General features: G+C 38.3%; 1 protein-coding gene across 2 annotated transcripts; it reads left to right on the top strand.

Annotated features, from left to right (window-relative positions):
* Positions 1 to 24,101: 24,101 nt before the first annotated feature.
* Positions 24,102 to 43,007, top strand: ADH7 (alcohol dehydrogenase 7 (class IV), mu or sigma polypeptide). Of its 2 annotated transcripts, none has more exons than XM_003257503.2 (9): positions 24,102 to 24,396; positions 29,964 to 30,065; positions 30,965 to 31,103; positions 31,422 to 31,509; positions 31,608 to 31,824; positions 34,505 to 34,765; positions 36,173 to 36,308; positions 39,653 to 39,791; positions 42,095 to 43,007. In XM_003257503.2, exons 1-9 carry the CDS (start codon positions 24,343 to 24,345, stop codon positions 42,117 to 42,119), a joined length of 1,161 nt encoding a protein of 386 aa, XP_003257551.1. In that variant the 5' UTR covers positions 24,102 to 24,342; the 3' UTR covers positions 42,120 to 43,007. The 2 variants fall into 2 exon arrangements, with proteins under 2 accessions (XP_003257551.1, XP_003257552.1); XM_003257504.1 differs by lacking the exon at positions 24,102 to 24,396 and adding an exon at positions 24,479 to 24,585.
* Positions 43,008 to 72,089: the final 29,082 nt, after the last annotated feature.

Below are 72,089 nucleotides of genomic sequence, written 5' to 3'. Positions count from 1 at the left end.
TACAATGTTGGGCCACTGTTAGGATAATCGGTAGCTAAATGAATGAGTGGAATGAAGGAATGATAGTTAAGAATCTTTGCAGACTAGGGCAGAGATAAGAAGGTGTTGGGGTAGTCTGAGACAGGAATCAGGTTTCACCTCACAGCGTTCCTTAGGAATGATTGCTCATTCAGACAACTCCAATTTCCTGGTTTTCTTCTTTTGGTTAAAATGTGTACACCTCTTCTCTCAGAGGCTGTTCGCTGGAAGCAGCTCATCTTCCTCAGCGGCTGTCCTTTACCCCAAGGCTGTCCTCACCTCCTGTGCTCCTCAGCCATGCCAAGAGTCTCCAGGCCTCTGCTCCTTTATTTTTCCAGCTCTGGGAGGAAATTACCTTTTGTGAAAAGTAATACATAGAAACAAATAAGAAACAGTAAAATCATCTAATATATTGATTATTTCTTCTTGTGATTACTTACTGGATTAGAAAAAGAAATAGAATATTACTTTATTTCCAAGAAAAAGTTTCTACATTTAAATACCCTAAGAATTCGAGTCCGTACAGGATTTGGAGTCCAGATTTGTGACTGTTATAGAAGAGAAGGTTACATACATGGTTTTCAAAATTGCTTTAGCCATAAAATTCTTACCTTTCTTCCCTTGTGCTGTCCCTGAGGGGAATCAATAAAGAACATTTGAAATCTGTTTCTAGATGATTGGAAAAGGTAGAACTCCAGACAATGCCAGTTAGTGGGGTGCTAAGTTAATTGGCTATCAGGCTGAGGAGATATGAAATCACTGGCTGTTAGATTTAAGTCAGTATTACGGTACACATTGGTGGGGGATAATATATTAATGGTTAGAAATATTGGTCTTGATGAAGTCTGGATTCAGATTCCACTGCTGCTTAGCTGTGTGATACTGGATTAGTTACTTAACCTAGCAACCCTTCAATTTACTTACCTGTGATATGGGAATACTAATATCAACCACTTCATAAAGTTATTTTATAAAAATGAAACAATATAATGCACGTAAAGCTCTTAGCCCTGCATCTGGCACATGGTAAACATTCAATAAATATTAGCTAACATTTGTATAATCGTATCTCTTAACAGCTTGAATTGATTTTCATTTATGCATAGTGCAGAAAGCTTATTGTCCAATACAACTCCAAACTACTTCTGATGACTTTAGTTGAAGTCCACCAGGGAGACACCTGAAATCGAAGAAAGATTTGGGTTTATTTGCTTGTTGCAACAAGAGACAACATGCCTTTGGGAAATGTAAAGTATCTCATAAGAGGATGCCAGAAAGAAGTTATTATAAGAGTTGTGCTTGTGTTAGATGAGTCTGCAAAGGGTTTAAGGAAATGGAGCTTTGCCTGGGATTGGATGCTGTCAGGAAGCAGGGGCAATTCTATGATTGGGCATTTTAATAGCATTTATCAAGAAGGCAAGAGTAATAAAGTGGAAATGAACCTGTAATTGGTAAAGAAGCAGCAGTTACTCATTTAACCAGACACTGTAGTTATCTTTTCGGTGCAGCAAATTATCCCAAAACTTAGCAGCTTAAAACAACAACCAGTTAGTTGTCTCTCACTCTAAGGATCAGATATCCAGGGAAGGATTAGCTGCGTAGTTCTGGATCAAGGCATTTCTTGAGGTCTCATTGAAGCAGTCAGCTGGAGCTGCAGTCCTAGAAGACTGGGGCCAAAGTTGAGCTTCCAACTGTTTCAAGTGGCTGTCGACAGGAGGCTCCAGTTCCAGGGCTGCTCTGACATGGCTTACCCCATTGTGAGGAAGAAGAGAGCACAGAAGGAATAAGGTCCAATGAGTTTTATGATGGAGTCTTAGAACTACACATTGTCACCTCCACCTGATTCTATTCATTAGAATCAAGTCACTAAGTCCAGCCACCCAACAGGAGGGGAAGCTCTACCTCCTGAGGGGAGGAGGACTAAAAACTGCAGACATTTTTTTCACACTTCCACATTAGGAAAGTATGATGTTTGGTCAATTTTGTGATTTGAACAATGATCATGTATGTGGACACATGTGTATGCATGCTCTGACATGATTACAGAGTGGCCATGTTTTTCTTAATCCATTATGGTCACACAGCAGATTTGTGTAATGTTGGTATTTGGGGAAGTTATTTATGTTTAACAAAGAATATCTGAACTTGCTGTGAGTGTCAGATCAACTCCTGGATATCAGGGACTGATTTATTTCTCCTTACTGCCCATAATAATTTCAACATTAAGGACTGTGGCCCTAGACACAATGATATGGCTTGCAGACCATTTTCCATGTATTTCTTTTCTACTCGAGTAACAGAATCTGAGCTTTATTTGGCGTACATCTCAAGACAAGTATCCCCTTCCCTGCTGCTAGTCTAGGTTTCACGGGTGACCTAGTTCTGGTGAAAAGTTGTAAAGGGACATCACCAGGACGCCTTTTAGGAAAGATTGCTTTCCATGAAAAGAAGGAGACATGTGAATGGGAATGTCCTATTTAGTACTTTTCTGGATTTTTGTGTTTGTGTGAGGACAAGACGTTTGCAACTGCAGCAGCCATCTTGCTAGCATGAGAGGAAGGACAAAAGCCACCCCAAAGTCCTGACATCACTAGGGCCCTAGACCAAGGCCAGCAATCACCAACCTCTAAACTTCTTGCTATTTTGGATTTTTTTAAACACATACACACACACACACACACACACATCCCGTTTTATTTTAGAGTATTTCTGTTCCTTGGATGAAAAATTTCTAACTGTCATAAAGAATGCCCTCAAGATAAATTTGATTGTTTGCTTTAGGAATTTTGTATAAAGCAATAAAAGAGAATAAAAATTGTTTCTATGAAGAAACAGGGAAGCTGCCACTTTGTAGGAGGCACAGTATAACAGAATTACCTATGTACTTTGGGTGTTCTCATCATATTCCTACATAATCCCTGTATGGTATTAAAACATTCCCTTTTCACAAAAGTTTAACTGAGATCTAGATGGGGTTAATAACTTATTATGGTCAGCTGCTAAGTATCAGAGCCAGAATTCCAACTAAAGTCTATTAGACTCCATACCCCAAATTTGCTTGCTAGCACTGGCCTGATTTAAAGCAGCATGTGATTAAAGTAATATTCTAGTTGTCTCTCTGATAAATGACATTGGCTAGTATTCCTTCATACCGTCTCTCATCTCTAGTGGAGAAATTGATAAGGAAATATGAGAAGACCAAAACTAGAGGAGAAGTTGAGCTTATAGAAATGCTAAGGGAATTCAAAGGGACTTGAAAAACAGTTAAGCTTTAAAATATGAAAAACGCTACTTTTTAATCAAAAGTGACATTACAATTTTAGAGACTAAAACATGATGTTCAAGAAAATGTCTTTCATTGGAAGAATACAAAAATGTGGACTAGTAGTTCTTCAGAGAGTATGTTTTTGCTGAGAACAAATTAGCCTAGATTTTATCTTTACTCTTCTTTTTGGAAAGTAGAGTTATTTGGGGACAAAAGATTATTGATATAAAAGTTGATCAAACATTTATTATATTGTAAACTTCTTGGAAAAGAAACTACATCATAACCATTTTAATATTGCCAACCTAAATAACAAACAGAAGAAAAGTCTCTCTAAAAGAAAATGATGGTTATTCAGGAATAGGGTATTGCAATAGGGAATATGTGTGCCACAGTAAACTATGTGCACATTCAGGGAGATGAAGAAAGACAAAGGTTTTGAAAGGAAGAATGAGGGGGGATGTGGCCAAGAAAGCCAACTGTAAGCAGCTAGTGTGCATGGCTTTCATGGAGAAAAAGAGAAGGGGCAAGTAAATACAACACCTTCAACTGAAACATCCAGGTACCTCCATTGGGACTAATTAAGGAAACAACTTGACCCATGAAGAATGGAGAAAAGCAGGGCAGGACAACGGCCCACCTGGGAGTAACACAGAGCCAAGGAAACCTCCCACACCCAGGGAAGCAGTGAGTGAATGTGCAACATCGAGAATGCATGATTCTCTCACAGATCTTTGCAACCCTTGGGTCAGGAGATCCCCTCATGAACCCACTCCACTGGGGCCTTCTGATACACAGAGCTGCGTGGAGTCTCAGCAGAGCAACTGCTCAGGCGCACACAGAGATGCAGGATCCTTAGATATTCAAGTTCTCTGGGCTTTCCAGCAAAAGTAGCTGCAACTCCAGCAAAGCGGAGAAAAGAGGCTGAATCCAGGGGGCTGAGCAGTGACAGTCTGCAGGCCCCATTTCCATGGCACCTCACAGGATAAGACCCACTGCCTTGGAATTCCAGTCAGCCACCAGTAGCAGCACTGCACTTCCCTGTGATGGAGCTCCCAGGTGTAGGGGTGGGCTGCCATCTTTGCTCTTTGGGCAACTTAGCCATTCCAGCCTTCAGGCTTTGGAGAGTCTGCTTCCCTGGTGTGGGAGGTTTCCTTGGCTCTGTGTTACTCCCAGGTGGGCCGTTGTCCTGCCCTGCTTTTCTCCATTCTTCATGGGTCAAGTTGTTTCCTTAATTAGTCCCAATGGAGGTACCTGGATGTTTCAGTTGAAGGTGTTGTATTTACTTGCCCCTTCTCTTTTTCTCCATGAAAGCCATGCACACTAGCCGGGGACAAAGGTAGTACCCAAGCACAGCATAGCTGCTCTGTGAAAATGTGAACAAACTGCTTCTTTAAGTGAGTCCCCAATCCCATTCCTCCTCACTGGCTGGGAACTCCCAACTGAGGTCTCCAGCCACCTCCTACAAGTACATTTGGGCCAGCAACAGGTCTGTACCTCCATGGTACGGAGCTTTCAGAGGAGGGGCAGGCTGCCATCTTTGCTCTTTTGCAGCTTTCCCTGGTGATACCTCCAGGTACTGGAAAATCCGAGGAGACTAGAAACAGGAGCAGGCCCCCAGCATACTGCAGCAGCCCTACAGAAAAGTGGCCAGACTGTCCCTTGGGTGCCTATTCCCATATCTCCTCACTGGGCAGGTCCTCCAGGCCTGGGCCCCAGCTGACCCCTGCCAGAGCTATCAAGCCAGTAGCAATTCAACAACTCCCTGAACAGAGTCTCCAGGGCCAACTAAATGCCTTTCTACCACTGCCTCTGCAATGGAACTGCACTTACTACCCTTGGACCAGTGAAGGAGCAAAGACCCTAAGTGCTTTAACCATACCTCCAACAAGCTGCAATTGACCCAAGGAGAGGAGGCCAGTCTGTCTCCCATGGGTCCCACACACCCAGCACTGCTTGTCACCAGGAAGGGACCCCTGGCTTGGACCCACAGCACAGACCCTCCATGCTGAGATGATTGTACTGAGTAATTGCTGACCTGCATCTCTCTAGGTTGGAGTCCCCAGGAGACAAGCAAAAGACCCTTGGCCACAACCACTACTAAGGTTCTTTACTCTGCTGCCTGCAAGTTGGGGAAGGAACATAAACACTGAGACTGTCCGAGAGCTACAGTGGCCAGCCCAGGAGTGCCAAGCCACGATCAACCGCCAGCACTCAATGGGGAGAGGCACCCACACTTTCAGAGCACTGAGAGAAACATACCTGCAATTGTGAAGAAACATAGGGGAGCCGCACAGCTGAGAAAGAGTCTACCAACTAATAAGCCTAAGTGACACCTATTGGATCACACCCCAAAGCTTCAACACCAAAAATACCTTGCTAACACACCCCATTCTGAAACCAGAGACAAGAAATTAGCTTCAAATAAAGACCCTGCACAAAGGCTTGGTCTGGTGAAAACATCAAAAAAGAAGTCTACTGACTATATGCAATCTACACTGCTGTAAAGGAACATCCACATGCAAAGATGAGAAAAAAAAAAAAAGTCAAGAACTCCAGTAACTCAAATGGCCAGAGTGTTGTATAGCCTCCAAATGACTGCACCAGTTCTCTGAAAAAAGTTCTTAACCAGGCTGAACTGGCTGTAATGATTGAAGTAAAATTAAGAATATGGATAGGAAAGAAGATCATCAAGATTCAAGAAGACAGCAAAACCTAATCCAAGGAAAATAAGAATCACCATAAAGTGATACAGGAGCTGAAGGATAAAACAGCTGGTATAAAAAAGAGCCTGATGGGTCTAAAAGAGCTGAATAACACAATACAAGAATTTCACAATGCAATCACAAGTATTAATGCAGAATAAATCAAGCTTAGGAAAGAATCTCAGAATCTTACATGAAAATAAAGAAAAAAGAATAAAAAGGAATGAATAAAACCTCTCAGAAGTCTGGGATTATGTAAAGAGGCCAAATCCACTAATCACTGGTATCACTGAAAGGGAGGGGGAGAAAGCAAACAACTGGGAAAACATATCTCAGGACATTGTCCCTGAAAGCTTCCCCAACCTTGCTAGAGAGGCCAAGAGTCAAATTCAAGAAATGCAGAGAAGTGCAATATTTGACACAGGAAGATCATCCCCAAGACACATAATCATCAGCTTTCCCAAGGCTGAAATAAAAGAAAGAACGTTAAAGAAAGGTAGAGAAAAAGGGCAGCTCACCTACAAAGGGAATACCATCAGGCTAACAGCAGACTTCTCAACTGAAACACTACAAGCCAGAAGAGATTACAGGCTTAGATTCAACATTCTTAAGGAAAAAAATTCTTTAACCAAGAATTTTTATATCCAGCCAAACTAAGCTTCCTAAATGAAGGAGGAACAAGATCCTTTGCAAATAAGCAAATGTCGAGGGAGTTTGTTACTACCAGATCTGCCATATGAGAGATCTTGAAAGGCACACTAAATATGGAAAGAAAAGTCTGCTATCAGCTAATACAAAAACACACTTAAACACACAAACCAGTATCACTATTAAGCAACCACACAAACAAGTCAACACAGTAACCAGCTAACAACACAATGACATGATCCAATCTACACATATCAATACTAACCTTGAATGTAAACAGGCTAAATGTCCTACTTAAAAGGCATAGAGTGGCAAGTTGGATAAAAAAGCAAGACCTAGTGATATGCCGTCTTCAAGAGACTCATCTCACACAAAATGACACCCATAGGCTCAAAATAAAGGGATGGAGAAAAATCTACCAAGCAAATGGAAAACAGAAAAAAGCAGGGGTTGCAATCCTAATTTCAGACAAAAGAGACTTCAAACCAAAAAAGATTAAAAAAGACAAGGGCATTGCATAATGATAAAGGGTTCAATTCAACAAGAAGACTTAACTACCCTAAATAGATATGCATCAAACACAGGAGCACTCAGATCCATGAAGCAAGTTCTTAGAGACCTACAACAAGACACAGACTCCCATACAATAGTAGTGGGAGATTTCAACACTCCACTAACAATATTAGACATAACTTTGAGGCAGAAAATTAACAGAGATATTCAGGACCTGAACTAAACATTGGACCAAATGGATCTGATATACTTCTACAGAACTCTCCACACCAAAACAACAGAGTGTACATTCTTCTGTTTGCTACATGGCACATACCCTAAAATCGACCATGTAATTGGGCATAGAACAATCCTTAGCAAATGCAAAAAAATCCAAATCATACCAAACACACACTCAGACCACAGTGCAATAAAAACAGAAGTCAAGGCTAAGAAAATAATTCAAAACCATGCAATTACATGGAAATTAAACAACATGTTTCTGAATTACTTTTGGGTAAATAATGAAATTGAGGCAGAAATCAATAAGCTTTTGAAACTAATGAGAACAAAGATACCATATTTCAGAATCTCTGGGACATAACTAAGGCAGTGTTCAAAGGGAAATTCATTGCACTAAATGCCCATATAAACAAGTCAGAAAGATCGCAAGTTAACAACCTAACATCACAACTGAAAAAAATTAGAGAAGCAAGAAAAAATCAACCCCAAAACTAGCAGAAGACAAGAAATAACCAAAATCCAACCTGAACTGAAGGAAATTGAGACATGAAAAGCCGTTCAAAAGATCAATGAATCTAAGAGTTTGTTTTTTGAAAAAATTAATAAGATAGGCCACTAGCTAGACTAATAAAGAAGAAAGGAGAAAAGATCCAAATAAACAATTTAAAATGATGAAGGGAATGTTACTACTGACCCCATGGGAATATAAATAACCATCAGAAACTACTACAAACACCTCTACACACACAAACTAGAAAACCTAGAAGAGATGGATAAATTCCTGGACACATACACTCTCCCAAGACTGAACCAGGAAGAAACTGATTTCCTAAACAGACCAACAACGAGTTCTAAGATTGAATTAGTAATAAATATCTGACTAATCAAATAAAGCCCAGGACCCAATGTATTCACAAATTCTACCAGATATACAAAGAAGAGCTATTATCATTCTTACAAAAACTATTCCAAAAAATTGAGGAGACAGGACTCCTCCCCAACTCATTCTATGAGGCCAGCATTATCCTGATACCAAAATACTGTCATAGACACGACAAGAAAAGAAAACTTCAGACCAATATCCTTGATTAATATCAATGCAAAAATCCTCAATAAAATACTTGCAAATCGAATCCAGCAGCACATCAAAAAGCTAATCCATGATGATCAAGTAGGCTTAATCCCTGGGATACCCAAGGTTCATTCAACATAAGCAAATCAATAAATATGATTCATCACATAAACAGAACTAAAGAAAAAAACACATTATTATCTCAGTAGATGCAGAAAACACTTTTGATAAAATTCAACACCCCTTCATGTTAAAACTCTCAATAAACTAGGTATTGAAGGAACATACTTCAAAATAATAAAAACCATTCATGATAAACCCACACCCAACATTATACCGAATAAGCAATAGCTGAAACCATTCCCCTTGAACACCAGCACAAGACAAGGATGCCCTCTCTCACCACTCCTATTCAACGTAGTATTGGAAGTCCTAGCCACGGTAATCAGGCAAGAAAAGAAATAAAGGCATCCAAATAGGAAGAGAGGAAGTCAAACTATCTGTTTAAAGATGACATAATTCTATATCTACAAAGTCCCATAGTCTCAGCCCAAAAGCTCCTTCAGCTGATAAACAACTTCAGCAAAGTCACAGGATAAAAAATTAATGGGCAAAAATCACTAGCATTCCTATATACCAACAATAGCCAAGCCAAGAGTGAAATCAGAAAGGCAATCTCATTTACAATTGCCACAAAAAGAATAAAATACATACGAATACAGCTAACAAGGGAGGTGAAAGATGTCCACAATGAGAATTACAAAACGCTGCTCAAAGAAATTGGAGATAACACAAACAAATGGAAAAAACATGCCATGTTCATGGATAGGAAAAATTAACATCATTAAAATGGCCATACAACCCAAAGCAATTTACAGATTCAATGCTATTCTTATCAATCTATCAACGACATTCTTCAACTAGAAAAAAATGTTTTAAAATTTACTTGGAACCAAAAAACAACCTGAAGAGCCAACACGATCCTAAGGGAAACAAAACAAAACAAAACAAAAACAAAGCTGGAGGAATCATGTTACCCAACTTCAAACTATACTACAGGGCTACAGTAACCAAAATAGCATGGTATTGGTACAAAAACAGGCACATAGACCGATGGAACAGAATAGAGAACCCAGAAATAAGGCTCTACATCTATGACCACCTGATCCTCAACAAAAACAAGCAATGGAGAAAAGGCTCCCTATTCAATAACTGTACTGGGATAACTGGCTAGCCATATGCAGAAAATTAAAACTGGACCCCTTCCTTATACCGTATACAAAAATTAACTCAAGGTGAATTAAAGACTTAAATGTAAAACTCAAAACTATAAAAACTCTGGAAGACAACCTAGGCAATACCATCCTGGACATAGGAATGGGCAAAGATTTTATGACAAAGACACCAAAAGTAATTGTAACAAAAGCAAAAACTGACAAATGGAATCTAATTAAACTCAGGAGCTTCAGCACAGCAAAAGAAACTATCAACAGAGTACACAAACAACCTATAGAATGGGAGAAAATAGTTACAAACTATGCATCTGACAAAGATCTAATATCCAGTGTCCATAAGAAACTTAAACAAATTTACAAGGTAAAAACAAACCCATTAAAAAGTGGGCAAAAGGCATGAACAGGCACTTTGCAAAAGAAGACATACATGCGGCCAACAGTCATATGAAAAAAAGCTCAACATCACTGATCATTAGAAAAATGCAAATTGAAACAACAATGAGATACAATCTCATAGCAGTCAGAATGGCTGCTATTAAAAAGTCAAAAAAATAACAGATTCTGGTGAGGTTGTGGAGAAAAGGTAATGCTTATACACTGTTGGTGGGAGTGTAAATTAGTTCAACCATTGTGGAAGACAGTGTGGTGATTCCTCAAAAACCTAAAATCAGAACTACCATTTTATCCTGCAATCCCATTACTGGGTATATACCCAAAGCAATATATATTGTTCTATTATAGAGACACATGCACACACACGTTGATTGCAGCACGTTTCACAATATCAAAGACATGGAATCAACCTAAATGCCCATCAGTGGTAGACTGGATAAAGAAAATGTGGTATATATACACCGTGGAATACTATGCAGCCATAAAAAAGGAATGAGATCAGTCTTTTGCAGGAACATGGATGGGGTTGGAGGCTATTATCCTCAGCAAACGAACAAAGGAACAGAAAATCAACTACTGCATGTTCTCATTTGTAAGTGGGAGGTAAATGATGAGTATGAACACAAAGAAGGGAATGACAGACACTGGGCTCTTCTTGAGGGTGAAGGTTGGGAGGAGGGAGAAGAGCAGCAAAGATAACTCTTGAGTACTGGCTTAATTCCCAGGTGATGAAATAATCTGTACAACAAACCTCCATGAAATGAATTTACCTATGTAACAAACCTTCACATGTACCCCTGAATCTAAAATAAAAGTTAAAAATAATGAGTAGAATTGTATAATTGTTTTGAGATAATTATCTCTGGCTACAAAGATTAACAAAGGAACAAAGGTGGTGCCAGTCTGAGTTTGGACAGGCAGTTAGTTGCTGGGCAGATATCCTCACAGAAGTATTTTTTGTGTACGGTTGTGATGACTTTTGTGCATCTTTGTGGTTTCTGTAAAGTCTTTTGTGGGAGTTTTTATTATCTGGCATATAAGTGTGAGAAGCCCCTCTTCATAGCCCTCCCCAGCTCTATTTGTCAGGGGTTTTTGTATTTGTTTGTTTGTTTGTTTCAAACATACATGACTCCATTTTGATTCCGACCACTTTCATATTTCTCTTTTTGATTACGATTGTTCTCTGAAGGTATCACAGATCAATCATCCTGTAGTTAGGTTTTGATTGTCCTTCAGTACCCAAATGAACCCGCATTGAGTTGCTGGTCTGTCCCACATTGGAGAGAGTGGCAACTAAAAGTCCATGTCAAACTCTGTTTAGCAACATTTCAGCAATAAGGGAAGTTTGAATGGACAGCTCTCCAGCCACTCCTCAGGTGGCTCTTCTCTTTTAAAGATAGTATTATTTGGGGATGAAAGACTATTGAAAAAAAAGATTGTTGAGAATCTATTATATTCTAAGCCTATTGGAACAGAAACTGTCTCAGAATCATTTTAGTATCTGACCCCACCACAAGTATCCCGGCACCTAGGCCCACAGTAGAAACTAATAAAAAATCTCATTGAATGAATAAAAGATTTATTGCCTGATTAAGTAAATGAATGGTCACTCACACTTGTGACATTTGTAACTTTTAGGAGATCCTGTGAACTGAGTTTCCCAGGCTCCAATTTGATTCAGTTCTTTTCTTTCTCATAGCCCAGCCAAGCCTTCTTGATCCCATTGTGATCCTTCACACTGGAGGACTAGTCAAGCAGTTAATCACAGCCGGTGGTTTCTTCAGTTGCAAAGGGAAATGCCACTCTCACCGTGACTCAGATCTTTTCCACTGCTTGCTTGAATTGTTGTTTGTTGAATAAGTCTGGTCGAGTTTGACAATAAAGGTCTCCCAGGAAGTGTTAAAATAAATGAGGTCTTGGTAAGGTGTCTCCTAGACATTTAAAACAAACAAAACAAAACAAAAAAAACACACTTCATAAAAAGAATTGCTTGGTTAATGGGCTATCCTTTGATTAAAATTGTAAGCATTTGATTTAAAACTGGCTGGTAGAACTTTCATTTACTAAGTAGTTTACATTTAGGTATCAGTATTGTCTTTGAAGTATAAGAAGGTGGTCATCTTTTTTCTATATGCTTAAAAGGATTTGTGAGTTAGTGTTGACCGGAGTGCCCAGACTCTGAATCTACATGGAGAGTCACCCTTGCAGTACTTGAGCAGCCCTATGTCTAAAAATTTTGTTCCTTTCAATATGATTATGTTTCCCTGCCTCTTCATGTCTGGCCCCCCACTTGGGATGTTACAGAACTACCCTCAGTTGCCCAATGAGCCACTGATGTAACAGAATGTGTACCTGCCCTTACAGTGTCTTCCAGGACCCACTTTCTGATGTCCCGTGTTTTTCTGGATACATTTGGTACTCCTATACACACACTTCCTTCACTTATCCTTGTTGACCCTGCCTGGAGAGGAGAGATCCTATAATATTCCTTTCAGTTAGGGACCCCTTTTGTGTTCATTTCATAGAGCTGCCATAACAAGGTACACAAACTTGGTAGCTTAAAACAACAGAAATTTGTTCTCTCATAGTTTCTGAACACCAGAAGTCCAAAATCAAAGTATCATCAGGATTGGATACTCCTGGAGTCTCTGAAGCAGAATCTGTTCCATGTCTTTCCCCTAGCTTCTGGTAGTTCCCAGCAATCTTTGGCATCCTTTGGCTTGTGGATGTATCACTCCAATCTCCGCCTCTGTGGTCACATGCTGTTCTCCTCTGTGTGTCTCTTTGCATCTTTACCTAGCCTTCATATAAGGACACTAATCTTTGAATATAGAGCTCACTCTAATTCAATATGACCTCATCTTAACTACTTACATTACATCTGCAAGGACCCTATTCTCAAATAAGGCCACATTCTGAGGTTCTGGCATACATGAATTTTGGAGGAACACTATTCATTCCAATACACCTCCTTTCTTCCCAGCTGGGTCTTACAAGAGCACAAGGTATCATTCAAGCTTTCTTGAGATTTTGCCCACACCCTACACCTATATATATATGTGCAAGCTCATTTATCTAAAGAGAAAAGAACTAGAAAGCTAGACTTTCATCATTTGAATGCACATTTAAGAGTGGCAGCTCAGAGAAAATAATGTGCCTATAAATTATTCAGAGCTTGTCTAGTGGTATCCTAATAAGGGTAGTTACCTTGCAGTGGGCAGGCTTATCACTGATCTTCAGTAATGATAATAAAAGCTAACACTTGTTGATCATAAACAGTTTTTTAGGGAATATTTCAAGCATTTCATAAATGGTATCTCATTAAATCTTTACAACAGTTTTGTGAAAGAAGTACTAAATTGGTATTATCCTCATTTTACAGGTAAAGAAATTAAGACTTGCAGAAATTAGGTATTTTATCAAAGGTAACAATATTCTTAAATGGATGTCAGAGTCCAGAGATGAAACTTTTAAACACTTCAATGTGGTCTTCTTATAAAAAATACATTGTCTTCTCCATTTGGCAGATGAGAAAAAATGTGGGTACAAGAAATTAAGTCATTTGTCTGAAGTGTTATAGCCGGTACATCTGAAATGAAAATCCTGACCTGTTTTCCCTTAAAGCTAAATTCTTTTTATAGCACCTGACTGCAAGTTTGTTTCTACAGGGGCCCAGGTGATGACAGCAATGGAGGAAAGTGGGTGGCTGGCTCTTTGAGGATTCAGCAGATCAAAAAAAAAAAAAAAAAGGAGGTTGAATCATGAATAATAACCTCAATGGTCTGTCCAAGAGATTGCTAAACCCACACTAGCCTGACTATGCCTGAGTTTGAATTTGGGAGCCCTTTCTTTCCTTTTGACGCTGAGATGCTGTGAGCAAGACACTGCCCTCAGCTGCATGGATTTAGGGACAGAGAAACTCCCATTTAGGGGGCTTCATTCTGATAATACTGACTATACTGATACCTAAATGAAAGTTCCACCAGGCAGAACTTTTAAACACTTAAAATTGCATTTAAATCTAATACTTACAATTTACTTTTAAAAAATTAAAATTGTAAGTATTTAAATCTAATACTTACAATCAAGGCAAAACCCATTCCTTGATTAAATCATGATGGCCCAACTTAGAACTTGGTGTTAGGACTCAGACCTCTTGTTGGCTTCTAGCTCATTTCCTTTCCTCTTTTTTTTCCTTTTTCCTTCTTATTATTTATCCCCTTTGTTCAACTATTTTATAAATATTTCCACAATCCACCAATAGGTTTCATGTCACCCATGTAGCATATCATTTCCCCTTTGAGATTACCTTGAGGTTTATTTTAAATTGTGCCTCAGTCTCTTTCTCTAAAATGAACAATACCATCTGCTTTGTAAAAGTTTTATAATCAAATGAGATAATTATTTAGTGATCTAATAAATATTAGCTATGATTAATTGAAGGAACATTCAGTTAAAAAGAGAAAGATATAGAGCATCATTTAACCAAGGTAATTTCTAACAAATTACAGGCTGTAATTTCAGATAAAAGAAGGTTACCTACTGTCCTTACACAATGGCAAAAATTTGGCCAGGTCTCTGACTTTCAAGCATCTTTTGATATAAAATATCCTGTTCTAGTTTTTCCATAAAGCCCTGAAATATTTCAGAAATTCTTCTATTTCAGTGTCCAAGTTACATTTCCAACACTAGGTCTCAAATATGGAAGTGACATCAACAACATCAATGCCAAAACCCTTTACCAGACTATGCATTGATTTTTAATTAATTTAATTAGTTCCCCATAGTTTAGGTGGAGTTAGACCTTTTTATTTTAAAATTAGAATTTCTTCATTTTGAAGAAATCCAGCACAAACCACAGCTTCTTGTCAGTTTAGACCTCTCTCACACAATTATAGCTCTGACCTCAATTTAGCCATCAGCATCCTCATAGTTATATAATTCCTGGTCTCATCCTCAGTCAGCACTGCCATAAGACTCAATCTTGTCACAAAACTTCATTCCTAGGACCAGAAAAAACAATACAAGGCCACAGTGTTGTCTGACCATAGTTCTTCAACAATGTCCAGGGCTCTTTCCTCCAGAGGTGTGTTTAGCTGAGGAACCTCAGATTTCATATCAGACAGGCACCTGCTCCTTAACGTTCAATTGGGCTCTTCCTTTTGCTTTTATCACTTAGAATAAATGCACATTTTATACTCATACATGTCCATTTTTTCCAAGCAAATTACAGAAGAAGTGAGAGAGCCCACCTAAGTTATCTGAGAGGAAACTGGCAAAGACAAGCCAACCCTTTGAGGATGCTATGCTTTACCTCGATGACACAAAAAGCGATAAAGGATGCAGTGCCAGTCTTGGAAGGACAGAAAGTACAGGGGCATATCTCACAAAGCATATTCTTTGGAATGAACTAGGGTGATCTAATACATGGTTTTGAGCTGTGTTTCTTAAACTATCTGTGGTGAAGACCCATTCTATTCCTTCTCTAGTCCATCGTGGACTGATCCTTTTATAAAATATAATAAAAATGGATTACTAGAAAAATAAAATGAGAAGCAAAATACTAATCCATATTTTTTATTATATTTAACACATATAAATTTAATTTGTCAAGTTTCTACAGAAGTTTCTAAACACTCTTAGTTTCGAGGTCCATCTCCTCCTGGACCACTAATAATCAGAGGGTTGATGCTAGGCTAGGATCATGCTTTGGGTGGCACTGCTAGTATGGAAGAATAGTGGTCCCAGATAGGCTTCACATGGGTCACTTGGGAAGATGTCCCCAAACTTGTGTTTATTGAAAGGGGAATCATGTGGATGTTGTTCTGGCATTGTGTTTTTTTAAGAGCTTCTCAATTCTTTCTAATGTGCAGTGAAGTTGAAAAACATTGCTCCAGAATAATAGGCCTTGTTGTTATTTAAGCTTCATTTCTGTCAATTACTGACAAACAGCCAGATCTACATAAAGAGTAATAACCCTGAAGGTACAGACAACTTAGACATTCTAGCCCTGTCCAGCTAAATTACATAAATAAAATTCTAGCTTTTATTTTTTAGAGCTAGTCCTGGCATTCATTAAAAAAAAAAAAAAAAAAAAACTCTTAAGGAATTTCTTTAAGACAAAATGACATTCTTTGCTCTGATATCAGCATTAGTTGACCATTTGATGTAAATTTGTTTCCTGTGTGAATTTACCAGAAGAGGGTACATTTTACAGTATGGTACACATGGACCTGTGTGTAAAACCAGACTTCATTTTACTACCTGTGGGAACTTGGGCCAGTTATCTAAAATCTCTGAGTCCAGTTTCATTTTTAAAAAACTTTTAGTTTTGGGGGTACATGTGCAGGTTATATAGGTAAACATTTGTCATGGGGTGTTGTTGTGCAGATTATTTCATCACTCACTTATTAAGCCTAGTACCCATTAGTTATTTTTCCTGATAGCCTCCCTCCTCCCACCCTCCACCCTCTTATAAGCCCCAATGTGTGTTCTTCCCGTCTGCATGTCCATGTGTTCTCATCATTTAGCGCCTACTTATAAATGAGAACATGTGGCATTTGGTTTTCTGTTCCTGCATGAGTTTGCTAAGGATAATGGCCTCCAGCTCTATCCATGTCGCAGCAAAGAATATAATCCCATTCATTATAATGGCTGCCTAGTTTTCTGTGGTGAATATGTACCACATTTTCTTTATCCAGTCTATCATTGATGGGCATTTAGGTTGATTCCATGTCTTTGCTATTGTGAATGGTGCTACAATAAACATACATGTGCATGTGTCTTTATAATAGAAAAATTTATATTCCTTTGGGTATATACTCAGTAATGGGATTGCTGGGTCTAATGGCAGTTCTGTCTTTAGGTCTTCAAGGAATCACCACGCTGTTTTCTACAATGGCTGAACTAATTTACACTCCCACCAACAGTGTATAAGCATTCCTTTTTCTCCAGAACCTCGTCAGTATCTGTTATTTTTTGACTTTTTAAAATGGCTATTCTGACTAGTGTGAGATGGTATCTCACTGTGGTTTTGATTTTCATTTCTCTGATGATCAGTGATGTTGAGCTGTTTTTCATATGATTGTTGGCTGCAGGTATGTCTTCTTTTGACAAATGTCTGTTCATATTCTTTGCCCACCTTTTAATGGTGTTTTTTGCTTGTAACTTTAAGTTTCTTATAATGCTGTATATTAGATTTTTTGTCAGATGCATAGTTTGCAAAACTTTTCTCCCATTCTATAGGTTGTCTGTGTACTCTGTTGGCAGTTTCTTTTGCTGTGCAGAAGCTCTTGAGTTTAATTAGATACCATTTGTCAATTTTTGCCTTTGTTGCAATTGCTTTTTGCATCTTCCTCATGAAATCTTTGCCTGTGCCTAGATCCTGAATGATATGGCCTAGATTGTCTTCCAGAGTTTTTATAGTCTTGGGTTTTACATTTAAGTCTTTAATCCATCTTGAGTTAATTTTTGTACATGGCTTAAGGAAGGGGCCCAGTTTTAATTTTCTGCATATGGCTAGCCTGTTATTCCAGCACCATTTATTGAATAGGGAATTCTTTCCCTATTGCTTGTCTTTGTCAGGTTTATTGAAGATCAGATAATTGTAGGTGTGTGGTCTTATTTCTGGGTTCTCTGTTCTGATCCAGTGGTCCATGTGTCTGTTTTTGTACCAGTACCATGCTTTTTTGGTTACTGTGGCCCTGTAGTATAGTTTGAAATTGAGTAGCAGGATGCCTCTAGCTTTGTTCTTTTTGCTTAGAGTTGCCTTGGTTATTTGGGCTCTTTTTTGGTTCAATATGAATTTTGAAATAGTTTTCTCTAGTTCTGTGAAGAATGTCATTGGTAGTTTAATGGGAATAGCATTGAATGTATAAATTGCTTTGGACACTATGGCAATTTTAACGATATTGATTTTTCCTATCCATGAACACAGAATATTTTTCCATTTGTTTATGTCATCTATTCTTTCTTCGAGCAGTAGTTTTTAGTTCTTCTTATAGAGATCTTTCACCTCCCTTGTTAGCTGTATTACTAGGTATTTTTTTCTTTTTGTGGCAATTGTGAATGGGAGCTCATTTGTTATTTCGCTCTCATCTCATCTTGACTATTGTTGGTGTACAGTTGCTAGTGATTTTTGTGCATTAATTTTGTGTCTTGAGCCTTTGCTGAAGTTGCTTAGCGGCTTAAAAAGCTTTTGAGCTAAAGTCATGGGGTTTCCTAGATATAGGTTCTTTTCATCTGCAAGCAGGGAGAGTCCCGTTTCTTAAATGCCTTCCTCAAACCACATTTTATTACCTGTGGGACCAAGAGGAAGTTATCTAAAATCTCTGAGCCCTTGTTTCTTAAATGCATTCCTCAAAGGATCATTGTGAGTTTTCAATAAAATAACCCACAAAAATTGATTATATATTAGTGTCTGGCAAGTGGTAGGATTACTCAAATATTAACCCTCACTCATTCCCAAGGCTGACATCTATCCGATATGCCCTGAAATGGCAAGTCAGCTGGCATCTATTAAATTAAGCTGTGGATCCACTGATTAATCAGTGCCATGTATTTTAGGTTGATAAATATTTTGAATATTTTGAATATTACATCTACCAATCGTGTTTCTTATGCGGAATCTGTTCAAAGTTATAGTGCCAGGCATTATATATCAACAAATTGGTACCTTGTTTATCAATTATTCATGTACATGATTAATGTGAATCAGATTCCAGAATCTAAGCAAACTCAGAATCTAATCAAAATCAGGCTCTCAAACTTACATAGCTGAGAATTTTTTAGACCCAAAATAACCTCATCATACTATAGGAATCCCAGGGAGATGAGATTCAATATCATTCTGGATCTGCCCTTAACCACCTTAAAAACAATCTAAAACTCATGGAGCACCTGGGTGGACAGCAAAAGCAGAAATACCTGGTTCACTGTGAGAGCAGCATTCCCTTTGTTCTCAGAAGGCCCAGACAGCAGTGAAGCTTTCACCAGTTCAGTAAGATGAAAGAAAACAGTTAAGAAGTTAATGAGAGTTGTGGTTTTTACCACATTTATAATATTGTATTAGTTTGTTGCAAAAGTAATTGCAGTTTTTATATTAAAAGTAATGGATGGCCGGGCGCAGTGGCTTACGCTTGTAATCCCGGCACTTTGGGAGGCCGAGGTGGGCGGATCACCAGGTCAGGAGATCCAGACCACGGTGGAATCCTGTCTCTACTAAAAATACAAAAAAATTAGCGGGGCGTGGTGGCGGGCGCCTGTAGTCCCAGCTACTCAGAGAGGCTGAGGCAGGAGAATGGCGTGAACCCGGGAGGCGGAGCTTGCAGTGAGCCGAGATTGCGCCACTGCACTCCAGCCTGGGTGACAGAGCTAGACTCCGTCTCAAAAAAAAAAAAAAAAAAAGTAATGGATTACTTTTGCACCAACCTAGCTTCATGTGATATAATTATATTTGGAGACTTAGACCTCCAAGGACTTTCCAGTTCACCTCCTGGGATATGTCGATCTACGTTTGGATCCATTCTGGCTTCCGATCTCTAGCAGCCAGAAATAGCAGCTCACTGGGGTGAATGAAGGAAGTCACAATGACCTCTGTTGGCTGCAGCCTAGATGTGTGCTCTTCACTATCCCTTGCATTTCCAATTATCAGTTCTTATGTTTCATGTCTTAGGTAATACTGAAGTTAGTCTAACCTCTCCCACAGTGCAAGAGTTTGGTCTGTATTGTTACTTGCAGATGGTTGTGCCCTTTTCATGATAAGCAGCTCAAAACCTTCATAAGTTAACCTATTTAAGATTGGAATTCTCTTCTCCGTATAGATAACAAGTTAGTCTCAAGAGTTTCTCTCATGTTTCTACTTCCAGGCTTTAGAAAATACAAGGGGGTAAAACCGTGAGGAATCTTTTTTCTCCAAATAAAGGCTTGGCAATATGAAACAGGTTAAAGCAAAACTTCGAGTTGAGGTGCGGTGGGGAGTCACTGAGGTTTCGTCCAGGCTTGCCCCTGACCACACTGCTGCAGCATAAGGTGAGGTACTAAGTATGTACAAAGCTCTGCAATGAAGAATTAGTCCAAGGCCACTTCTGGTACTACCGTACCATTCCAGGAGCCTACTCTATATTTTAGTGACAAGAGTCCTGAGGGGACCTCCAGAAACAGATGCAAAGAGACAGCCTTTAACTTGACTTAGTGAGATACTGAACACCTCCCAGAGCCATGTCTGTCTTCTTAGCAAGGTTGTGCCTCCCGTCTTCCAGTTTTTAGGCACGCTCCCTTTCTAGTCGCTGTGTTTTGATACTGGTCCTTCCCTGCCAGAAACAGCCTTTAGGCTCAGTCTCTGTAAAGAACTGCTAGGCCTTAGTGCCTTGGGGTCATTTTCAATATATCCTTAGTTGCATACATCACAAAACTGATTCTCCTGTGCTTTTTTTTTTTTTTTTTTGAGATAATGAATAGGAAAAAAAAAAAAGAGAAAACTTGGGTTTATTTTTTTCACAATCCTTGACCCCCTTGAAATGAAATTCCCATCAGCCAGCACACTGATTTCATGAGCTGAGTGAAGTGGAGAGTTTATGTGAAGCCTTCATCTTGTGAAAAATCTGCTTTGGATTATTTTCTTGAGTAGGGTGTGCATGCAGAAGCAAATTTTCTGAAACTACTAGGCACAATCTCCCATGGCAGTTCTGAAAGCTGGCACAGTGTGCCTGAAAAAGGATTAGCAAAAGCGTGACAAATCTGGGCAGAGCTGCAGAGGCCCAATCTCTGCCCTACTCCTGGCACAGCCTCATTCCCAGTTGGCTTGGCAGAGCTGATGGTATGAAAGGATGAGTTTCAGCTTGTATCTAGCCATAGGATTTACCACCTGAGTTTGCAGTGTTGGAGAAAGAGAATTTTAGAGACAATGGCAAGAATAAAACCCCACCCTCAAGGTTTGAAGTTTACTAAAGTGGAGTGTAAATGAGCAGCATTCACCCTAATACTGGGTGTCTAGTTATATCCCACTCAGTAAGTACAATTGCATAACTATTTATGCTATTAAGAATGATTTAGCTGGCTGGGCGCGGTGGCTCACGCTTGTAATCCCAGCACTTTGGGAGGCCGAGGCAGGCGGATCACGAGGTCAGGAGATCGAGACCACGGTGAAACCCCGTCTCTACTAAAAATACAAAAAAATTAGCCGGGCGTGGTGGCGGGCACCTGTAGTCCCAGCTACTCGGAGAGGCTGAGACAGGAGACTGGCGTGAACCCGGGAGGCGGAGCTTGCAGTGAGCCGAGATTGCGCCACTGCACTCCAGCCTGGGCGACAGAGCGAGACTCTGTCTCAAAAAAACAAAAAAACAGAGAATGATTTAGCAATAAACAGAGATCCTTTCTTCCCTTCTCAACCTTAGGGAAATACCTGTTTAATTTTCAGTTACTGAGTGTTTGCCAGTTTAATAAGCACTTCCACACTTGTGCTTTACAGCAAGTCCTGAAGTGGGTATTATTTCCTCCCTTTGTGAAGGTTGGAGCATTTAGTTTTCTCACCGTAAGTGCCTACCAGTCCCTACTGGAGCAGATACCTAGCTCTTCTGACTGTAGTGACTCTTTCACTTCTCTGCTGTCATTATGAGACTGCAGTGAGAACACTTCTGGACAGGGTCCATAACAGAAAGCTGTTACTGAAGGAGCAAGGCTGTGGGAGAGTAGTGCTGATAACATGACCCTGTAAGCCTCCCACACTTACAGACTCCCACACTCACAGGTGATGCAGAGTGTGGACAGGGTGACTGACTAGTCTCCATTTGCCTGGGACTCTCCTGGTTTGGGAACCGAAAATCTTGCATCCTGGGAAATTCCTCAATTCTATGCACACCAATGGCTCATCAACCCCTGTGTGGATCGCATTTTGCCTCTTTGGTTTCATCTAAATTTCTGGTAGCACTTCCAGATTCAAAAGGCTTAGTCCTCAAACTCTTAGGAAATTCTGGCGGCTTCCAGGACCTCACAGTCAATTGCTGCAAGACAGCTTTACTGAGCCAGGACTCCAGGACATTTGGTCTCAAGTGGTTACATATTTAAATATTCGAGCAACCAATCCATAATAATAATAATCCAAGCAGCCAACTGGAGTCAAGTTAATAATAATGACATCTGCTACTGATTATGAATCAGGCAGTATACTTCAGTGTTTTCTGACCCTCACCACCAGTCCTCAGGACACCCATGAAATGTGGTTATCATTAGTCTTATTTTATGAATATGGAAGCTGAAGTCATACATACTCAAGCAAGGCTCCAGGCCCTGAACCAAGTGACTCTAATTCCAAAGCCCATATTCCTGTAGTACACTTTTCAAAGTTCCTCTAAGTTCCCCTGTATCTTGACCTGAGGAAATTACAGCTGCATGGGTGCTTTGAGGTAATCATTAAAGGCTTTTGTAAACTTTGGAAGTAGGACCAGGCTCACAGTAACTAGGAGATTGAGTACGCTAAGAGTTCTGGCCCCAGAATTTCATAGAAATACGGTGTTTAGAAGAAAGAGTCATCTGCTAAATTCTCTAAACCTAAAATTAAGACTTAGCTGCTATATATCCAAACTGACCAATTTTTTTTTATTACCTTCCAAGATTCAGCTTTTGGCACTTTATCATCCAATCAAGTTTCATGGAGACTGGATTAGGACCATAAGACTTATTCAGATATTAAGCCTCACATGATACATTATTTTTTGTAAAACATTTTTTGGATTAATATGCAACAAAGTTTTGCCAAGCCCTTAAGAGGGAGTTTATCAATTCAGCGCTTTTGTGTTTATGCTGTCACCACCCATGTTTGAACTCATTTTCTTTTGTTCATAAGTAAACAAGTTTTTGTTTGAAAGTTGAGACTAAGAATACCTGTCCTTGTCCACACCTGTTTAACTTTGTCTTATAGTGCCAGCAAACATACTGGAGTTCTTCAGCATTACTGTTAAAGCAATGGTGCTTACTCACAAGCCAAATCAACTGGCAATGCTTTTTCCTGGTGGATTTAATTTGGCTAATGAGTTATAGTAACAGATTCTAATTACAAATTCTGAATTTGACATAATATATGTTAAATTGGATGTACATTTACTATATTATATTGAGAGAGAGATTTGTGGAAAAAAGTATACTTATTTTTGAAAAGAAACTTTTGTTTATATCTGAAAAATAAACTCAACAAATTTCATCTCTGGGTTGTTAAGAGTCCAGGTTCTGGATTTCATAGCTTGAACAGCTTTGTCTGAAGACTTAGAAAACCTGCTTCACTGGATCACTTAACAAGAGTAAAATATCCTTTGTGTAAAGTTTTCTTGGAGGTGATGGTGTGCCAGTATGCTGACCACCTATTGTCAAAAATAACATCTATACTGGACATTCTCCTATCAAATAGTAGATCCAGAAGCTTCTGGTGCCATTGCAACTTATATTAAGAAATAATGGTCTGTAGTGGTTAAACAGGTACTCAAGAAGACCTAGGTACTTGCCCAAATAAATGAAAACCTTCTGGCATTTGAGAGCCAGTATGCAGGCTGGATTTCAATTTCTCTTGAGCCCCTGCACTGTATTACATTGGTGCCATAAACAAACTGTACAACCATAGGAGACAACTCTGTGGTTAATGTGATTTGGAGTCAGATGATGATTTCTCTATGTGCAGACACAGAAAGTTTTACTTAACTTTCTATACCTAAAATACTTAGAAACCATAGTCATCCATATTGATATTTTATATCCTCTCAAATTCTCTTGCCCAAACTTGACCTACAGTTGCAATTATCTTACATTTCCTTGGCTCTGTTTTCATTTATATTTAATTCCAGAAACCACATGAAGTCTTTGCAGAATGAAGTAGAGTATAAAGAAGTAGAGATGTACACATGCATCTCTAAAACCAGCCCTGCCTAGGCAAAGCAGCCTGCGCTTAAACACACAATACATTTTTCATGATTGTGTTGAAGTGAGGTAACCTAACCTGTTTTTATATCCTTCAAAATAAGGTGGATAGGAATGCTTTCAGCCCTTTTCAATAGCTTTGATTATCCTGTTTTTGTTAGATCCCTCCTCTTGGTTTGATCATAGTAGTTACTGTATTTCTTCTTATAAGTTGGTCTGCAAAGGGTAGGGCTTGCAGAACATTGGAAAGTTGTGACGGCTGTGAGTCATATTGCTGAAGGCGGAACTTTCGAGCCAGACTATCTACGTGAAGGCATAAGATGCTGTTATTTATAACAGAGTGAACTGAGCATCAGTCAGAAAAAGTCTATGTTTGCAGAAATACAGATCCAAGACAAAGACAGGATGGGCACTGCTGGAAAAGTAAGTGGAACATTTCTGTCCCCTCCTCATCATTACCTAACGATGTGAGGCTGATACTTAGAACTTTGAATCCATTAAATTTATTAAACACTTGGAGATATTCCTTGAGGAATGAAACACTTCGTGAGCAGGCATACAGTGGGGGAAACACTGGGTACGGTGTTTCAGAGAATGTCAGTGGAAGCAGGGGTAAGTTGGAAATAGCATATCCAATGTCAGCAAGACATTGGAGGAAAATAGAGAAATTGATTTATGTTGGCATTATTCATAATTTGATTTCACGATAACTGGGCAATTGCTCCAGGAAGCAAAATGTTTCCACAAGCACACTTCAATCGTCTCAGTAGCATGTGCTGCACTCACTGCAGTGTTCAACGGGAGACCAGGGTCTCATGCCCAGGTGTTGGAAGAAACGTTCCTGCCATTAAGAATGGAAAATGCTAATTCTGGGATGCAAAATGGACAAGAAAGTGTCATGATTTTTAGGTTTCTTACGAATGTAATTTTTATCAAAATATATATTTAAAAATTCTTTAAAATCAAGACTACATTGTTGGTAAAGTATGTTTATTGTTTTAAAAACAACAGAGTTAGCAGAGTTGGTATTAGCTTTAGAAACAGCTTTGCTTTGTTTTTTTTTATTTGAAAGTAGGTCAGTACAGTTCCTTGCTTTAAATGGGTACATAATTGCTTAAAGGACTAAATGTTTTTGTTTGTTTTGTTTTAGCTTGAACAATTTTGCATTTAGCTTGCTTAAGGTTTTGGAAAAATAAAGATGACATGAGAAGTCTGGGTAATGTGACAAGTTAGGAGACTCTATGATGTTAGAATTTGAAATAAGTTTTACTAGAATTGAATAGAACTGGAATAAAACCATCCTAATTTGGGTCAGAAATCCAGCAAAACTAGATTACTTGGGAAGTCAATTTTGCACTATAGAAGCTAGCAACTCTACCCATGGAAATTAATGAATCTTAGAACTGAAAGGAATCTTAAAAATGTGCAACTTTAACCACCCAACAGATGCTTCAGGTCTGGTTACACTATTTCTAGAAAGTCGATATTCATCCACTGTAAGAACATTTCTAATGATGGAGAAAGTAGCCTCAAAGCAGCACTTTCCAATTAATAATACAGTGTATAATATATAAAGAGTATAAAAGCTATACGATTTTGATATATGGTCATGCAATAGTGTGGTTTGCATAAGGATTATATATTTCCCAAGTTTCTGTAGTGTTCCAGTGTAGCTCATGAAAGGAGTTTCCCTTTACATTGGGATTGATTTTTTCTCTTTATAATAAATGTTTTCTTTTTCATTAAAAAAGTAAAAGATAACTGTATTAGTTTCCCAGGGCTTCCATAACAAAGTGTCACAGACTGGGTGGCTTAAACAGCAGAAATTTGTTTTCTTGTACATCTGAAGGCTACAATTCTGAGACTAAGGTGTCATCAGGGTTGGTTTCTTCTGAGGCCTGTGTCCTTGGCTTGTGGATGACCCTCTTCTCCGTGTCTTCACATGATCTTCCCTTTTCCTAATCTCCCCTTCTAATAAAGACACCAGCCATATTGGATTAGGTTCCACCCTGATTACCACATTTGAAATTAATTACCTCTTGAAAGACCCCATCTCCAAATACAGTCACCTTCTGAGGTACTGGGGGTTAGGACTTCAATGTATGAATTTGGAGGGAGACACAATTCATCCCATACCAATGATTATTCTAGAAAATTTGGAAGGTCAGAAAATATGAAGGAAAAAAAATCAATCATAATATCACATCCCCAAACTACCATTTTTGTGTGTGTGTTTCCTTCTATTTTTCCATCCATAGTTTATGTAGCTGTACTCATACAATATACAAATATTTTATCCTATTTTTCCAACTTAAACATTTTTCAATTTATTACAATTTATAAACCTTTTTAAATGTCTAATTTCTGCATTTAACACAATTTATTTCTTCATTCCTCTATTATTGTTTATGTATTTTCCTCTATAAATAGTGCTGTGATGACATCTACTATATAGAGAGATTTTTCTAAAATTAGTATTTCCTCCAGGTAGCCTTTAAAAATGGAATTACAGGGTAGACATGTCACAACATCCTTAAATATCTTGATGTACCATTCAAATTACTTTCTAAAGGGTTGACATAGGTAAGATGGCCCATTTTACCATTTCTCTGACAATACTGTGTATTCTCATTAAGTTCTCATTAAGTAAAAAGTCATTATCAGAGCATGGTGGCTTGTGCCTGTAGTCCCAGCTAACTGGGGAGGCTGAGATGGGAAGATCACTTGAGCCCAGGAGCTACAGTACAATCTAGGCAATAAAGCATGATATTGTCTTAAAAAAATTTTTTTAATTCATTATAGACTTGATAGGCAGAGAATTGTATCTCATTTTTATTTTTTTAAAAAGGTGTTTTTATGAGTGAGAACAAACATGTCACAATCTATTCATTAATCTGTTGCAGTTTTTTCCATGGGTCCTTTGCCTGCCATGTATCGCCCAGGGTGTAAGTGTGGTATGTGGAAGTGGGAAGGAGTGTTAGGAGTGAAGTTGTTAACGCTTCCTCTGTAAATTTGAGTAAGCATTGTATTTATCAAATGTGATAACTTTTATCTACTTTGCTTTAATAGTTTCCCTCAGTACTATTTGCTGTCAATGTGGAAAATTTACTATTTCTCAACACACAAAATTTTAATTCTTAGAAGCTGTTTCCTCTATGACTTTTTTTACTTTTATTTTAGGTTCAGGGGTACATGTGCAGGTTTGCTACATAGGCAAATTGTGTATCATGGGGTTTGGTGTACAAATTATTTTTTCACCCAGATAATAAGCATGGTACCTGATTGGTGGTTTTTTGATCCTTACCCTCCCTCCACCTTCCACCCTCAAATGGGCCCTGGTGTCCATTGTTCTTTTCTTTGTGTCCATAGGTACTCAATATTTAGCTTCCACTTATAAGTGAGAACATGTAGTATTTAGTTTTCTGTTTCTGCATTCGTTTGCTCAGGATAATGGCCTCCAGCTCCATCCATGTCCCTGCAAAGGATTTGATCTTATTTTTTTACAGCTGCATAGTATTCCGTGGTAAATATATACCACGTTTTCTTTATCCAGTCTAGCATTAATGGGCACTTAGGTTGATTGCATGTCTTTGCTATTGTGAATAGTGCTTCCGTGAACATACGCTTGCATGTGTCTTTATGGTAGGACGATTTATATTCCTTTGGGTATATACCCAATAATGGGATTGCTGGGTCAAATGTTAATCCTGTTTTAAGTTCTTTGAGAAATGGCCAGACTGCTTTCCACAATGGCTGAACTAATTAACCTTCCCACCAGCAGTGCGTAAGTATTCCCTTTTCGCTCCAACCTCACCAGTTTATTTTCTGACTTTTTAACAATAGTCATTCTGACTGGTATGAGATAGTACCTCACTGTGGTTTTGATTTGCATTTCTCTAATGATTAGTGATGTTGAGTATTTTTTCATTTGCTTGTTGGCCATATGTATGTTTTGTTTTGAAACATGTCTGTTCATATCCTTTGCCCACTTTTTTATGGCATTGTTTGTTTTTTGCTTATTATTTTGTTTAAGTTCCTTATAGATGCCGGATATTAGACCTTCGTTAGATGCATAGTTCGCAAATATTTTCTCCAATTTCTGTAGGTTGTCTGTGTACTCTGTTGATAGTTTCTCTTGCTGTGCAGAAGCCCTTTAGTTAAATTAGGCCCCTTTTGTCAATTTTTGTTTTCGTTGCAATTGCTTTTGGCATCTTTGTCATTAAGTCTTTACCAGGTCCTATGTTCAGAATGGTATTCCCTAGGTTATCTTCCAGGGTTTTTAGAGTTTTGGGTTTTAGATTTAAGCCACATTTTAAGTTAATTTTTATATATGATATAAGGAAGGGGTCTAGCTTCAGTCTTCTGCATATGGCTAGCCAGTTATCCCAGCACCATTTATTAAGTAGGGTATTCTTTTCCCATGGCTTGTCCTTTGTTATTTTTTCTATCACTCTTAAGCATAAAAGTTACTCCATGCTCAGTATGATTGATTACATCTTCACTGATTGATAAAATAGTTTGACTTTAAAAATAAATCTTGGGCCAGGCACAGTGGCTCACACCTGTAATCCCAGCTGTTTGGGAGGCCGAGGCTGGCAGATAACAAGGTCAGGAGATCGAGACTATCCTGGCCAACATGGTGAAACCCTGTCTCTACTGAAATACAAAAACATATTAGCTGGGTGTGGTGGCACACGCCTGTAGTCTCAGCTACTCGGGAGGCTGAGGCAGGGGACTCACTGAACCTGGGAGGCAGAGGTTGCAGTGAGCCCAGATCGCGCCACTGCACTCCAGCCTAGCAACAGAGCAAGATTGGGTCTAAAAAAAAAAATAAAAAAATAAAAATCTTAACAATGAATCCAGCTTGAATTTGTTTGGGAATGTGGCGTGAGATTTTTAACTTCAACATTGGGCCATATTACACTGTAACCCGTAACATTTTCATTAGTAAGGCAGAGGGTAAATATTAAATTGAGCTACTGATGGCTTTCAGCCACCCATCTGTTACAAGTGTATCATTTTTCACATTTAATCTTTTTACAAAAGAGTCACTTAAGAATCCATAAGAGCTCTCTAGGACTGTTGTGTTTGTTGACAAGATGAAGGTAACTTATTTTGCATCTGAACAAATTAATTAAAATATTTTTTAGGAGTCCTAGACAGATTTGGAGGTAGGAAGGGGGAAACAGTTTATCTGTGTGTGTCTGTCTCTCTGTCATAATTCAATAATCTTAGCAAAACCATTTAATTGAATAACTACAGCAAAACCAGTTGAACAACTGGACACCAGTCACTGGTATCTCCACACCTAGTTTCCACTGCTATAAGATGACAAGCTTTAACCTGCCTATCAAGCCCTACCAGGTGCAAGAACTGGGCTAGGTGCAAAAGGGATGCAGAGATGCAGACACAAATTCAATCATCCAGGAACTCACAGTCATAATCTATATGCTTCATGATGTTCATGGTTCCCTTCATCCTTACCATGCTAATAGCCTAATTTCTTCACCATTGCTATATGATTATATGCAGCTATTAAATACTGGTTTAAATTCTTACAGACAAGTCAGCAGCATTTTCTGTTTTATTAATTTGTCTCTTGTGAATAAGTGACACACAGAGGACAATTTTGTTAATCTATTAGATTTGAAATTGTAACAAAATGACCTATTTTTGGGTGGGGGTATTATATGAACAGCAAACAAAAATCAATAAGTTGGGAAAAGTACCTCAGGTCTAGTCCAGCTCTGCATCTCATGTGCTAGGTGACCATGGATCCATCATTTAGTCACTCTGGGCTGCATTTCTCATACCTTAAGCAAAGGCACACACAAGATGATTTATAAGGCTTATAATACTAGTGTTTGATGAAAATCATCCTGGAAAACTTAGAATATTATATATGCTCTTCTGTTCATATTTATACTATTCAGGGAGTCTGTATTTAAAGGCATAATTCGGACTTATTATAACACTTGCCTATTTCTTAGGTTATTAAATGCAAAGCAGCTGTGCTTTGGGAGCAGAAGCAACCCTTCTCCATTGAGGAAATAGAAGTTGCCCCACCAAAGACTAAAGAAGTTCGCATTAAGGTAAGCGTGAGCCCTGAAGAACTTAAGCGAAAAGCGTTATCAAACATATTGAATATAGCACTGTTGTGAGGCTGGATTCTTAAATAAGGAGACGCTTCCCATGTTTGGAGTATTAATTCCTTTACTGGCTCTTGTATATTGTTAAGGATCTGGTTGTACTCGATGTGAAATTAATGAGTTCATTATCCTTTTAAAAAACAACAGTGCTAACATGCTTTATTATACCTTGGATTTGTTGAATTTTTATTCATATAGTGTCTAATTAAAAATGGTTAATAATCATAGCTAAAGACTTCTTTTAAAATCTTCTGGGAGTCAGATTGTTTTGAGGTTACTTTTCACAAAGAATGAGGAACTCACTTGTGCCTGGAGAAATGACAACTTTGTGGAACGTTTTCCTCCCTTTCTTTGGACAGAGCTTAACCTTGGCTTTGGACACCAGTTGTTGAGTAGGCATTGCTACCAATCTTTCTTTGACCCTCTTACTGTTACCTGAGCACAACAGTAGCAGTAAGATTTTGCTCTTTGCTTACCTTCTTGCATGCCATTTCCTCTATTCTTTGTTAAGAGAGCCCAATAAGGGCCTAGCTATAAAAATCTACTTTGGGGCCATCACATGGTAACATCTGCATTCTGGTTCCCTCACAAGAGCACCAGTTTACTACAGACAGGCACCAAGATTCAACCTAGGGTATAAGGGAGCAATATTATAAGTTCCGTCAGAGAGGGATCTTGTCTGATGGTTGGTTTTTGGCTCAGAATCGTCTAAGAGTAAATGTTGTTATATTAGGCAAAGATATTGATTAAACAATTATAATTTCTTCAAGAAGTTAAATATTCTCCCAACAGTGAAATGATCAGTTTGTTGATTGGTGCAATATTTTTGTCTTTGAACACAGATTTTGGCCACAGGAATCTGTCGCACAGATGATCATGTGATAAAAGGAACAATGGTGTCTAAGTTTCCAGTGATTCTGGGACATGAGGCAACTGGGATTGTAGAGAGCATTGGAGAAGGAGTGACTACAGTGAAACCAGGTATATGCAGGTGTCAAACCACAAGTTTGAAATAATTAGGCTTTGATTAGCCTATCAAAGGAAATAGCACACACTAGGAATCATTAGAGGGATCCTTAACACAATTCAGGGAATTAAAAGGATACAAGAATGGATTTTACTGAGTAATGTTTAATTTGGCAAAACCTCAGCCTTTAGAAGGCAAACCTTACGGTGTTTATAAACCTTAGAATATCTTTTTTAAAGTTTTACCTGTAGTATGGGCTCAATTCACATTTGTTAATTTCATATTTTAACATTAATGAACAGCATCTTATATCATGATTTTTTTCCCTGTAGGTGACAAAGTCATCCCTCTCTTTCTGCCACAATGTAGAGAATGCAATGCTTGTCGCAACCCAGATGGCAACCTTTGTATTAGGAGCGAGTAGGTTTCAGTCATTTTTATTTTAATGTTATTTAAATTTTTCCTATGCTAATTTTTGAATTGAATTAATTAATACGTGTATTTGATGTATCAAATAGTATTACTGGTTGTGGAGTACTGTCTGATGGCACCACCAGATTTACATGCAAGGGCAAACCAGTCCATCACTTCATGAACACCAGTACATTTACTGAGTACACAGTGGTGGATGAATCTTCTGTTGCTAAGATTGATGATGCAGCTCCTCCTGAGAAAGTCTGTTTAATTGGCTGTGGGTTTTCCACTGGATATGGGGCTGCTGTTAAAACTGGCAAGGTAAGAAACAGGGTAGGCTAGTTTATTTGTTTCTTCTTTCCTTTTCTTAAATGATTTCCTTGGAATCTTGAAGGGTACGGAAAAAAAACATTTTTAAAAATATATTGCATATTCAGGCTGCCAAGCAGCACAATGCCAAATCAACTAAAAGAAAAATAAAAAATTCAGATTAGAAATTTTCTTTTTTTTACATTTGAGAATATTTATTGACTATATTTCCAAACTGCATCATTTCTCCATCTTTAAAATATACCCCTTCCCCATCTGTTAAGTTTGTTAAGATAGAATGATCTCAGTATTTTAGTTACAGCAGAGGCTTTTTGTCAGAGCTTTTACTCCTAGTTTCTTGTCAGCTAAGTAAGATTTATTGTATAACTGCAAAATAGAGTAGTAAGTACATTACCAGCTTCTCAGAAAAGGTACAATTATGTCAAATCACCTGTTATAGATAATATAAAGAGCAATAAAATCATTAATCATTTGGATTACCACCTATAATGCATATCAGAAATAAAATACAGTAGTATTTGTTGCCTATTATCAGTAATGCTGTTACTGTTCACCAAAACTGATTTCTCAATATACACTTTTCCATCAACTGTGATAGTAGATAGGATCCCCGGAATTTTAAATTAATCACATGAAATTTTACAAGGAAATTGGAGTTCAAGGAATTAAGAATCTTTGACCTAATACAGTATTAAAAGAAAAAATGTTTATCAAGAAATACAATTGAAAATGAAATTTCTAGATTTAATTTTTGTTTCTTCCACATCTCCTTCAGACTCAAATTTCTAAAATTTATATTCATATCTAAATTTATTTACAAATGACTCAGTTATGATTTCTTTATTTCTTCTATTAAAAAATGGGATATATGTGCAGAACGTGCAGATTTGTTACACAGGTATACATGTGCCATGGTGGTTTGCTGCATCTATTGATTCGTCCTCTAAGTTCCCTCCCCTCACCCCCCACCTCCTAACAGGCCCTGATGTGTGTTGTTCCCCTCCCTGTGTCCATGTGTTCTCACTGTTCAACTCCCACTTATGAGTGAGAACATGTGGTGTTTGGTTTTCTGTTCTTGCGTTAGTTTGCTGAGAATGATGGCTTCCAGCTTCATCCATGTCCCTGCAAAGGACATGATCTCATTTCTTTTTATGGCTGCATAATATTCCATGGTGTATATGTACTACATTTTCTTTATCCAGTATATCATTGATGGCCATTTGGGTTAGTTCCAAGTCTTTGCTATTGTAAATAGTGCTGCAATAAACATACGTGTGCATGTGTCTTTACAGTGGAATGATTTATATTCCTTTGGGTGTATACCCAGTAACGGGATGGCTGGGTCAAATGATATTTCTGGTTCTAGATCCTTGAGGAATTGTCATACTGTCTTCCACAATGGTTGAACTAATTTATGTTCTCACCAAAGTGTAAAAGCGTTCTTATTTCTCCATAGCCTCACCAGCATCTCTTGTTTCCTGACTTTTTAATAAACGCCATTCTGACTGGCATGAGATGGTATCTCATGGTGGTTTTGATTTGCATTTCTCTAGTGATCAGTGATGTTGAGCTGTTTTATATGTTTATTGGCCACATAAATGTCTTCTTTTGAGAAGTGTGTGTTCATATCCTGTGCCACTTTTGGATGGGGTTCTTCATTTTTTTTCTTGTATGTTTGTTTAAGTTCCTTGTAAATTCTGCACATTAGTCCTTTGTCAGATGGGTAGATTGCAAAAATTTCCTCCCATTCTGTAGGTTCACTCTGATGATAGTTTCTTTTGCTGTGCAGAAGCTCTTTAGCTTAATTAGATCCCATTTGTCAAGTTTGGCTTTCGTTGCAATTGCTTTGGGTGTTTTTGTCATGAAGTCTTTGCCCATGTCTATGTTCTGAATGGTATTGCCTAGGTTTTCTTCTAGGGTTTTTAGGGTTTTGGGTTTTACATTTAAGTGTTTAATCCATCTTGAGTTAATTTTTGTATAATATGTAAGGGAGGGGTCCAGTTTGAGTTTTCTGCATATGGCTAGCCAGTTTTCCTAGCATCATTTATTAAATAGGGAATCCTTTCCCCATTGTTTGTTTTAGTCAGATTTGTTGAAGAGCAAATGATTGTAGATGTGTGGTGTTATTTCTGAGGACTCTGTTCTGTTCCATTGGTCTATATCTCTGTTTTGGTACCAGTACCATGCTGTTTTTGTTACTGTAGCCTTGTAGTATAGTTTGAAGTTAGGTAGCATGATGCCTCCAGCTTTGTTCTTTTGGCTTAAGATCGTCTTGGCTATATGGACTCTTTTTTGGTTCTATATGAAATTTAAAGTAGTTTTTTTCTAATTCTGTGAAGAAAGTAAATGGTAGCTTGATAGAGATACCACTGAATCTATAAATTACTTTGGGCAGTATGGCCATTTTCACGATATTGATTCTTCCTATCCATGAGCATGGAATTTTTCCATTTGTTTGTGTCCTCTCTTATTTCCTTGAGCAGTGGTTTGTAATTCTCCTTGAAGAGGTCCTTCACATCCCTTGTAAGTTGTATTCCTAGGTATTTTATTCTCTTTGTAGCAACTGTGAATGGGAGTTCACTCATGATTTGTGTTTTTAACTGGAGGCCCTTTTCAGGTTTCACTTTTTGACCCTAACACCTAACATGTTCAAGAACATTCCTCTCCACAGGTCAAACCTGGTTCCACTTGCGTCATCTTTGGCCTGGGAGGAGTTGGCCTGTCAGTCATCATGGGCTGTAAGTCAGCTGGTGCATCTAGGATCATTGGGATTGACCTCAACAAAGACAAATTTGAGAAGGCCATGGCTGTAGGTGCCACTGAATGTATCAGCCCCAAGGACTCTACCAAACCCATCAGTGAGGTGCTGTCAGAAATGACAGGCAACAATGTGGGGTACACCTTTGAAGTTATTGGGCGTCTTGAAACCATGGTAAGACCCAAAATTTGAGAAGCCACAAAATGCCCAAGTTATTAGATATGCACAAGGTAAATTTAATTTTCTATAACTTTATTAAGTCAATAATTGAAAGATCTCTGCGACTGTCAGTTTTACTCAGGCAAAAACTGATAATCACATAGCAATTTTGCCTAGAAAGTCAAATAGTTAAGAGCAGGTTCACTGGACCGAAGTTAAATACTATATCATACCACTCTCAGCTGACTAGATGGCAAGGTAGTCAACCCTTCTAGATAATTAAGTATGATCTTCCTTGTATGTGTAGATTTCTTGGCAAAAGCAATTCTATCTCTTGAATGTTAGCAAAGTAAGCATCAGAAGGTGACTGAGGAGAGGTGAAAAGGGATTATTCCAAATGTTGTGGTCTCTTCCCCCAAATCTGTGATCCATCGACCTTCTCACTCTTTACACCTGAGCTTTGTTTGCCCTCATCTGAATTCCCTTAGAACATGAACCTTCAATTTTCTAACCATGCCTCCTGTATGGCAGCCCGCAGCACCAGACCTTCAGTTAGGCCTGTAAAACAGATCCAAGGTTCCTGGAACTAGAAAGCTCCAGCCTGGCATAGTGTAAGGAGACTTGGAAAAATGGAATAAAGCCACTTTTGCTCAAGATTGAGTAGCAGATTAACTCACCTTAATACTTTTGGTAATTTAAGAATAAATAGTCCTTAATTTATCATTGTTATCATATTCCTTTCCTAGTGAATCACTTAGATTTATTTCATATCAATAAATAGCATTCTAGGTCATAAGTTTATGAAGCCATACATGATATTGGATATAGTATTACAGTCTATTGATTTCCAGTTGTTACCTGATGAAGGCTGGTCTCTAAAAACAATGTCATCTGTTTCTCCAATCTAGCAAGTATTAAATTATTAGTTAATAACTGGATGGGTTAATGACTAGAAAATGTGAGGTTAGTCTCAGAAATGCTCCCAAGAAAAGAGACTCCTTTGTCCCACATTTTAGTATTTTATTTAATTTTAAGACTAAACTTAAAAAGAAAACTACGCTAAATGATTTAGTATATTTAATTCAATTTAGTTTAGTTCAAATGGCTTTCTAAGGCTTATCTGAAGTGGTGATATTGGTATGAAAATATCACAAGAATTTTCCCTTTATTTTAGTCCATGGTACACTGAAAATGCCACAAACACTGACCACATTGACTGCTGTTTTCTGCCTTACGGGGCAAATGTGTATAGAAATTTAATTAAGGACTAAAGTTGCACTGAAATTTTTTTAAAGCAAGTAAAAAACAGAAGATGGCTTAATTTAATTTCATGACTTTGCCATAGTACATAGGTCACTTCAGAGCTTATGTTACACTGTAAGAGACACAGGAAGCAAACGATCTCTTCCTTTTTAAACTCAGATTGATGCCCTGGCATCCTGCCACATGAACTATGGGACCAGCGTGGTAGTAGGAGCTCCTCCATCAGCCAAGATGCTCACCTATGACCCGATGTTGCTCTTCACTGGACGCACGTGGAAGGGATGTGTCTTTGGAGGTGAGGAAAGCAAAGCCTCTGGATGTTGCTTGGCAAGTGGGAGAAGCCTGTTTCCTCAGGCCTTTCTTCCAAGAATGAGTATGAAGTGATCTAAAATGGAACTGTGACCATAATAACACAAAAGATAATTCTCCACTCCTCACCTTGATGTAGGACTAATATTGGTGGACGCATTTTTAATATTAGCAACTGCAACTCAAGTTCCCCAAAGGCCTGAATGAGAGACACCAGTAGTGTTTCTATAGGGATGAATTATGTGACAGGAAGTTCTGATTTAATCCATTATTATTAATATACACAAGAATGTGTATTAAAATGAATTTATTTGATTCATAATAGCACCAACAAAAATCCTGGACCCAAAGCCAAAACCAGCAACAACAAAAAAAGGGATTGTCACATTTTATGGGAACAGTTCAGATTCACACTGGAAGGACTTAGATTATCACTCAACAATTAATATTGTTTTAGGAAAGATGGAGCCAGAGCCACTCTGCTCAAGGCAGATGACACAGTGAGTCCTTTTATTTCCCTCCTCCACAAAGTCTCGTTTTCTAGTGCCTTCATACAGAGTTGTACTGAGTGCTTTGAAGGTACTCCCAATATTAGAGTCTGCCTTATACAATATAAGAGAATAGTAACTGTTCGAGTACTTGTTAAGAGTATAAAAAGGAGAAAATAATTGTTCTTCACTTAAAGAAGTTCATAATGTAGCAAAGGATACAAAAACAAATATAAAAGAAAGAATATAAAAATAAGTGTAGCTATAGATATTATAAAACAAATTATAAGAGGAGTTTTTTAGTATTTATTCTATGTTAAAAGTTTTACATTAATGTGTTAGTTTATTTTATTCCTCAGTAACTCTCTGAGGAAGCTACTTAATGAATAATAAAACTGAGACTTGGAACTATTAAGTTTTTTGCCCCTATAGCTCTCAAGTTAAGAACTGAGATTTAAAGCTGGTCCATGGGACAACAAAGTTTTTCCTCTTTCTGCAACATTACTTGGGGCATAAAAAAGCAAGAGGCTAGTTGGTATGGATGAGGTTTTATAGAGAAGGCTTCTTAGGGAAAATGAAACTTGAATTGAAGAACAAAACAATAAGAGATATAAGAAGTTGAACCTCCTTGCTTTGACTATTTGTGGGAAGTGGGAAGATTATAAATTATTCAGGAATATTAGAGCTAAAATTCAGTTATTCAGCAAATATTTGTTGAGTGTATACTGAGTACAGGTACCATTGTGTATACAGTGTACCATTCCAGGAGCTAGGAACGGAGAAGAGACAAAACATACTAAGTCTCTGATCTCAGGAAATGTGAGAGTCCTCTCATTTTGGTATAGAGAGACTGACAATAAATAAATGAATGCAGAATACACCATATGGTTACAAGTGCGAAGGATAACAATAGAGGATGGGTAATGGGCAGTGCCAGAGGACTGGGGTGGAGGTGGGGGCGAATGCTATTTTATAAAGTTCAGGGAGGGCCTCCTTGATAAGGTAACATTGGAGCAAAAACATAAATAAGATATTCAGAAATCTTGGGAAAGAATATTCCAGGAAGGCGACATAGTAAATACAAAAGGGTGTTGGCAAGAACCATAAAAACAGGGAAAAGGTCAGTATGGTTACAACAGAGTGAGGACAGAACAACAGTCACAGCTGGGGTCAGAGGACCTTAAATTATATGGGGCCTTTGGGCCATTGCAAGGTTTTAGGAGTTTATTCTGAGAGAGAAATAAAACCATAGAGGCTTCTGAGGGAGGTGTCACCTGATCTGACTTCCATTTTAACACTCTCCTTCTGGCTGCTCTATAGGGAATATTCTAAATGGGGCAAAGGGACAAGCAGGGAGACCATGGAAGAAGTTATTATAATGCTGGAAGGAAAGGATGCTGGCTTGGAGTGATGGGCTGGTGAGAAGTAGTCAGCTCTTGAATACGTTTTGAAGATAGAGCCAATAAAATTTGCTGAAATAGTTACTGTATGGCAAAAAGAGTAGAATCCAAGATTTTGGGGCCTAAGCAACAGGAATCATGTCACTATCATCATTTATTGAGAAGGAAGACTATGGAAGGAATAGATTGGGGGCTCTGGTGGAAGTGGAAGAAACCAGGAGTGGTTTGGGGCAGGTTACACTTGTGCACCTGTGAGATATCTGAATAAAGATGTCTACAAAATGTAGGCAATTGGGTATGAGTCTGTAGTACAGGTGGAGGTTTAGGATGGGTATAGAAACCTAAGTGTTTTAAGAGGAGTATATCGAAAGCCACAAGACCAGAGGAGGTCACCCTAGAAGTAAATGTAGATAAAGAGTAGAAATGGACCAAGGACCAAGCCCTAGGAATCCTCAGAGTTAGAGGTCTGGGAGATGTAAAGGACCCAGCAAAGATCTGTGGAAGAAGTAACTAGTGAGCAAGGAAAGTGACAATGATGACGACGATGATGTAGTATCTAGAAGCTAAGGGAACAGAGTGTTTGAGAAAAGGGGAGCCACCAACAGTATCAATTCTACCTAACAGTTCATATAAGAGGAGGACTGAGAAATGACCCTTGTCTGGGTCAAAATGGAGCTCAAAGATGACCTTGATGATAGCTGTTACAGGACAGTGCTGGGGGCAAGAGCGTAATCAGAGTGGGCTCAGAGAGGATGAGAGGAAAGGAACAGGATCCAGAAGCAATGAACTGGAGACAATTCTTTCTGTAAAGTAAAGAAGTTTCTCTGCAGTAGAAGCAAAGATATGGGGTGACTGGAAGGAGATGGGGGTATCAAAAGAGTTTTTTTAAACTTTGTTTCTTTTTAATTTAATTTAATTTTTATTTTACTTTAAGTTCTGGGATACATGTGCAGAACGTGCAGGTTCGTTACATTGGAATACAAGTGCCATGCTGGTTTGCTGCACCCATCAACCCATCATCTAGGTTTTAAGCCCTGCATGCATTAGGTATTTGTCTTAATGCTCTCCCTCCCCTTGCCCCCAGCCACCGACAGGCCCTGGTATGTGTCGTTCCCCTGCCTGTGTCCCTGTGTTCTCATTGTTCAACTCCCACTTATGAGTGAGAACATGCGGTGTTTCGCTTTTTGTTCCTGTGTTAGTTTGCTGAGAATGATTGTTCCCGGCTTCATCCATGTCCCTGCAAGGACATGAACTCATTCTTTTTTATGGCTGCATAACTTTTGTTTCTTATGCTGGGACAAATACAGCTTATTTGTACACTGCTGGGAATGATTTAACACAGGAAAAGTCATAGTGCAGGAAAGAGAAGGAATAAATATAACATAATAAAAGGTAAAGATTATTTAGTAATGTCTAAAGAGAAAATGTGTGCTTATTTACAGGTTTGAAAAGCAGAGATGATGTCCCAAAACTAGTGACTGAGTTCCTGGCAAAGAAATTTGACCTGGACCAGTTGATAACTCATGTTTTACCATTTAAAAAAATCAGTGAAGGATTTGAGCTGCTCAATTCAGGACAAAGGTAACTATTTCTTATGATGATCTTGTCTCTTCTCCACAGGCTACTTTTAAAATTTAGTACTTATAAATGTGCCTGTTTTCTTCATATTTTATTTCTAATTATTTAATCTAGCCAGATTGATACAGCTAATTACTTCTCTTTACCCACTGCATTAGTGTATTTTCATACTGCTATAAAAAATAACAGCCCGAGACTGGGTCATTTATAAAGCAAAGAGATTCAATTGACTCACAGTTCAGCATGGCTGGGGGCTTCAGGAAACTTATAATCATGGTGAAAGGCAAAGAGGAAGCAAGGCACCTTCTTCACAGGCTGCAGGAAGGAGAAGTGTCGAGCAAAGCGGGAAGAGCCCCTTACAAAACCATCAGATCTTGTGAGAACTCACTCACTATCATGAGAACAGCATGAGGGAAACTGCCCCCATGCTTCAATTACCTCCACCTGGTCTCTCCCTCGACATGTAGGGATTTTAGGGATTATAATTCAAGATGAGATTTGGGTGGGGACACAAAGTTTAACCATATCACCAACTTAGTGTGCCATCGTACTATATTAATCAATTTTTTTAAATCTTTTGGATTTTGTTTGTTTACTTAGTTGATTTCATTGTGGCTATTTTTATTTCATCATAAAGCTGCTAGTTATTTCAAGTAGGCCACAAAATTTCCTTATTTTACAGTTTTCAAAGTGCTTTCTCAAATGTGCGTTTTTCAGACCCCTGTAGGCCAAGTATTATTTTTACCGTTTTTAGATGAAGACCAAGGTTGTGAAAGCAAATAAGTAACTGGTCAAACCTCCTGGGGTAGTGCCAGGATACAAACTAATTGCAAAACTTGTGCTCTTTTGACCATATAACAAACTTCTCTGACAGAGCTTGGCAAGCTTTGGGTAAACATGGGTGTGATGATTACTACTCTTGTTGCTTCTGAGGGTTGGGCAAGGGTAGAGATCAAGTATGAATTCATGCAAATTTTATCTACAACATCTACCTCATGGAGGTCTCAAACAGCAATCAAAAAGCCTGTCTGCAAGATGAAATGACTTTCACTCATTGGGTCTATAAATAATTATTGAGCTTCCACTATGTGCCAAGGACTTGGATTTAATTAGTAAAAGGAACTGTATATTGAGATTCAAATTTTTACTAATTTTTTTTTACCTGAGAGCTTTTTCAATGTTGTGTCTTGTCTCCACATTTGGTCTAGCCTACAGGATCACCATATTATGAACATACATTTTTTATAGGCAAATAAACAATGGGATTTTGTAAGAAAAACTGTCAGAACCAGTCAATACTACTTTACTCAGATAAGCAAAACTAACAGCTTAGTATGGCCTGCTTGGAAAATAATTACTGTTTGTTTTCCAAAGAAACATAAATTCTGCTTTCAGGAACTTTACTTCAAATATCATCTTAATGCAGGGACATCCAAACTAACATTTGTAAACCTAAACTCTTCAATTTCCATCTACTTCCTGCACAGCTCCATTTGAATGTCCCACTTGGAAATATTTTTTCACCAGTAATTTTTATCTCAGTCATTATATTATGCATTCTTTTATAGATGAGAAGCCATAGCATCATGTCTGACTTGTTTTTCACTCTTGCCTACTACATACAAACCAATTCTAAGCCTTGATGATGCAACCCTTGGTTTCTCCTTCAGAATCCCTCATCTCATTGCCCATGCTCATTGCTTTAATTCAGTCTAATCATTTCTGACATGGACACGGTAGTGAGATAATAGGTTTTCCACCTTCTGTATTAAAATACACTCCAGTTAGTCTTTCACTGAGCTGCCAAGCTCAAGTTTTGCCAAAATGTCAATGTCTTAGCATGGTTTTGAAAGCCTTTATTATTGAACTAAAACCTATCTTGTTTCAACAGGTAAGAATTTGGCATTCATTCTATCATCCTCTGCAGCAGACTTTTGGGATAAAGTGAGGGAAGTAGGTCTCATCTACTTGCAGGATCTCTTGGGCATCCAGAAATCTAAGCATACTGGATTACGTTTCCTGTTCACATGTTCCTAGGCTTGTTCATGCTTTCTCCTCAGCCTGGAAACCACTTCCCTCTTGCTGGCATACTGAAATTATACTGATGCTTTCAGAATTAGCTCAGACACCCTTATCAGAGTTGCGTAACAAAGAAAACTATTTGTTAAGGACTTTGAGCCCAAAGGATTTCCAATAACAGAATTTACCTGAAGTTTCTATGACAGATAGAAAGGACAATTGTTTTTACTATCCTTTCTTGAAAGATATGAAAACAAGTCATTAAAAACTCTCATTTTACATTTCAGCATTCGAACCGTCCTGACGTTTTGAGATCCAAAGTGGCAGGAGGTCTGTGTTGTCGTGGTGAACTGGAGTTTCTCTTTTGATAGTTCCCTCATCTGAAATCATGTATCTGTCTCACAAATACAAGCATAAGTAGAAGATTTGCTGAAGACATAGAACCCTTATAAAGGATTATTAACCTTTATAAACATTTAAAGTCTTGTGAGCACCTGGGAATTAGTATAATAACAATGTTAATATTTTTGATTTATATTTTGTAAGGCTATAATTGTATCTTTTAAAAAAACATACACTTGGATTTCTATGTTGAAATGGAGATTTTTAAGAGTTTTAACCAGCTGCTGCAGATATATATCTCAAAACAGATATAGCATATAAAGATATAGTAAATGCATCTCCTAGAGTAATATTCACTTAACACATTTAAACTATTATTTTTTAGATTTGAATATAAATGTATTTTTTAAACACTTGTTATGAGTTAACTTGGATTACATTTTGAAATCAGTTCATTCCATGATACATATTACTGGATTAGATTAAGAAAGACAGAAAAGATTAAGGGATGGGCACATTTTTCAACGATTAAGAATCATCATTACATAACTTGGTGAAACTGAAAAAGTATATCATATGGGTACACAAGGCTATTTGCCAGCATATATTAATATTTTAGAAAATATTCCTTTTTGTAATACTGAATATAAACATAGAGCTAGAATCACATTACCATATTTATCATAATGTTCAATTTGATACAGTAGAATTACAAGTCCCTAAGTCCCTATTCACTGTGCTTAGTAGTGACTCCATTTAATAAAAAGTGTTTTTAGTTTTTAACAACTACACTGATGTATCTATATATATCTATAACATGTTGAAAATTCTTAAGAAAATTAAAAATTACATAAAATGTTTTGTGGTGATATATTTTTAAACGGCATTTTTGTGTTGTTATTGAGCTTTTATTTGTTATAAACAAAAGGTTGAAGCACCTGAAAACATAAAAATACTTTGTAAGACACATAAGAAGTTGAGTGGTCATAGCAGAAATTAAGGCTTCCAATGTTAGGGTATAATATAGATTGGACACTTTTACCATGGTAAATTGCAAAATGTCCAGGTATTTATGAACCACTTTTACATGACGAGTATTTCCCAATGAAAAGTGGCATGAACTCAAGGAGTAAAATTTCCTTTTTCTTTTACCAGTTTGTCAATCTAGGCTTAATCTAGGTTTGAAAAAAATAGCTGAAAAGTGTAAATAATTATTTTGAAGTATCTTCATCATCAGCTGGGTTTAGCTATGGCAATTCTCAAAACACTATGAATATTTACAGCTTATAAGAATTATATTTTTATGTATACATAGATATCTATATTTATGTCAATAAATAGATAAACAGATAGATGATAGATAGATAGATAGATAGATGATAGATAGATAGATGATAGATAGATGATAGATAGATAGATAAGCATAGAAAATCTCTACCCAAGAATCATTTGGAGACATTTCCTCTGTCCATTAGCAATATCTATAGCTAGGATCTCAGAATCCATTAAGGAAGGAAAACTGCCCCCCAAAAAAAGCATTTTTAACAAGAAAAATATGTAGAATGGATTAATTCCTTTATGTCTCTTGCCTCAAATTTTGAAAAACATGTAAATAAGGATACCGAAAGTAATATGCAAATATAGGTACAACAAAAGAAATAAATCCAAGAAGGAATAAACACATTTACATTCTCAGATCACAGCTTTTTAAATGAAATCCACTTTCTGCTTAGATAAAATTATATTTTGACAAATATGCTGCATATGTGACAATTTTATTTATTTAATATTTATTATGATACTTTATGGAATCATTCCTCATGTCTGAGCTTGTCATGGCCAAATAATGAACAGAAAGACCTTCTACTATCTTTCTCGGGGTAACCTGCACATGAATAGCATTTTGAGTCATCAGAAAACACTGGTTCTGAGAAGAGATCAGGAAATCTGATTATTTGTGCATATTTCTTATTTCTGGTCAATGAAACCACAAAGCACTGTCAAACTGAGTTCTTGAATAGAAATCAAAATATAAGTAAGCAATAAATAGCTAGAGTAATGCTAAAAGAAATATCCAGCTTCTTCTTTAAAGAATAGTCTAGACTTTTAACCATTTAACTGATATGTGGAGAATATTCAATCACTGGGCAATTTTTTTTTAATTTCAACCAGTATTAAGCACTGAGCTAGGTGTTTGGTATACAGTAATGAATAAAACAGAATAATGAATGCCCTTTGGAGTATATGGTCTAGTAGTGATGGCAGCTCCTCTCTGCTAGGAACTGAACACTCTTTGGGACACCCTGGCTGCAGAAAGGAGTGACCCACTGCAGGTCTCCTCTGAGCTGTTCTGTCACTCAATAAAGCTGTTCTTCGCCTTGCTCACTCTTCAGTTGTCTGCGTACCTCATTCTTCCAGTTCGCAGGACAAGAATTGGGGCCCACCAAATAGCCAGGCTAAAAGAGCTGTAGCACCAACAGGGCTGAAACACGCCCCTTGCTCACCATGTTGTGGGTGACAAGGAGAGAAAAGAGATGGAGAGAAGAGCTGTGACCCTTTGGGGAGCCCAGACCTAGGAGCTCCCTAAGCCAGGGCTGTAACACCCTCTTTGGAACTCTATGGTTCCTGATGTCTCCAAGCTTCCGGGCACCACTGCATTCTTGGTGTCAGCTGTGGAAGCTGCTTATGGTATGCCTGGTCCAGCCGCAGACTTGCAGGAAGCTGGTGCTCATGCCAGCACCTGGAGCTGCCCACCCTGCTGCAGCCAGCATGCCTGGCTGTGGGCAGTGGCCAGACCCCATACTTCCTCACACACCCCTCATCACTCCATGACTGGCTCACCCTTGGCAGGTGTGGGACCCAGACAAGTAGCATGAGCTGAGCATAGCCTGCCAGGCCGAGTGGGCAGAATGAGCCCAGCAGGCCAGAGCAAAACACGAGCAAAGGCATCACTGGCCACAGAGGTTTCTGGCTGGCAAAGCGACACGCCAAGGATCCTGTAACAGTAGGAGATTTAATAAGTAAATAAACATACAAGTATATTACTTCAATTTTTGATAAATGATAAATAAGACAATGATCAAGGTGCTGTGTTAGAGAGGAAAAAGAGGGGAAACAGGAAGGTATTTCCAGCTTTCTATAAGGTACTTGAAGGCCTCTCTGAGAAGGTAAATTTAAGCTTAATTGGAAGGATAAGTTAGAGCCAGTTCTGTGAAGAGAGGAGCAAAATTATCTCAGGTGAAGGAATAACATGGCCAAAGGCCATTAATTTGGGAAAAGCATACCCATTTATTGTCGGGAACTATAAAAGGGCCAGTGTAGCTGGTATTTGCTGCAAAACGTTAATGATATTGTTTAGCTGAAAAAATGCTAAATCCTTGTGGACATTTTTATACATTTATCTCAATAATCAGCTTCCTTATGTATATTTCCAGAAGATAATGTGATTTGATTAGTGCCAAAATTGATATGAAATTATTTTAATTTAGAGGAAGAAAAGGACTATATAGAAATAGCATTCCCAAGAGTACCCTCTTGCCCACGATTTCAACTCCAGTCTCTGCAAAGATTTCTTCCCACCGGCAATTTCTTTTTTGTTTCTCATTTCTGTTTACATCTAAAATTATTTATATTTTTATGGAATAAATAACCAACCAAGGCCTCATAAACTAGTTTGTGGTATTCATCTTCTTCATGCATATATTCCTTACTCCCTCACAGAGTTATATTCCCTTCATTAAGGAAAATCTGGATTACCTAGGCCACCAGCTTCAGGTTCCAGCAGTTCTTTCCACCATGTATCTGACTTTGTCTGTTACCCTATAGGGTACAGAAAAGTGACAGATGCCTTCATTGAAAGTCCATTCCATTTCACATGTAAAGTGTCAGAAAATAAGAATTATGTTCTAAGTTCTTTCTCAAAACAGTACCTAGTATTAATAGAACATTTTGTGCCCGATGGACACTATGCAAACATTCTTAGCTGATTCAACAATTGAATTGAGAGGATTATGTATTTCTGGCTGTGTCACCTGTCCAGCTCATTAAATGCATCTTCATGTTAGCCAAAGAATTGAATGAAATAATAAAGCATGTTTTTGGCAACAGCTCTTTCAGGTAGTCAAATTTTTAATTTTAAATTTGGATTTATTTTTCTGTTTGGTAAACGAATGAGACTTAAACTTCAGATTCAAGTCAACATTTTAATTAAAAATCACGTTTACTAGCATTAGGACAAATACCTAAGGCATGTGGGGCTTAAAACCTAGATGATGGGTTGATAGGTGCAGCAAACCACCATGGCATGTGTATACCTATGTAACAAACCTGTACATACTGCACATGTATCCCAGAACTTAAAGTAAAATTTTAAAAAATAATAATGTTTACCTGAATTTGCAATGGTATATTTGGAAAAAAAATGGATATGTTGTTTTAATTTCGCTAGCATTTTATAAATTTCAATGCAAGTTTTGGCAAAGAACCACATAGTTACATAACTACCTGGCATGCATCATTCTAGTACTATTTATTCAGAAAGGCCTTTTCTAAAACAAACTTTCCTGCCAAAAAAAGGAAGTATAAATATTGTACTCTGATTGTGTATTACAACTTGTTAAAAGTGTGATGTGGTGACCTAATTCAGGAGGCCTGAGTTTGATTACAACTCTACCTCCAATTAAAACTCACAGTAGCTATTTTCTGAAGTCTGATATAGCATTCTCAAAGGTTCTAACTAGAATGAGGGTTCCTTTTTATTATTAATAACTTTTCTGTACCTACCATGGTTTTGAGAGGGTTTCTGAAATTGTCATAAAATTGGTTATTGGTTTTTCTTTACCTTTCAAAAGAAGACTGAGGAGTGTTTCCCTAAGGAAGAAAAGGTGCTAAAGCACTTGCAATTTGCTGCTTCAAACTAGGGGACTTATCTAGTGCATTTGTTCTAGAAAATTAGAGTCATAGACATAGTCTGTCCTGGAAGCCACTAAAAGTTCTAGGAAGCACTTGGCTACATTTGAAAGAAATACTCAAAAGAGATAGCTTGATCAAAGATGAAATCCCTCAGAAGAAACAAGAGAGGACTCGGTTCTAGGACCTCAGTCCCAGCACCATCAGGAAGCCTTATTTTATCCCTATCTGCTTAGAGGATGCTTCGTATGGCAGAATTCTAATCCTACTTTGGGGTGTTGTCCCTTTGAAACTTAAAAGTATTGAAACAATCAATTCTCCCTTCCTTTTCCCTGCTAGCTTGTTGCCCTAGTTCATTCCTTTATCTCTTGCCCATATTCCTGCAATAACCACCGAATGCATGTCCCTGCCTACTGTAGAATGGCCTTGGAATTAATTTGAATGGCTTATTCAAATCCCCCAATCCCACCCATGGGAATGCTAAATTGAGCATTCTCTTCCTCTGTGCTTTAAATACAAAAAGGCTTTTTGAGAGCAAAGGAGAAAGCAGCATCACACTCATTCTCCACTGATATGGTTAGGCTTTGTGTCCCCACCCAAATCTCTTCTTGAATTATAATTCCCATAATCCCCATAATCCCTGTATGTCAAGGGACAGACCAGGTGGAGGTAATTGAATCATGGGGACAGTTTCCCCATGCTGTTCTCGTGACAGTGAGTGAGTTCTCATGAGATCTGATGGTTTTATAAAGGGTCTTCCTTCTTTGCTCTTCTCCTTCCTGCTGCCTTGTGAAGAAGGTGCCTTGTTTCCACTTTGCCTTCTGCCATCATTTGTAAGTTTCCAAAGCCATGCTGAACTGTGAGTCAGTTGAATCTCTTTCCTTTATAAATTACCCATCCTTGGGTAGTTCTTTATAGCAGTGTGAGAATGAACTAATACATCCACATTCTCTCACTTCAAGCCTTAGAGGAAGATACCTCACAGTCCCAGCATGGACAGGATGTGTAGAATGGAGAGGAGATGCTCTGTTCATTGTGACCAGCTCTGCTTGAGCCCCAGCAGATTCTTGTTCATGTAGGAGTGAGGGGAATAGACCACCACCTGAAAAGGATGGAGGTAATGCCAAACGCTTAGGCATAGGTCTTATCTCTGCCCTCCTTCTTTCCATGAGATCAGGAACTCTTTCTTATTCCTCCCTTTCCTTTAAGAAGAAGGATACTTATCTTTCATTGGCTTGTTTCTCCCTTAAAATCAAGGCAGAGGATTCAGGGTCTAATTACCATGGATTTACCTCCATTATCATTCATTGGAGACAAGCTCGGTTCTAAGCTTGGTTCTACTTCGGGAATTATGATATTCTGGTGAGACTTACTGAGTTTCGAAATGTTTACTCAGTATTCACCAAAAACATGGTCTTTGTGACTTAATTTTTCATTTTTCTTTAGAAAATCACCAAGACTTAAAAAGAAATTTTGCTATCGTCTTGTCTTTCTTCAAGATAATTACAAAGAGAACTTCAAGAAATTTCACATACCTTGCCTCTTGTCTTATTCCCTTCGGATATAGCTTGCCCACTGTCCCCAGACTGTAACATCCAAAAGGCAAATCTGACCATGCCACTCTTGCTTAATAAATATTCAGGGGCTTTACTTTGCCTCCAAGATTACTAATAGGCATCAAGGGCCCCTCGAGATGGGTTCCCATTGCTCCCTGAGCTACCCAACATTCTCAGGCAACATTAAAATGCTGCACCCACCATGCAGGGTTTTATGTTCTTTCTTGCTTTCTCTCTTGCTACTCCTCCTCCTTGAATATTCTCTCATCCTTCTCCTTTGTCTTGGCAAATTCCTGCTCATTTTTTAGGGTTTAGTTTTGTTTTCACTCCTCCAGAACATCTCCTCTGATCTCAGTGTGTCTGTAGTCTCTCAGTAATCTGGTATAAGTCTGTCTTTTCGTGTACCATGTTATCATTTAATTTTCTGTTTATGCGTTTGTTCTTTCACAAGTCTATTCATCTACCTCCAGCTGCTGGCAGAGAAGCTAACAAGAATAGAGATCCATTAGTGTTTCTTTCTTTTCTTTCTTTTTCTTTTTTTTTTTTTGAGGTTCTCAGTACTCGATTTTTAAAAAATAATTTTTCTCTTTATTTTTCTTTTTCCTTTTCTTAATTTCAATAGATTTTTGGGAAACAGGTGGTGTTTGGTTACATGAATAAGTACTTCAGCGGGGAGTTCTGAGATTTTGGAGCACCCATCACCTGAACAGTGTACACTGTACCACCCTTCTCCCACCCTTTCCCCTGAGTCCCCAAAGTTCATTGTATCATTCTTATGCTTTTGCATCCTCATTTGCATTCCCACTTATGAGAACATACAGTGTTTGGTTTTCCATTCCTGAGTTACTTCACTTAGAATCATGGTCTCTAATTCCATCCATTCCATAATTGGCCCTTTCAGGATTGGTTTCCTCTGCAGTACTTATGAGGGCAGCAAGGTGGCAGCATTTAGCTATCAGTGAGTTCATGCAGATGCTAGGAAGAGACACAGAAATAACCACTCCTCTTGAGTGTATCTTGGGACATTTTTCCAACTGCCTTGTTTGCTTCTCTTTTCCAGCAGAACTGAGAAAAATAAAGCCACAGTTGAGAATTTTGTGTTTGATGGAGACATCAAACCCAGAAATGCCGGACTGGCTGAGCAACTTGAGTAAAGCCCATCCTCCCACTTTTGTCATGCAGGCCCTGGGAACTGCTTTAGGAATGAGAAAAATGGACATAAAATGGTCTAATCAGTATGTAAATTATTATCTTGCTTACGGTTTCATAGAATAAGGGAATTACTGGGGGAGATTGCTTATATCTTCAATGTGACTTCAAGTCTATCTTTTTATCCTTTATTTGCATTTATTAGTGTTTAATCCCACAGAATGATCCCATTCTCCTGTTTTAAGTGTTCTAATTCCCACACACAATTCTTCTACCTATAGGTTCTAAATTTATAATTGTAGGTTGAAAGAATGGTTTTGTTAATTCAACCCTAAGCATTCAGTGGTTGCTACATTCTTCATGTTACATTTTCTCAGTTCCTCACGTTGGTTAACTTCTAACTGATTAGGCTGAGAATTAGAATTTCCATCACAGTAGTACTCATGCTGAGTAGTCACTGCTTATTGATTTGTCTGGTAGAAAACCTGAAGGTAGGACCTGTATCAGTCAGGGTCTTAGCAGGGAACCACTGTTTAATCAATTAGGGCTTAATGGGAGATAATTTAATAATTTTCTTTCCAGAGGTACAGGCAGGGTTAATCACTCTAAGAAGGGATGTTGAAGCATCCAGCGTTTCGCTACAGTGGGAAGCTATTATCGCCCCTAGGCCTGAAGGTCGATGACAAGGAAGTTATTAGAATCTGGCAAGTGATGGAATGGAGCTATAGCCAAGGGGCTGCCTGAGAGGAGCAGTGGCCAAATGTGATTGAGAATTGCTGGTGAAATGATTCACCAACCACAGGAAGAGGCTGACCATCATAGGCCTCCTTTCAATGACTTATGTTTCATTAATGAGTCATCATCAATTTCTCTTTCATTTTGATAGCCCCCTCTTAGGGTGCAGGTTTTGAGGTAACTCTTCTACTAGACAACATTTTAAAATAGTAACTATTTTTCTCATTGCTATTAACCAAGCCACACGTTAATGCCGAGCTTCTGTTAAGTAAAAAATAACTAGGGATACCAGACAGTTTTTACAGCCCAGTCAAAAGAAAAGCAATTTGACATACTGTTACCCTTTGCAGTCTTAACAAGAAAAAGACAATGCGCTTGTTTATTGTCTAAACTAGCACTTTGCCCCTGATACTGTGTCCGGAATTCGTGAGTTCTTGGTCTCACTGACTTCAAGAATGAAGCCGCGGACCCTCGCGGTGAGTGTTACAGCTCTTAAGGTGGCGCGTCTGGAGTTTGTTCCTTCTGATGTACGGATGTGTTCGGAGTTTCTTCCTACTGGTGGGTTCATGGTCTCGCTGGCTCAGGAGTGAAGCTGCAGACCTTCACGGTGAGTGTTACAGCTCTTAAGGAGGTGCGTCTGGAGTTGTCCATTCCTCTTGGTGGGCTCGTGGTCTCGCTGGCTTCAGGAGTGAAGCTGCAGACCTTTGCGGTGAGTGTTACAGCTCATAAAAGCAGTGTGGACCCAGAGTGAGCAGCAGCAAGATTTATTGCAAAGAGCGAAAGAACAAAGCCTCCACAGTGTGGAAGGAGGCCGGAACGGGTTGCCACTGCTGGCTCGGGCAGCCTGCTTTTATTCTCTTATCTGGCCCCACCCACATCCTGCTGATTGGTAGAGCCAAGTGGTCTGTTTTGACAGGGCGCTGATTGGTGCGTTTACCATCCCTGAGCTAGACATAAAAGTTCTCCACATCCCCATCAGATCAGTTAGATACAGAGTATAGACACAAAGGTTCTCCAAGGCCCCACCAGAGCAGCCAGACACAGAGTGTCGATTGGTGCATCCACAAACCTTGAGCTAGACAGGGTGCTGATTGGTGTGTCCACAATCCCTGAGCTAGATATAAAGGCTCTCCACATCTCCACCAGACTCAGGAGCCCAGCTGGCTTCACCCAGTGCATCCCACACATAGGCTCCAAGTGGAGCTGCCCGCCAGTCCCGCACCGTGCGCTCGCACTCCTCAGCCCTTGGGACTGGGCGCTATGGAGCAGCGGGTGGCACTCGTTGGGGAGGCTGGGGCCACACAGAAGCCCATGGAGGGGGTGGGAGGCTCAGGCATGGCGGGCTGCAGGTCCCGAGCTCTGCCCCGCCAGAAGGCAGCTGAGGTCCGGTGAGAAATCGAGCGCAGTGCCGGTAGGTCGGCACTGCTGGGGGACCCATTACACTCTCCGCAGCCGCTGGCCTGGGTGCTAAGCCCCTCATTGCCCAGGGCCGGGTCGGCAGGGCCAGCAGGCTGCTCCAAGTAGGGGGGCCCGCCAAGCCCACGCCCACCCGGAACTCCAGCCAGCCCCCCAAGCGCCGTGCGCAGCCCCGGTTCCCGCTCGCACCTCTCCCTCCACACCTCCCTGCAAGCTGAGGGAGCCGGCTCCCGCCTTGGCCAGCCCAGAAAGGGTCTCCCATAGTGCAGTGGTGGGCTGAAGGGCTCCTCAAGTGCCGCCAAAGTGGGAGCCAAGGCAGAGGAGGCCCCGAGAGCAAGCGAGGGCTGTGAGGACTGCCAGCATGCTGTCACCTCTCAATACTTCTCAAAGCTGAAAGATCCTCTAAGATCAAGAACCGATGAAGTAAGTCTTCAGATTTGATAAACTGGTGTTCTATAGGGAAATTAAAGCCAATGTGAAATTTGCAGTTGACTTTTGTGATGACTACCTTCCCCTTTTAAATTCTGAGTGTAATAATATGCATTTAAATATAAATTTGTTTTTTCAGGGCTATAGAAAAATGTGCTGCTCAAAAGGAGATTTCCATCTTGAAAAGGCAAATTACTGGGAAAAATGAATCTATTTTCTCTATCAAGGTAACCTACTAATTTATGCAACACACTGGGGACTTTAAGCAGGATATTTGGCACAACACCTTCTAATCACACCCACTCTTTGTTGTGTAGCTGGATTCCGTTTTCTCATTTAACATACGGTTTCTTTCCCTAAAAATGAGAATGAAAAATCTTTTTGTTTGAGAAACAAAGTTGGAACTTTGTGTATTTTTTATGGCGTTATTTTGAGTATCAGTTTTGAGATAACTATTTTCAGATTCCAGGAAGCTGTGAGGCCATATCTAGTTTCAGAGTTGCATTGCCGTTACAGGCTCAACATTAGGTAACATATTTTGTTTTCAGTCTGTTTCAGCTCCAGTATTGACTGGTTTCTCTCTCTTGAACTTTGCATCCACAATTCAGTTTAGGGAGAGTCAAGAACATAAGTGGTTTCATCATTAACCATTAACTTTTAAAGCATCATTAGTCCTGTGTATGGTTAGCTCAGCTTTCAGAATTCAGAAATATGGTAAAAATCACCAGGACAAACTTTTAACAGTTTTCACAAGTATTCCCAAAGTGATGATCAAAGCCTACAGTAACAGATCTTTTAAAAGAAGGGGCTTCCTTATGGGCTGGGTCCCCCCAACAGGCGGAACTGTTTAAGAAAATCTTACCACTTTCTTACAACTTTATAGAAAAGAAGTCATGTTAAAGCACGGAGTAGTGAAAGGAGTGTTTAAGAAGTGGTCTCAACTGAGGTTACAGTGGTCTCAACTGAGGTTTTGGGGTGCCAGTTGAGCCCCTTTGCCTTGGTTCCAGCAGAAGAGTGATGCATGCGAAGCATGTAGTTATGAGTGCCTCAGGTCCTTTTGGGCTTCAGCTGCTTACCACATGGTGAAAAGGAATGGTGATAGAAATCCAAAGTGGACCTTTTTATATTATTATTATGGCTTTATATATAGTCAAAAGAGCTCACCTTCTTCTCCTAGCTCAGACATGGGTTTGGCTAAGGAAGGAGAAATGGGGTTGGGGAGGTTGGAAGCAGGGCATGCAATGCTCTTCTGAAAAAATAGGGACATAAAGGAGATATGCCTGCAACTCTCCATCAGGATGAAGGATTCTTTCTATTAGCCTTTCAGCATTTGGATCCTTATGATTTTGGTGCTTCTCTGTAGCATTGGAGACATAGAAGGAGACTGCCTCCTGCTGGGGTCAGTATTTTCTGCATCCCATGAATGAAAGTGAGAACAGCCTTGGGAGCTGATGCTGAAGGTGGGAGAATCTGATGCCCTCAGTCTCCAGTGAACTAAAGTAAGAGTCTTACTACTTTCAGTGCTTGGGAACTGCTGCAATACATGGGCTGCACCAACTTATTTCCTTAAACCTTCACTCACCAGATTTTCAGATGCTGCACAGGTGGAATGGTGGGTCAAGTTCTAAATGTCACATGACTGTCTTGTTTATTTATATGTTGGGTGTAGCCCGTGGAGTACTCAGGCCCTAAAGAAACCCTTTTGGATGAATAAACATCCCAGAGTCCTTATGCTAGTTCTACCTGTGAGGTGTTTGCTACAGTCTGAAAGTTTATGTAACCCCAGCACTCATATGTTAAAATTCTAAAACCCCCAATCCCTGTGATAGTATTTGGAGGCAGAGCCTTTGGAAGGTAATTAGGTCATGGGGGAAAAGGCCTTATGAATGAGATTAGTGCTCTTATAAAAGAGGCCGAAGGCCAGGTATGAAGGCTCATGCCTGTAATCCCAGCACTTTCACAGGCTGAAAGGTAGGATCGCTTGAGCCCAGGAGTTCAAGACCAGCCTGGGCAACATAGTGAGACCCTGTCTCTACAAATAATTTTAAAATTAGCCCAACATAGTGGTGTGTGCCTGTAATCCTAGCTACTCAGGAGGCTGAAGTGGGAGGATCACATAAGCCCAAGAAGTCAAGGCTCCAGTGAGCAGGGAGGTACCTGCCTTCAAACCAGGAAGAGGGCCCTCACTAGACACCCAAACTGCCAGCACCTTGATCTTGGACTTCCCAGCCTCCAGGGCTGTTAGAAATAAATTTCTGTGATTTATAAGCCACCCAGTCTATGATATTTTGTTACAGCAGCCCAAATGGACTGAGGTAGTATTCCTAGTCCCATCTCACATCTTAGACTACAAGTCCTAGAGAATACATGCTGAGAGGAAAAAGCTATTAGGTGTTTCAGGGCATCTCCTATTACCCCCATTACCCTCTTCTCCCTGCAGTCATGGAGTGAGGGTGTTCAGAATTACCTGAAGCACAGAAATTTATACTAGGAGACCACATAACACCCTTTCGTTGGCTGTCAGGCCCATGAGGTAACCTAGTGCCCAGAGCCCCCTCACTTGAGATCTTGGAGCTTCCCTGTCAAAGGCCTAGAAAAACTAGAGTTGAAGGCTGCCACTGCAGCTCAACGCAATTCCCATTTCACCTTCCAATAAGAGCTTTCAACACCTCTCTGATCCTCCTAAAACCCTTTCATCGGTGGTGGCCCATAGTGTAGTCTCTGCCTGAAGTGTCACCAGCTCAGAGTAGAACTTCCATTATGAGAAACTCTGATGCTTCCGTGCACATGGAGTGGGTTGATGGATAGGGCAGGGCAATGGACATGTTTGGATGTACCAAGAAGGAAAGAGGAAAGGTCAGAGTCATCTTCTTCCTTATGGGCAATGCTCAGTTTCCTGTCTATAAAATGGGCAAAATCCCCTGCCCCATCTCCTTGCTGGAGTAATAGTGCAAAGCAGGTGAATCAGGAAGGATAATCAGGTCCTCAGTGGCATCAGTGGATGCTTACACTCTCTGAACCCTTAAGGTTAGAGGCAAGCAATATTTTTCCTAAGAGTCTGCAGAGAAGTCATGAGGAGTTTAAGTTTCTGTTATTCTACTAACTGTTTAACCTTTGGAAGAGTTACTTCAAATCACTCAGCTTCAGTTTTTGCCTGTATAAAATATAATAATAAATATCTGGTAGCATTTCTATGATAAACTATGGAGATGGTGAGGTCTGTCCAATTGCACATGAGAGAAATTGACCCTCAAGGTTTGTTGAGCAGCTCTCCCTGTGTGGTTGCCATCCCCTCCTACTGCAATCTGCTTTCCTTGTGCAGTGGACAAATAGAATACAGATGGCTCAAGACTCAGGTCATCCCAGCAAAGCAGGTCCAGAAGAAAGAAAACTTCCCTCTCCTAGAATCTTTTCTTAAAAATCCCAAAGAAGAGCTCAAACAAGCACGGCTGGGGCCATGTGTTCATCCCAGAGCCAATATCTTCGAATGGAACAATGTGATGCTGTGATTGAACGGAGTTGGGTCTTGTGCTTATCTCCATAGCTGGGTTTTTGCAGTGGCAGGTTCATTGGAAAAACATGGAGTAAGGGAAGGGTAATTCCCAAATGAAGAGGATTTATTATAAAAAGAAGGAAGAATCGAATGCTCTGGATTCAGTAACAACAGACATTCATGACGAATTGAGAATGTGTTAAGTCATGGAATACAAGGAAGTGTGAACAACCAAACCAAGAACAGCATAGGAAGGCACTTGGGCCTCGGCAATGCCAGAACAGAACTCGGCTTCAGCACAGAGTTCCTCTTTACTGTTATATCTACTTCTTTGTGTAAGTTTGCTTCTTTTTACTTCACTATGCACTGGCTTTCTCCACATGTCATGAAACATAGTGGGTATTAGTACCACTCCCACCAACGATTCATGTCCTCCATTCCCACCAATGACTCATGTTCTTTTCATAGAAGAGTTGATATGGAAGCAGGGTGTTTAGGCATCTCTGAGACACAGAAAGCCTTCACTTTGTGATCTCCCATGTTCATCTTCTGCCCCTTTTCTTCATCTCTGGAGTCATCCATCTCCTGTGTATTAGCCAACATTGGTAGATGGCTATATAGCTCATTATCTGACCAATACAATTTTTTAAATTTTTATTTTTTGGGGGTATATAGTAGGTATATATATTTATGGGGTATGTTAAAATTTTTGATATAGGCATGCAATGTGTAATAATCTCATCAGGATAAATAGAGTATCCATCATCTCAACCATTTATCCTTTATGTTATAAATAATCTAATTATACCCTTTCAGTTATTTTTAAATGAGCAATTAAATTGTTATTGACTATAGTCACCCTGTTGTGCTGTCAATTTGTTATTCATTCCAACAATATTTTGGTACTTACCATCCCCACTTCCCCCGATCCACCCATTACCCTTCTCAGCATCTGGTAGCCATCTTCTACTCTCTATCTCCATGAATTCAATTGTTTTAATTTTTAGCTCCCACAAATAAGTGAAAACGTGTGAAGTTCGGGCCTTTCTGTGACTGGCTTATTTCACTTTACATAATGATGTCCAGTTCCATTAGTGTTGTTGCAAATGACAGAATCTCATTTTTTATGGCTGAACAGTACTCCGTTGTGCGTATGTACCACAGTTTCTTTCTTTTCTTTTTTTTTTTCTTAAAAGATGCGGTCTTGCGTTGTCACCCAGGCTGGAGTACAGTGGTGTGATCATGGCTCACTGCCACCTTGAACTCCCAGGCTCAAGGGATCCTACTGCCTTGGCATCCTGAGTAGCTGGGTCTTCAGATGTGAGCTACCATGCCTGGCTAATTAAACAACAAAAACAAAAACCAAAATGTAGAGATGGGGCCTTGCCATCTTGCCCACATTGGTCTCAAACTCCTGGACTCAAACAGTCCTCCTGCCTTTGCCTCCCAAAGTGCTAAGATAAAAGGCATGAGCCACCACACCCAGCCTCACATTTTCTTTATCCATTCATTTGTTGATGGACACTTGGGTTGCTTCCAAATCTTGTCCATTGTGAAGAGTACCACAACAAACATAGGAATGCACATATCTCTTTGATATCCTGATTTCTTTTATTTTGGGTATATACCCAGCAGTGAGACTGCTGGATCTTATGGCAATTCTATTTTTAGTTTGTTGAGGAACCGACAAACTGTTCTGCTTAGGAGTTGTACTAATTTACATCCCCATTAACAGTTTACAAGGGTTCCCTTTTCTCCACATCCTTGCCAGAATTTATTTCCTGCCTTTGAATAAAGCCATTTTAACTGGAGTGAGAGGACATCTCCTTGAGGTTTTGATTTGCATTTATCTCATGATGAATGATGTTAAGCACCTTTTCATATAGCTGATTGCCATCTGTATGTCTTCTTTTGAGAGATGTCTACTCAGACCTTTTGCCTATGTTTTAATTGGATTATTAAATTTTTTCTTATAGAATTGTTTGAGCTCCTCGTTTATTCTGGCTAGTAATCTTGTGTCAGATGGGTAGATTGCAAATATTTTCTCTCATTCTATGGATTGACTCTTCACTTTGTTGATTGTTTCTTTTGCTGTGCAGAAGCTTTTTATCTCTTGTTTTCTCATTTGTCCGTTTTTGCTTTGGTTGCCTGTGCTTCTGGGGTATTACTCAAGAAATCTTTGCCCACTCCAATGTCTTGGAGACTTCCCTGAAAGTTTTCATTTACTAATTTCATAATTTGAGGTCTTAGATTTAAGTATTTAATACATTTTGATTTTATTTTTGTATATAGTCAGAGATAGGGGTCAAGCTTTATTCTTCTGCATATGGATATCCATTTTTCCCAGAACCATTTATTGAAGAAACTGTCCTTTCCCCAATGTATGATATTGGTGGCTTTGTCAAAAATTAGTTCACTCTAGATGTATGAATTTGTTTCTGGGTTATCTATGCTGTTCCCTTGGTCTTTATGTTTGTTTTTATGGCAGTACCATGCTGTTTTGCTTATTATAGCTCTGTGCTATAATTTAAAGTTAGGTAATGTGATTCCTTCACTTCTTTAGCTTAGGATAGCTTTGGCTATTCTGGGACTTCTGTGGTTCCATATAAATTTCAGGATTGTTTTTTCCATTTCTGTGAAGAATGTCTGGTATTTTGATAGGGATTGCACTGAATCTGTAGATTGCTTTGGGTAGTATGAACATTTTAACATGTTGATTCCTCCAATCCATGAACATGAAATGTCTTTTCATTTTTTTGTAGCATCTTCAATTTCTTGCATCAGTGTTTTATACTTTTCATTATAGAGATCTTTCACTTCTTTGGTTAATTCCTAGGTATTTTATTTTATTTTATTTTGTTTGTTGCTTTTGTAAATAAGATTACTTCTTGATTTCTGTTTCAGATTGTTTGCTGTTGGCATATAGAAATGCTACTGATTTTGTGTTTATTTTGTATTCTGAAACTTTACTGAATTTGTTTATCAGTTCTAATAGCTTCTTTGTTGGAGCCTTTAGGCTTTTCCAAATATAAGATTGTATTATGGGCAAACAAGGATAAATTTGAATTCTTCCTTTCAATTTGGATGCCCTTTCTTTCTTTCTTTTGTCTGATTACTCTAGCTAGGATTTCAGTACTATGTTGAATAATGGTGGTAAAAATGGGCATCTTTATCATGTTCCTGACCTTAGAGGAAAGGCTTTCAGCTTTTGCCCATTCAGTAGGATACTAGCTATGGGTCTGTCATATATAGCTTTTATTATGTTGAGGTACATTCCTGCTATGCACAGTTTTTTCAGAATTTTCACCATCTCATGATGCAATATTGAATTTTATCAATGCTTTTTCAGCCTCCATGGAAATGATCATATGATTTTTGTCCTTCATTCTGTTGATAGGATGTATCACATTGATTGATTTGCATATGTTGAACCATCCTTGAAGCCATGGGACAAATCTCACTTGATCATGATGAATGACCTTGTTAATGTGTTTCTGAATTCTGTTTGCTAGTATTTTGGTGGTAATTTTTGCATCAGTATTCATCAGAGATATTAGCCTGTAGTTTTCTTTTTTCAATGTGTCTTTGTCTGTTTTCGGTATAAAGTATTACTGGCCTTGTAGAATGAGTTTGGAAATATTCCTCCTCTATCTTTAAAACAGTTTGAGTAGGATGGGTATTAGTTCTTCTTCAAAAGTTTGATGGAATTCACCAGTGAAACCATAAGATCCTGGGCTTTTCTTTGCTAGGAAATCTTTTATTATGGCTTTGATCTCATTACTTCTCATTGGTTTGTTCAGGTTTTATATTTTTTCATGGTTCAATCTTGGTAGGTTGTACGTGTCTAGGAATTTATTCATTTCTTCTAGATTTTCCAGTTTTTGGCATACAGCTACTCATAGTAGCCACTAATGATCCTTTGAATTTCTGAAGTGTCAGTTGTAATGTCTCCTTTTTCATTTCTGATTTTATTTATCTGGATCTTCTCTTTTATTCTTAGTGACTTGGATAAACATTTGTCAAATTTGTTTATCTTTTCAAAAGACCAACTTTAAGTTCTCTTATATTATCCTTTTCAATAAATTTTCTACTCCTATCACTTTCTCTACCTCCTCTTTAAGGTCACTAACTCTAAGGTTTGTTCCTCTGAGGCTTTTTTCTAGATCTTGCAAGCATGCTTTTTCAGTTTTTTTCTTTTTTCTTTTTGTCTCCCCTGTGTATTTTCAAATAGCCTGTCTTCAGTCTCACTAATTCTTTCTTCTGCTTGATCAATTCTGCTATTAAGAGACTAAGATGCATTCTTCAGCATGTCAATTACATTTTTCAAATCAAGAATTTCTGCTTGATTCTAATTATTTCAATCTTTGTTAAATTTATCCATGAAAATTCTGAATTCCTTCACTGTGTTACCTTGAATTTCTTTGAATTTCCTCAAAACAGCTATTTTGAATTCTCTTCCTGAAAAGTCACATAACTCTATTTCTCCAGGATTGGTTTCTAGTGTCTTAAGTAGTTCATTTGGTGACATCACGTTTTCCCAGATGGCCTTCATGCTTGTGAATGTTCATCAGTGTCTGTGCATTAAAGAGTTAGCTATTTATTGTAGTCTTGAGTGTGAGCTTGTTTGCACTGTCCTTCTTGAGAAGGCTTTCCAGATATGAAAGGGACTTGAGTGTTGTGATCTAAGCCATATCTGCTTTAGGGATCTCCAAATTCACTAATGCTGTGGTTCTTGCAGACTCACAGAGGTGGTCTTTGTTTTTGCAGACTCACCTTGGTGGTCTTGGATAAAATCGAGAATAATTCTCTGGATTACCAGGCAGAGACTCTTGTTCTCTTCCCTTATTTTTTTCCAAACAAGTGGAATTTTTTTCTTTGTGCTGTGTCATCTGAATCTGAGGATAGGGTGACAGAAGCACCCCTGTGGCCACAACCACTGTAACCACTACCTAGCTACTAACTATGTTCATTCAAGGCCGTAAAGCTCTAAGTCAGCAAGAATACTTTAGCCTGTGACATCAAGGCTTGCTGAAACTTCAGTTTAGTCACTGGGATGGACAATTCCTCTCTGGCTACGGCTGATCTAAATGCTCCCTCAGGAGGTGGGATTAGCTGAGTTCAGCCCAATTTTGCTTTCTGCTGTGACAGGGCAGCACTGAGTTCACTTCAAAGTCCCACTATCACTGCACTCTCCCTCCCCCAAAGGCACAGATTGTCTGCACCACAAAGCTGCTAGCAGCGTATGATGGAGGGGTAGCATCAGTGACCCATGACTATCTTTTCTACCCTTTTCAGTGCCTCTTTCAGCTATATGAAGTTAAAGCCTGGTACTGTGATTGCTGTCCTGATTTTTGGTTCTTATGAAGGTGCTTTTTGTGTAAATAGTTGTTAAATTTGGTGCTCCTGGTGCGGGCAGGGGTGGTGATCAGTGGAGGCTTTTATTTGGCCATCTTGCTCTGCTCCTCCAGAAGTACAATTTTAAGAATGAATGGCTTCATTATTGATAACTGTGGTAAGACAGGGGACAGAAGCCATTGGGGACCCAGAAAAATTAGGACATATACTCACCCTCTGTTTAGTTTTCCACTCCTTCACTCTGCTCCTTTGTTAAGAGCTGCTCTTAGAAAGGGAATATCAGTCACTGCATGAATCAGACTTCTTTGCCTTCCAGAGAAATTTTAAATGTTAACTCACACGGAAAAATAAATAATTTTCTTTTCCTTGTAAAGGAAGTAGTTTCTATCTTTGTTTAATGAAAATATTGTTTCAGTCCTGCAAGATAAAAAAGTTCCAGAGATCTATTTCACAATAATTTAAGTATGTTTAGTACTACTGAACATTACACTTAAAATGGCTAGGATGGTAAATTTTATGATAGGTGTTTGTTGCCACCATAAGAAAATAGATTCAAATTTAACTTTTAGACATTTGGAATACAAACTGGATAGAAACCATCTGAATAGTTTCTATCTTTTTTGTGTAACATATCAAACCATTTTGCCTTTTAAGTTTACAATGTTTTTAAAAGATAACTTTTGATTCATTGCCTTTAATCAAAGACATTCCTACTGCAATGTAACGGTTTTTTGTTTGTTTGTTTGTTTGTTTTTTTGGTTTTTGAACACAGGAAGGTAAAGCCAGCCTGGTGACTGTTAGAAGAGTAATAACGAAAGATTACCCTGATCAATCTCATAAGGTATATGTAGGCCTTTTAAAAAGCTTCTTTGGTTCTAGATGCTTGATGAATCACCACACTGTCTTCCATAATAATTGAACTAATCTACACTCCCACCAACATTATAAAAGCTTTCCTATTTCTCCACAGCCTCGCCAGCATCTATTGTTTGCTGACGTTTTAATAATCGCCACTCTGACTGGCATGAGATGGTATCCCATTGTGGTTTTGATTTGCATTTCTCTAATGACCAGTGATGATGAGCTTTTTTCGTATGTTTGTTGGCTGCATAAATGTCTTCTTTTGAGAAGTGCCTGTTCATTCCTTCACCCACTTTTTGATGGGGTTGTTTGATTTTTTCTTGTAAATTTGTTTAAGTTCCTTGTAGATTCTGGATATTAGCCCTTTGTTAGATGGAAAGATTGCAAAAATTTTCTCCCATTCTGTAGATTGCCTGTTCACTCTGATGGTAGTTTCTTTTGCTGTGCAGAAGCTCTTTAGTTTAATTAGATCCCATTTGTCAATTTTGGCCTTTGTTGCCATTGCTTTTGGCAAAGTATTATAAATCATTCTACTATAAAGACACATGAACACGTACATTTATTGCAGCACTATTTACAATAGCAGACTTGGAACCAAACCAAATGCCCATCAATGATAGATTGGATAAAGAAGATGTGGCATATATACATCAGGGAATACTATGCAGTCATAAAAAACAAATGAGTTCATGTCCTTTGCAGGGACATGGATGAAAATGGAAGCTATCATTCTCAGCAAACTAACACAGGAACAGAAAATCAAATATCGCATGTTCTCATTCATAAGTGGGAGTTGAACAATGAGAACACATGGACACAGGGAGGGGAATATCACACACCAAGGCCTGTCGGGGGTGTGGGGACAAGGGGAAGGAGAGCATTAGGACAAATACCTAATGTATGTAGGGCTTAAAACCTAGATGACGGGTTGATAGGTGCAGCAAACCACCATGGTACATGTATACCTATGTAAGAAACCTGCACGTTCTGTACATGTATCCTGGAAGTTAAAAGTTTTTTTAAAAAGTAAAAAATAAGAAAAAAGCTTCTTTGAATCATAACTGACATACAATATACTGCACAGATCTAAAGTGTACAATTTGATAACTGTTTATATATATTCACAATCAAGGTAATGAACATGTCCATTATGCCACAAAGATATTTGTGCCACACTGTGATTCCTATTCCTGCCCCTCCCTGTCTTCCCCATCCCAACACAACTACTGATCTTATTGCTGCCACTGTCAATTTTCCTTCTGCCTGAGGATTTTCTTTAGTATTTTTTGTACTGTGAGTCTGACGGTGATTAATTCTTGCAGCCTTTACGTGCTGAAAATAATCTTTGTTTCACCTTCATTTTGGAAAGATATTCACTGGGTATAGAATTTTAGATTGAAAGGTATTTTCTTTCAATGCTTTAAAAAGGTTGCTCTACTCTGTTCTCTCTTGTGCTATTTCCAGTAATAAATCTATTGTCTTGCTTACTTGTGTCTGCTAAGCATCACTAATATTTAAAAAATTTTTCTCATTAACATTGCTTATGACTATGATGTGCCTTGGCATAGTTTTCTCCTTATTGTTTGTACCTGGGGCTTATTGAGCTTCCTGAAGTTGTAAGTTTATGATTTTCATGAAATATGAAAAATGTTAACCATTATGTTCTAAAAATGTTTTCCTTTTTTTCCTAGGGCTACAATTACACATATATTAGGCCTCCTGAAGTTGTCTCACCTCGCACTGATGCTTTTATCAGTTTTTTTCCCTGTATTTAATTCTGAATAGCTTTTATCTTTTTTTCTGTAACATATAATTTGCTGTTAATCTCATCCACTGTATTTTTTATTCCAGATGTCTAAAAGTTCAACTTGAATCTATTATTGTTGCAAAAAGCACCTATCATAGAATTTACCATCTTAACAATTTTTAAGTATAATGTTTAGTAATGTTAAACATACTTAAATTATTGTGAAATAGATCTCTGAAACTTTTTTATCTTGTAGAACTGAAACAGTATTTCCATTAAACAATAACTCCTGTTTGTCTCCTCCTCCTACCCCGCCAGAAACCACCATTCTACTTTTCATTTCTATGAATTTGACTACTTTAGATAACTCTTATAAGGGGAGTCATACAGTATTTGTTCTTTTGTGATTATTTCACTTAATATTATATTCCCAAGGTTCATCCATGTTGTAGCATGTGGTTAATTTTCATTTCATTTTATAGCTGTATAATATTCAACTCTATCACATTTTCTTTAACCATTCATCTGTTAGACATTTAGGTTGCTTTCACCTCTTGGCTAGTGTGAATAGTACAGCTATGAATATGGGTATGCAAATATCTCTTCAAGATCTTAATTTTAAATCTTTTCAATATATACCCAGAAGTGGAATTGCTGAATGATATAGTAATTTAATTGTTAAATTTTGGAGGAACCACCATACTGTTATACATACTGCCACAGTGGTTGCACTATTTAAAAACCCAACCAACAGTGCATGGTGTCCCAATTTAGCCATATCTTTGCCAATATTTGTTTTTTTTTAATATAGTAGCCATCCTAATGGGTGTGAGGTGATGCCTCATTGTGGTTTTAGTTTGCATTTCTCTGATGATTAGTGAAGTTGAGAATTTTTTCATATCCTTGATGGCCATTTCTATAACATCTCTGGATAAATGTCTATTCAATTTCTTTGTTCATTTTTAAATTGGGTTATTTGTTTTTTTGATATTGAGTTGTAGAAGTTCTTTATACATTCTAGCTATACCCCTTACCAGATATATTATTTGCAAATATTTTCTTCCATTCTGTAGATTGCCCTTTCACTCTGTTGACAGTGTACTTCAATAAACAAAAGTTTTTGAGTTTGATGTAGTCCCATTTGTCTATTTTAGCTTTTGTTGCCTGTGCTTTTGCTGTCATATTCAATAAGTAATTGCCAACTCTAATGTCATGAAGATTTTCTCCTATGTTTCCTTCTGGGAGTTTCATAGTTTTGAGTATTATATTTAAGTCTTTAATCCATTTTAAGTTAATTTTTGTATGTAGTGTAAGATAAGGGTCCAACTTTATTCTTTTGCCTGTGAATATTCGGTTTTCCCAATACCATTCATTGAAGAGACTCTTCTTTACCCATTGAGTGGTTTTAACACTCTTGTCAAAGATCATTTGGCCATATTTGTAAGGGTTTATTTCTGAGCTCTATATTTCATTGGTCTATATGTATGGCTTTAATGCCAATACTACACTGTTTTAATTATTATAGCTTTATGACATGTTTTAAAATAGAGAAGTGTGAGTTCTCCAACTTTGTTCTTTTTCAAAATTGTTTTGGCTATTCAGTTAAGACCTTTGTTATATTTGTATGTTTCTATGTAACATGTTCAGTCATTCCTCTAGCTTTTGGAACATATAGAATGATTATGGCTTAAATGTGTCCCCTCCAAAATTCGCCTGTTGTGAATGTGGTAGTAATAAGAGATAAAACCTGTAGAGGTGCTTAGGTCATGAGGGTGCCTCTCTCATGTATGGAATTAAGACCCTTACAAAAAACACTGCACACAGCATTTGCTTGCCCTTCCACCTTTTTCCATGTGAGTACACAGTCTTCCTCCCCTCCAGAGGATGTAGCCTTTACCAGACAACCAAACCTGCTGGTTCTTTGGTCTTGATAATTTTCTGTTCTTTATAAGTTACCCATTATCAGATATTAGAACAGTACAGATAGGCTAAGACAGAAATTGGTACCAAGATGTGGGGTTGTTGCTATAAAAAAAAATCTAAAAACGAGGCCAGGCATGGTGGCTCACGCCTATAATCCCAGCACTTTGGGAGGCCGAGGCAGGCAGATCACGAGGTCAGGAGATCGAGACAACCCCATCTCTACTAAAAATACAAAAAATTAGCCAGGCGTGGTGGCAGGTGACTGTAGTCCCAGCTACTCAGGAGGCTGAGGCAGGAGAATGGCATGAACCCAGGAGGTGGAGCTTGCAGTGAGCCGAGATCACGCCACTGTACTCCAGCCTGGGCAACAGAGCAAGACTCTGCCTCAAAATAAAATAAAATAAAATAAAATAAAATCTAAAAATGTGGAAGCAGCTTTGGAACTGGGTAATGGACAAAGGCTGGAAGAGTTTGGAGGAATAGGCCAGAAAAATCATATACTGCTGTGGCTGAAGCATTAAGGGTAATTCTGGTGAGATCCCAGAAGAGGAGAGCTGTAGAGAGAGCCTTGGTATTCTTAGAGATTACTTCAGTGGACAGGAAGAGAATATTGGTAGAAATATGGACAGAGTAGACAACTCTGATGAGATTTTAGACAGCAATGAGTAGTATCTTACTGGAAACTGGAGGAAAGCCCATCCTTGTTACTGAATTACATTCCTGTCCGATGACCTTATGGAAGACAGAACTTAAGAGCAATGAACCAGGATATTTGGCAAAAGAAATCTCTAAGCAGCAAAGCTTTGAGGATGCTATGTGGCTTCTTTTAACTGCTTATAGTAAAATGTAAAAGGAAAAATAGTTTAAAGATAGAACCTATAATAAAAGGAAAGCAGAATGTAAAGATTTGGAAAATTTTTAGCCTGGCTATGTAAACAAAGAAAGAAAACCAAGGGTGCAGCCATGTGACCCTTTTATAAGGAAATATGTATGGATAGTATAAAGCCAGGTGCTACTCATCAAAAGAAGGGAAGAATGACCTCAATGGCATTTTGGAGATCTTTGAGGCTCTTCCTCTCATCATAGACTCAGACTGCCAGGAATTTGAGGCCAGAACAATTTTGAGAGAGGCCCGAGGACTCTCATAAAGCCTTGGGATTCATGATTCAGGGCCACTCTAAGTCTCTGCTCCCTTCATTCCAGGACAGCACTCCTCAGCCACCCCAACTGTGGTTCAAGTGAGCCTAAGTGCAGTTCAGGCTGCTACTCCAAAAGGCAAAACCCACAAACCTTGACAATGTCCACATGGTGCTAACTCTGCAAGGATGCAGAGTGTGCAAGCTCTATGGAGGCTGTTAAAAATGCCATCAGAATTTTAATAAAAATTGCATTGAATCTGTAGGTCACTTTGTGTAATATGAAAGTTTTAACAATATTAATTCTTCCAATCCATGAACATGGGATATCTTTCCATTTATTTGTCTTTTTCAATTTGTTTCATGAGTTTTTTTTGTAGTTTTCAGTGTACAGATCTTTCACTTCATTATTAAATTTATTTCTTAAGTATTTTGTTCCTTTTGATGCTATTTTAATAGAATTATTTTCTCAATTGCTTTTTGGATCAGTCATTGTTCTTGTATTGAAATACGACTTTTTTAATGTTGATGTTATATTCTACAACTTCACTGAATTCATTTAACAGTTTTCTGGTGGTGTCTTTAGGGTTTTCTATATATAGGATAATGTAATTTGAAATCAGAGACAATGTTACTTTCTTTCCAATTCAGATGCTTTCTATTTCTTCCTCTTGTCTAATTGTTCTGGCTAGAATTTTCAGTACTAGTTGAATAGAAGTGGTGAAAGTGGGCACCCTTGAAATCCAAACTGTTCCAAATAACATTTGAAGTAATATATTAATTAGATTCTACTTGCTTTTTAAAATTACTGCCCTGAACTACTGCCTCCACACAGTATACATCCAGCCAAAATATGCCCCATACATTGTCCCTTCTATGAAGGTATTTCTCCAGTTGGAATTATTTTTCCCTCGTATGCCCACTTGTCAAAATATATAAAGCCCAGCTTAAATTACTTTATTCATGGAGATTTCTCAGTCACTCTGGTTTGACCTATGTGATAAGTCTTTTTTAAGCTTGTAATAAAACATGTATCTAACTTTTCCCTACATTAACTTTCAGAGTTTAAATTTCTTAAAAGCAGTAAGTGTCTCTAGTTCATCTTGGCATTTTTATTTCTTGCTTCAACTGACTAATAAGAGTTGACTAAACTGAGTTAGCTAAGGAAAAGAAAGTACCCTCCTCTGTTTTGCTCTTTCCCACCCCAATCAGAATTTTTCACAAGCTTTGTTGAAACACACCAAACCATAATTCTCACCTACATTTTCTATATAGATCACTATCTACCATAGAGACATTGCTCTCTGCTGAAGCCCAACAAGACTTGTCTCTTATTTTCACTAGCTTTATTTATTTCAACCTTCTGGCACAACCATATAATATCTTTTTATTTCCTTATGGGAACATATGTGAGTAATAGTTTTTATATTCTCTTATTCTTAAGCAAAGTATCCCAAGGGCTGGGCACCTGTTCTGACAAATATTGAACATCTACAGTAAGATAAGTGAACATACAGTAAACACACATTTCTTTAAAATTCTCTCTTTGTTTAGAAAATCACACATATTTGCCTTTTATTTGTCCACACAAATTCACAAGAAGTTTTTTCTCTGAATCCAAGTCAAGGCAGAAAATATTGTGATTCTATGTCACTACAGACCCACATTATTTGCCCTCAGGAAGTAATACAAAGAATCAGACACTCTCTTCCTCCCTCATTTCTGGGAAGATCATCAGGTTGTCCCAGTGGAGGCTCATCTATAAGTACAAGTAAAACCCTTCTGCAGCCCTCTGTTTAGTGAGTGGGCAATTCCAGGTTGAGCCTCAACTTTTCAGGTAATTGAAGATTCTAACCATCAAGGAGGAGCTGAACACAGTGCAGTACTACCTGAGCAATAATTGGCTTCTACACCAGTTTAAAGAACAATGACAATGCCGTAGGTACTTGAAGAATATTATTTACAAGCTAAGTAAATAAAAACTCAGTTGAATCAGTTTTGCCACCATGCATGTATATCTTGGACTGTCTTTTTCCACAAAGCTGTTACAGGTTTTCTACTTCCTTAAGTTAAAGATCTAGGCTATAATTTTTCTTATTAAATAACTTAAACTTTTACATGTTAGTACAGATGAGAGCATATTATAAACTTTAGTATATGACTTTCCAAAAAGTTCACAATTCATTTTTAATTTATTCTGTAAAGCAATAGCTAATGAAAGTTTGTGTTTTTTTATTGGTTGGTTGGTTAATTTCTTCGTTTAAATTTGTATAATTAAATTTTATTCTAGTTTTCAGACTATGTGACTTGTACAATTTCTGCTCTTTGGAGTTAATAAGACTTTTGTTTACTGGGCCATCATGCATTTTGTAAGTCTTGTATAAACTTTCAAAAAAACATATTCTTTGTATGTAGAATATACAGCAATATAATTTTACCTCATTTAATAGTATTACTCTAAATACTCTTCACATGTCAAGAATATCAGTGGTCCACAACTTTTTGGCACTAGGGGCTGATTTTGTGGAAGACAATTTTTCTACGAACTGGGGTTGGAGGATAGTTTCGGGATAATTCATGCACATTGCATTTATTGTGCACTTTCTTTCTATTATTATTACATTGTAATATATAATGAAATAATTCTACAATTCACCATAATGTAGAATCAGTGGGAGCCCTAAGCTTGATTTCCTGCAACTAGACAGTCCCATCTAGGGGTGATGGGAGACAGTGACAGATAATCAATTATTCAATTGTCATAAGGAGCACACATCCTGGATCTCTTGCATGTGCAGTTCACAATAGAGTTATCACTCCTGTGAGAATCTAATGCTTTGTCAGAAAGCAGAACTCAAGCAGTAAAGCAAGCGCTGGGGAGCGGCTGTAAAAACAGATAACGTTTTGTTAGCTCGCCCATCAATCACCTCCTGCTGTGTGGTCTGGTTCCTTAACAGTCCATGGACTGTTACTGGTTGGTGGCCCGTGGGTAGGGGGCCCTGAAGTATACGACTGATTATGAATGAATAATGTGCACACGAATTACCTGGGGATCTTGTTAGAATGTAGATTGTGCTTCAGTAGGCACAGTGGGCCATGAGATTCAACATCTCTAATAAACACCCCAATGATGCCCATGTTGCTGGTCTGTGGACCTCACTTTGAGTAGCAAGGGCTTAAGCCACTGTTAGTTAGTATTTTGTAACTTGGAACCCAGGTATCATTATGGATGGTGCCCCAACCTTTATGCATTCCTCTCCCTTAGATTAGACTGGCACTTCCAAGTTCCTTGAACTGATTACTTCTCATTTTCTCTATGATTCTAACTTTTAAGGTATTATATTATCTAATGCTAAGGCATTCCTTGACTATGCAATTTTCCTTCTAGCCATAAAAAATTATCCTCTCTGTCGGGTCACAGGCTTCTTTGATCTTTATTAAGCCATCCTGATTTTTTTGTGTTTAAATTTGCCCAATATATATGCTTAAAGCCTAATGGGTACTCAAAAATATTAATTGAATGAAAAACTACTACCATCTATTTTTTATGTCTTTGATTTTTATTATTTTGGTTCAAGAAGTATCTTTTTGTTTTGTTATCCTGTTCTAGGGTCTCTTGATAAGTATCCAGAGGTTGTCCAGATTGCTGATTTGACATCAAGAGTGTCAATTCTGGTCTTTACTATTTCCATTTTGAGTTTTTATTTGTTGGCTTGTTTGCTTGCTTGTTTTTACTATTATATTCCTAGTTTATTGTGTAAGTTGTTCATTCACTGGGATTCCATTTGGAGCTCAGCCTTTACTTTAGCCTAATGGGTCAAAGCATCCATTTCCTGGAGGCTATTCTATTCATATACCTAGAGAGGACCAATGAACCAATTGCTTTCTAAAATTATGATTTGTTTCTTATAAAAAGTTATGTTCTTTTATGTTTTGGGGTGTGGTCTTCCCCCCCTTATATTGCAGTATTGTTTTATAGGCCCCATTTTAGTTTCTTCTTGTTTCCTTTTTCTTATATAAAATTGCTTCTGATACTGCATTTGTCAAAAGATAGGGTGAGTGAAACAGCCTTAAGCTTCCATTCTATCGACTTGAGAGCTTGTTTGGTAGCTAAATCTAAATTCTGTTTTCATGCACAGCACCTAACCATGCAATATGCAGCTCTTAATTAAGCAACATAACACATGGGACTAGACCTCCTCATTAACTGTTCCCACAGGCTAACTTTATCCACACTTGCAATACGTTTTCTTAGTTCACACTAAGCATACCAGGATGCCCTGTGCTTTCTCCAGACCCCTTTTTTACAATATGTTGCATTCTTAAAGAAGCCTGGATGGAGAAAGAGCAGTAGTAATGTTGCAGGATGTGGCTAGGAAAAGTAGGATAATTCCAATGGGCAAAGATAATTCTACATGGTCTGTTCAGGAATGGCAACCTTTCCTGATGGTCAGTAGAGCTCTTTAATCTGAAAAAGGCATAGAGAGGAGAGGTAAAACAAAGTATTTTCATATTTCCTTTGGCATATGTTTCAAAAGCTAGAGTATGTGGTATGCCTCAAAAACTATGCCTCTCAATACAGATGAAAAATCTATTCTGACTATGGCCTTTGAATTTATATTGTGGATACTAGCTTTTGTAGTAATTGTTGGCTTCATTGGGTGGAGACACAGGAGGCATGATTATTGATCTATCATGTTAACCCAGTAATTTAACCCAAATATACAATAACCTAGAGAACTAAGGAACCTGTGATCAGACCCCCATATTAGCAAGGAATATAAGAAAATGCAGAATTCCCATTCTAGATATTTCACCAACTACATGTGACCTGAAAAAATGGAATAATCTCAGAGGGCCCTTAATTTATCATGTGTAAAATAATTTAGACTAAATAATACCATCTAGCTGTAATTTTTTGTTTAAAAAAACCTCAAAGTACAATGGAAATGTTTTTATTTTTCCTACAGAGATTTAAAGTCCAAAAAGTCTTATAAAGCAGAGGTTCTCCTTTTCAAAAGACACAATACTTAGAATTCATTATACTCTTTACAGAATATCATGTAATATTGACATTACATTTAGAGTAGCTAATTATGTAATTCTGAGATTATAGAATAAACATATGGAAGCAGATGTTTAAGTTTATGACAGAGAAAAATTTATATTATTTTACTTCTGCTTTCTGCTCTTTTCTTGTTCTACATATTCTTTTTAATTATCTTTTTAGTT

This window comes from Nomascus leucogenys, chromosome 9 (genome assembly GCF_006542625.1).
Source record: "Nomascus leucogenys isolate Asia chromosome 9, Asia_NLE_v1, whole genome shotgun sequence".
Taxonomy (NCBI): Eukaryota; Metazoa; Chordata; class Mammalia; order Primates; family Hylobatidae; genus Nomascus; species Nomascus leucogenys.
Note: the sequence above shows the minus strand (reverse complement) of the source record. Positions and strands in the feature narration are given on the sequence as shown.

Coding starts and splice junctions, on each gene's coding strand:
- ADH7 (XM_003257504.1), top strand. CDS start 24,508: ATGAAACACTTCGTGAGCAGGCATACAGTGGGGGAAACACTGGGTACG. Junction 36,309..39,652: donor GAAGGGATGTGTCTTTGGAG/GTGAGGAAAGCA, acceptor GCTTATTTACAG/GTTTGAAAAGCAGAGATGAT. Junction 39,792..42,094: donor CTGCTCAATTCAGGACAAAG/GTAACTATTTCT, acceptor TTTACATTTCAG/CATTCGAACCGTCCTGACGT.